Source organism: Bidens hawaiensis, unplaced genomic scaffold, assembly GCF_021521415.1.
Source record: "Bidens hawaiensis isolate Kalapana, Puna unplaced genomic scaffold, B.hawaiensis_p1.1 tig00011436_1, whole genome shotgun sequence".
Lineage (NCBI taxonomy): Eukaryota > Viridiplantae > Streptophyta > Magnoliopsida > Asterales > Asteraceae > Bidens > Bidens hawaiensis.
Window position 1 is genome coordinate 42141 of NW_027491890.1, and position 72089 is coordinate 114229.

The window sequence follows — 72089 nt, forward strand, 5'->3', positions numbered from 1 at the left end:
GATGCGTGAGCATATGTGATGCCTGAGCATCTGTGATGCCTGAGCATATGTGATGCCTGAGCATGTGATGCCTGAGCATGTGATATGCGTGAGCATATGTGATATGCGTGAGCATATGTGATATGCGCCATGCGCATAGGTTTTGGCTTTGTGCTTTCATAATGTCTTGATTTCAAGCCTCTTGTCTATATCCTGTGGGTTGACCCGCCTCGCTCGGTGTTGAGGCGGGTACATACCTCTTCAAGCCCCCCCAGTCTAATGTGTGTCTTGTCTCGCGCGAGCGAGGTAAGATAGATATTAGACTTAATAGTTTGCTCTTTTAGTAGGGGTTTGTCTTTTTCTTCTTATTACTCATCGTTGCGCGAAATTCTATCCTTTTTGTTGCAAACGAATCGTCCCTGTACGTGGTTGGTTGTTGCTGACATGCGTCAGTGATGGAGACGTGTCAGACCTTTCGTGTGCTCGAGGTGCTACAGTTGCCTTTCATGTCCCCTCACATAGTGTCAGGAACACGTGTCGCGCTCGCGTTGGTCCGTACCTGCGAGTGGTGGCGCGTGGACTCTGGCAGCACCTGTATCGTTTCTTTTCGTGTCCCCTCACACAGTGTCAGGGACACGTGTCGCGCTCGCGTTGGCTTACACCTGCGAGTGGGGGCGCGTGAAGTTCGATTAGTACCAAATTTTCTCTCTCCTGGGCCTATAAAAGCAAGCCCTTAGAGTTTTTATTCTTCATCTTCTTTGTTGTTTATTCGAAGCTTTCCTTTCTTTCATTCTATTCCGATTACCTGTCTTCTGCTTCCAGATCTCTATTCTTCAGAAGCATCCTTTGTCCGTTTTTACAGTTGTATGTCTGATAGCTCAGACAACACAATCTCCCCTATCCATCGCCGTATGAAATCGTTAGTAATGTCTACATTGAAGAAGACCGGCAAGGGGAAGAGGGCTGCTGAGGCCTCATCGGAGGAGGTAGGGAAGACCAAGGCCGTAAAGAAGTGGGATGAGATCCCCTGTAAGCTGAGGCAGTCCGATTTTGACAGCCTTATCGATACTCAGGGTTTTCTCCCTGAGTATGGCTGCATGTTGCCGGCGGCCGGGCAAACGGCGGCGGACCCGCCTACCGGCTATATTTCCCTTTATTGCCATTTTTTCACCCACTGCAACCTTCGTCTCCCGATGACAAGGTTTGTGGGTGCGCTGCTTAGGTTTTATGGGATTCATATATCCCAAGTCCATCCGTTTGGACTCGTGCGCATGACTCACTTTGAGTTCATGTGCAAATCTCAGCGCGAGGAGCCCACCCCTCGTCGCTTTCAATTTTTTTACAAGCTAAAGATCCAAGATTCTTGGTTCTCCTTCATTCCTCGCAGTCAGAAGGTCAAGTGTTGCACTGTTTCCTTCAAGAGCCTTCATGACTGGTCTGAGAGATTTTTTTACATTAAGGCTGGTGTGATCCCCATCCGCATGACCATGCGCGCGATCTCTTCTGCGCCTGCGGATGTGGGCGTCTTCAAGAACCCAACTGGCGCCTGGGTTAAAAAGTTGACTGCCGAACCATCCCCCGCCAAGTACATTTGTGAGGAGGCGCTGGTGGGGGTTGGTATGAGCAGGAGGTGGGCCGACAGCGCGACTGAGCCCGTTATCCAAGTTGACGGCTTGTGTAAGTTAATTCAATGCATTACTTCTGCGCGAATATAATTCGTTTTGCTGATATCATTTGACTTGTTTTGTGCAGTCAGCAAGGAGTATGTCCACGCCGCCTATGATGAGCATATGGAGGGTGGCTCCGTCGCGCTGGGCGCTGGGGAGGTTGGCTTCCCCGATCGCTTCGATGACATGTTCATCCCTGTTGATCTGGGATTTCTCTTTGACAGCGATGCGCCTGGTAAGCCTTTGTACTTATGCATTTGCCTTTATAATACCAAATTTGGTTAACACTTCTGTTGCACGTATTGTAGACGCGCTTGAGAACTACGAGCTGGAGCTCGCAGAAGAGGAGGAGGAGGAGGCTGAGGCGCCCCAACTAAAGCGTAAGGCTAAAGGGAAAACTGGCGCAGGGGCCAGTAAGAAACAGAAGAAAGATGATGCCCCTGTTGTTCAGGATCCTCCTACTCAGGCGAAGGGACTTGAGAAAACCCAGGTGTTTACCACCAAGTTTTCCTTGTCTTCCCTGCCTCAAAAAGTGGGCAGACCTCCTGTCCACACGAGGTATGGTGTCACTACCTCCTCCCTTCGCGCGGCGGAAAAGGGGAGCGGCGTTGCGCCTGCCGTTTCCTCTTCGACAGGTATACTTTGCTTATCCTTTATGGTTCTATGTGCGCGATTCTGATAGAATTACTAATGAATCTTTGCTCACTCAAATGTTTGTAGAGCCGGCGACCTTGGTGGATCAACCTCAGGCCCAACAAGGTGCCGAGCCTGCGCCGGAGGTCGCTTCGAAGTCCCCTGTTTTACCCTCAAAAAAGGGGAGAATGGACTTCATGGCGATGTTTGACTCGCGAACGGAGTTGCGCCAAGGTATGTATTACGCTTTTATTTTCTGACTTTTTTCTTTTAGATCAAGTCATGAACCATATCTTTTTGTTGATTTTTTCATAGGAGTCATAGCTGGCGTACAAGCTGCTGGCGGCATTCCTGGCGCCGGTGCCAGCGCCGTTGGTTCTGCTCCTGCTCCTGCAAGCGCTGAAGCTCCCCTCATCGGGATTACTAAGGAGCAGGAGGCCGTTTTACGCGCCGATCTGGCGACGTCGAGACCTCCCTCACCTCCTCCTGCGCGCAGCCCTCCTCGCGAGACTGATTTTGGTTCTCGGTCGCAGGAAAAAAGGCCTGTTTCAGAGGAGGATGAGGAGGTTCAAGTTGAAGGCTCCGACAGCGGCCTCGCCAGCCCTGCAGCGCCACGAGGTTTCGTGGTGCAGTCTTCTCGTGGGGCTGGCGCTGACTTTTCTGCTTCATCCCCGCAGGTATAGGTTCGTTTTTGCTCCGCTGCGCGGACTTCCATATTAGTGTTTTGATGACTTAGATCATTACTTTGTGTTTGCAGGAAGCCGATCACATTTACCGCCCGAGATGGAATATTACTGAGGACAGCTCATTTCAGTCCATGGGTGTGTGTGCGGACTTCTGGGCTCATTCTGTGCCTCCAGCTGAAAGGAGGTTTCAGGAGGGCCGCGCTCGCGATGACTTGCTCAACGATCATCTGTTTGCTGGGTCGGCTTTCTTTGCTGCCTCCCAAGAGCTTCACTATGATTACGTAAAGGTACGTGATGCTCTTGCGGAAGCCAAGCAAGAGGCTAAAGTGTCTGCTTGGCATCTTTCTGATGCTCGAGAGAGAGCTGAGAAACTCCAAGCAGAGCTCAGCGAGAACAGAGCAAGTGCCAACACCGCCTTCGTGAAGCGCGGGCATGAGCTACAGGCTGCGCGGGAGAAGCTACAGGCGGCCGAGGAGGACGCGGCCAAGTACGCGCGTAGAGTGCGCGACTTGGAGCTTGACGCGGAGGCGCGTGACCAAGCTCTTGTCCAGTCTATAACTGAAAAATCATCATTGGAGAGTGAGGTTGCGCGCCTGAAGAAGGAGCTGGCGGCCGCGCGGGCCGAGAAAGATGAAGCCTTGGCGACGGCAGCGTCTAGCCAGGAAGCACTCGAGCTTGCGCGAGCGGAAAAGGAAGAAGCCTTGGCGGCAGCAGCGTCCGACAAAGAGGAGCTGAAACAGACTAAGGAAACTGTTGAGTTGTTAAACTCTCAGATTCCTGCTCTTGAGACGTCTGTTGCTTCCCTCGCGCAGGATCGCCAATGGCTAATCTCACAGGGTATGACTCGTTGCGCTTACGCGATGAAATACTCAGACGAGTTTCAAGCCCTTGTGATGGATTGCAACGCTGCCGCGCGCTTGGTGGGTCGAGCTGAAGGGTTTAAGGATGGCTATGAATATGGCATGCTGAAGAAGAACCCATCCGACTACCCTTATCAGAGCGACGTTGCCTGCGCGGACATGGCCGCGATGGGGGAGAAGTATTTGAATACTCCCATTCCCATCCTTGCGCAGGTATTTTAACCTTAATGAGATTACCTTGACTTATTTTCCAAGTCTTTTTGTACTCATATTTTTCCTTATGATTTGCAGATATCTGCGCTTGCTGACCAGCCCGATCTCGGCGCGCTAAAGAAATTACTTGACGAGTGCGAAGGGGCTGGTGGCGGCGATGATGGCGCGGGGAATGCTGCCCCTGCTAGTGGCTCTGGCGTGGCCAAAGGACCCGCTCCTGACACTATTATGACAGAAGGCGACTCCATTCTGGACGAACATCTTGACTATGGTCAGTTTGGAGATTACGAGGAGTGGGCTGCGCTAGATGCTGAGGACGGTGATGAGGACGATGAAGAGGTTGACGTCGACGTGGAGACTTGAGAAACCCTTCATGTTTTTATTTTTTATTTGTAGTTTTGTATCTCATCATCTTGTAAACTTGTAAATTTCAATGCTTTGGAATGAAATTTTGTTTTTCCCTTATTCGCATCTTGCGCATTCCCCATTCATCTCTTTATATTGCATGTTTGCTTGTTGAATATAAGATATGCTTGCACGTTGAAATAAGAACAAGGTTGTAAGGAAATTATTTTACTTAATCCTTGTCATATTGTAAGTGATTTTGCAATATCCTGACTATGTTGACACGTGCTTTGGCGTTTCATTATTCCTCTTTTGCGCGACGTTATCGCGCATTTATTATAGGGAATTATGAGTTTTTTAGCCTTTACGTGTCAGTATGTGTTACTCTGATATCCATTACAATTTCATGCGCGACCTCGACCTGAGACCTTAACAACTATGTTTTGGCATTTGCTTTGCCTTAGTTGTGCTTAGGTATTTTTATGGTCAGGCTGCGCAGCATGTAGGATGGATGTTGTGAGTGATTTGAGCCAAGGCACACATTATTGGGCTAAGGCCCTGACGTTTTAGAGTTAAGACTCGTTAACGCGTTTGAGCTTGAAGCTCGCGCATGTATGTTTTACTTCGTTTTATTTTGTTTTGATGTCAATACAATGTTGTCATATTGCTCAAAATTAATAAAGGGAAGTGTGAAACATGTATGCAAAAGGTAATAGAATCCACATTAAGAGAAGATAGCGCGTATCATTATTCATAATGGCTTAAAAAGCCTTGATTACAAACTTGACAATTTTTACATGAAACATTTTCTAAGCTGTGCTGCGTTCCATGCGCGCGGGATCTTCTTTCCATTCAAATCTTTTAAGGCGTATGCGCCTTTTCCCAATTCTTCCGAGACTTGATAAGGTCCCTCCCAATTGGGGGACATCTTTCCCGGGGGTATCGCGCGGCTAGCTTCATTGTTTCGAAGGACAAAATCATTTTTCTTGAAGTGGCATTCTTTCACGCGCTGATTGTAATATTTTTCCAGTTTTTTCTTGTATTTGGCTTCACTGATGATAGCCGCCTCTCTGCGCCCTTCAAGCAAGTTGAGATCCAACTTCCTTTCGCGCTCGTTATCAATCTTGTTCATCATGAGCACTCTATGGGATGGGCATCCAATTTCTGCTGGAATCATTGCCTCCGTTCCATAGGTTAGGCTGAACGGGGATTCGCCATTGCTGGTTTTGCTTAATGTCCTGTGCGCCCACAGGACATTAGGTAGCTCGTCAACCCAAGAATGGGATTCTCCCTCTAACCTTTTCTTCAGCCCATTCAGCAAGCTTTGGTTCGCGCGTTCCACTTGGCCATTCCCCTGAGGGTGGTATACTGAAGTGAAAATTTGGTTGATGCGCAATTCCTTGAGCCAGCTGGATATCTTCTTGTCAGTGAATTGCTTGCCATTATCACTCACAATTTCCATGGGCAAGCCAAAACGGCATATGATGTGGCTCCAGATAAACTGCTTCATCGCTTCGGCTGTGATTTTTGGTAGTGGCTTGGCTTCAACCCATTTTGTGAAATAGTCTACTGCCACTACCAAAAATTTTACTCGCCCTTGCGCTTGCGGTAGGGGGCCCACAATATCGATGGCCCATTTGTGAAAAGGCCATGCGGAGGTCACCGGAATCAAGTTGTTCTTTGGCCGCATGGTGTTTGGCGCATAGCTCTGACACGCTTTGCATTTTTGGATCTCTTTTAAAGCGTCCAAGTACATGCCTGGCCAATAGTAACCTGCGGTCATTGCCTTGGTAACCACCATGCGCGGGCCAGCATGTATTCCACAGATTCCTTCGTGTATCTCTCTGATCACGTAGCTTGCTTCCTCAGCATCTAGGCATTTCATGAGCGGTCCAAGATAAGAGCGTCGATATAGTGTACCATCAAGCAGTTCATAGTTCTGCGACTTGTGTCTTATCTTCCTCGCCTGTGCGCGATCGTCCGGTACTTTTCCCTCCTTCAAGAATTCCATTACTGGAGTTATCCATGATGAAGGGGTTGTATGAGTTACAAGGACAGGCTTCGCTCCCACCGACGGGTTGCTCATTACTTCTACCCTGACATCTTTGCCAAAGTGATCGAAGCTGGTTGATGCCATCTTGCTCAGCGCGTCGGCAGATTTGTTTTCACTGCGCGGAATATGAATGATTCTGAAGCAGTCAAATTGCTCGATGAGCTTTTTCGCCTGCTCTAGATACAGAGGCATGGTGTTCTCCTTGGCATCATAAAGGCCATTGACCTGTGCTGCTACCAAGTATGAATCAACATGGGCCTCTAGCTTTTTAACTCCGAATTTGTGCGCGATGCGCAGGCCAGCCAGCAGGGCTTCATACTCAGCTTCATTGTTGGTGCTCTTGAAGTCCAACCTGATGGCGTAAGTATATTCCTGATTCTCTGGATCCACCAGCTTGAGGCCTGCGCCGGATCCTTCGTTGTTTGAAGCTCCGTCGGTGAATAATCTCCACACATTTTCTTCATCATTGGCTCGCGGAGGGTCTACCTCGCGCTGAGCCTCTTCAATTTTTCCTTCGGGGACTTCTGCAATGAAATCAGCCAAGACTTGTCCCTTTATTGCTGGACGGGGCTTATAGGCGATCGTGTGCTCTTCTAATTCCAGCGCCCATTTTGTCAGCCTTCCCGAGAGCGCGGGGCGCCGCAAGACTTGCTGGATGTTGTAACTAGTCAGAACTTCAATGGGATGACCATTGAAATATCTATGAAGTTTGCGCGACGCGTGTGTTAGTGACAAAACTAACTTTTCCATGATGGAGTAGCGCGTCTCAGGATCTGTCAGCACCCGACTCACATAGTATATTGGCGTTTGGGTTCCCTTGCGATCCACCAACAATACTGCGCCGATGGCGCGCTCTCCTGCTGATAGGTACAATGTTAAAATTTCACCAGGAAGTGGAGCTGTGAGCGCGGGCAGATTTATCAAACATTCTTTTATCTCACTGAAAGCTTGCTCGGCCTCAGGAGTCCATTTGAATTGGCTTTTCTTTAAGCAATTCCTCAATGTGTTGACAAATGGGGTAGATTTGCTTGCATGGTTCGCTAGGAACCTGTTGATTGAAACCAATCTACCATTCAGCTTCTGGACTTCTTTCATGGTAGATGGCGAGGGCATGTCAAGGATGGCCTCCACCTTCTCAGGGTTCACCTTGAAACCATCCTTGGTGACCATTACACCTAGAAATTTTCCCTCTTGTACGCCGAAAGTGCATTTGCTCGTATTGAGCTTCATGTTAACTTCCTTTAGGCGCCCAAGGGGATCTTCGATGTCTTTGAGCATTTGTTTTTCCTCCCTGCTTTTGATCACCAAATCATCCACATAGACTTCTAGGTTTCTTCCAATTTGCTCGCTGAAAACGGCATCCATAAGTCTTTGGTAGGTGGCTCCCGCATTCTTCAAACCAAAGGGCATTTTTGTGTAACAAAAAACACCCTTGTCGGTTCTGAAGGCGGTCTTGTCCTCGTCTTGTGGTGCCATTTGAATCTGGTGATAGCCCTTGTAGGCATCCAGGAAACATTTGAGCTTGAATGGCGCCACGGAGTCCACCTTTGCGTCGATGTTTGGGAGGGGGTAACAATCTTTTGGGCATGCTTTGTTGAGGTCCTTGAAGTCAATGCACATCCTCCACGACCCGTTACTTTTCTTTACCATCACAGGATTGGCTACCCATGTCTGGTATCGTATCGGGCGGATGATGTTTGCGCGCAATAGATCCTCAACCTGCTCATTCATGGCCCTCGCCTTCTCATCCCCCATGACTCTCTTCTTTTGAGCAATTGGCTCTACAGACTTGAACGTGTTGAGAGAATGTTGCGCCAGGTCTAGCGGAACCCCAGTCATATCAGAGTGTTGCCACGCGAAGACCGACATATATGCTGTGAGCAATCTTTTCATTCTCAACCTCGTGTCGTCTGATATCGTAGCGCCAATTGTGATTGTCTGCTCAGGGAATTTTGGGTTGAGAATCCATTCCTCTGGCGCGTTGTCTGCCATTGGAAGTTTCATTCTCCCTTCCCGCGGAGTACTTGTCACTGCACACAAATGATCTCGGTATACAAAAGTTACACCTGTTGGTGTTGGAACCCCAACGCGCCGTGCGCTGGCGACGGTATGGCGTTGAATTGGGCAATCGTTCCTCTACCCAAGATCATATTGTGGCAAGAAGTGGTGGGCAAGACCAAGAAGTTGACAACTTCGGCTCGCTTGTGTTTTTCATCCCCCATGGTTAGTTCAAATTGTATTTGACCTAGGGGATGAATGATTTCATTTGAAACACCAGAGATTGGTGCATTCACAATTTCAAGCCTTGCTTGGTCTGCCGGATCCAGTTTCCTGAAACATTGCTCATACATGATGTCTGATTCGCTGCCAGTGTCCACCAGGACTTTTGACACTTCATAATGAGCAATGTGTGTAGTGATTACAAGAGGACTGCTGATGGAAGGGCCTCCCTTGATTCTTGGGAAGATTACTTGTTGCTCGCGCCAATCTCCTTGGATTTGCGCGCTTCTCTTTCTTGATATTTGCCCTTGCCTTCCTCCCTCGGCTACACAGATTCTTTTGTACTTTTTGCTGGCTGAGGCTCCTTCTGATTGTTCATTTTCTGGTCTTGAGTTTTTCACCAGGTGAGCCAGCTTGCCTGATTTCACATCTTTTTCAATTGCATCCTTCAAGTGGTGGCATGCATCAGTGTTGTGTCCTGTGGACTTGTGAAACTCACAGTACTTGCCACTGCTTGATGGTCCCTTGTAGTGTAGTGGCTTGGGGCTTTTGAACTGGACATTCTCAGTGCTTAACACTTGTGAAGGCGTTTTAGTGAGGGGAGTTCATATTCTTGGCAGAGGTCTGTTAGGATCTCTGCCGCCTTCCCTCTTGTCACCCTCCCCGCGATTACGAACGTCTTTTTGGGGCTGGGGTGAGCTTGGTTGCGCCTGCTTTTCTGCGGAAGAAAAACTGGTTGGTTGCAACCTGGACCATACAGAGTTCTGTTTGCCCCTTCTTTCGTTGCTGCGCGGTGTCTCAGCTTGATGCCCTCTTTCTCTTGCCCTATCTTGGGCAATTTGTTTTTCATTTCTCGCGAAGACTCGCGATGCTTCCATTAGCTTGGCCCAAGTGGTTGGCATGCCATCTCTGCTTACGAGAGCTCGGCGGAGTTGATCACTGCGCGCGCCTTGTATAAAAGCCACGCGCAAGAGTTGCTCAGTGATACCTCCGATTGCCAGAGACTCCTGATTGAAACGAGTTATGTAGTCTTCAATCGTTTCATCATTCTTGCGCACGCAGTGCATGATGTCATCAGGGTCGCGCGTGTGTCTGCGCTGCTGTATGAAGTGGGCTTGGAACTTTTCCAATAGTTCCTCGAACCCATCGATCTGCCCAGTCGGCAAGCTCTCGAACCAGACACGCGCCGCGCTCGTGAGGCAGCGAGCAAACATGTGACACCATGTTGGCATCGTCCAGCTTTCTAGGTTTCCAGTGTTGTAAAAACCTTGTAAGAAATCGTCTGGATCCGTTGTGCCGTCATATTTGCCCAAACCACTTGGCATCTTGGTTTTGTGCTGAATGGGGGCCTTCGCGATGCGCTCAGTGAATTTTGAATGTTTCACCAAGATGGCTGGCCTGTATGGTGTGGTTACGTCCACTTGCCCTCTCACTGGTGGGCTGTACGGAGTGTGCAGATCCAGATCGGGTTTGGCTCCAGGCGCCATGTTTACGTGCGCGCGGAGCTGTGAGCCTCCTGCATGAGTATCTCGCGTCTTCCTCATGCTGTGCACTTCTTCATCACTAAACTCAGTGTGTGCAGTGTGAACAGAATGACCATCTTCCGGCGCGCGCGCCCTTTTTGTTCCATGAACGTTTTGCTTGTCAAACGCTAGCCTTTGTGTTAAGTCGGCTGACTTTTTGTGTTTGACCAGCTCATTGTACTTTTCCATTAGACGTCGTTGCTCGTTTATGAGCCATTCTTTGGGGTCATTGGTTTCATCTTCTGGACCCATTGGTCCTTTTTGTTTCGCGCCGGTAAGATTTTGGAACGTGAGATCGTCTGGAGGAGTTTCAGTCTGGCCATGAGGAGTTGTGATGAAAGGATGGTTACTGGTGGTGCGCGTAGAGTCACGCGGCACCCTCAGAAACTGCTGTCCCCCATTAACATCCTCACGCTCAATATCCTCCAGAACTTGATCGACGTTACGAACACCAGAAACCATGGTGAAAATTTTTTTTTAGAGAACTGATGAGATTTTGTTGCCGTTGTAACAGGTGATGGCGCCAATGAAGAAATGTGGATCGACTCACTGGTAGACGATCTACTTTCCTCGGGTGTGATTATGCTATTTCACCGATGGTTCTCTGGGATCTGGGTTCTTTCACCTACAAAATGAACAGCACCGTAAACTTACCCCTCAGAAAGGGACAGAGGGGTCCTCTTTGGGGTAACCCTCCGGTGTGAGAATAAGAGTTTGTAGGAGAAGATAATAATATATGAGAGTAAGGAAAATGGAGTGTATTGCTTAATATAGCTGAATACTTTGTAATTGGCTGTCTCTCCTTGTGGAGTTGATGTGGTATTTATAGTGCTAGGGTTTCCAATGATTGGGCTCAGACCCAATTAGGGCCTTTTTGGCCTCCTCCTATAGCTTCGCGCCACGTGTCCTTGGGACACCTGGTGCTTTTTCATTGGTTAGTTGCACGTGGGTTTTGCTGAGTTGTCCACCTTTCATTGGCAGCTGTCAACATCAGCATATTCTTATTCCTTAAAAAGATACCTTCTGGAAGGTTGTCTGACGTGCACAATCAAGGTTGTCCTTACCCTAATTTGGATAAGGACGAGGTTGATTATGTGCATGTGTGATATGCGCCAATCATGAGGATGCGCGAGGTCTTCTCTTTATTCTCACGCGCAGATGTTTCATGCGCAGATGTGATATGCACGAGCATGTGATACGCGCCACGCGCATATGTGATGCGTGAGCATATGTGATGCGTGAGCATATGTGATGCCTGAGCATCTGTGATGCCTGAGCATGTGATGCATGAGCATGTGATGTATGAGCATATGTGATATGCGTGAGCATATGTGATATGCGCTATGCGCATAGGTTTTGGCTTTGTGCCTTCATAATGTCTTGATTTCAAGCCTCTTGTCTATATCCTGTGGGTTGACTCGCCTCGCTCGGTGTTGAGGCGGGTACATACCTCTTCACTATAGTTAAAGTAAATAACCGATACGAGAGACGAGTTTAAGAAGACATTATCTAAAATCGAATTGAAATAAAGAAAATCACTGTTCAAGCATTGGAAGACCAATCTTAACTCCTAATTCCAATGAGATAAAATTAACACAATTTTTTTTAAAACTCCTGTCTTTTCTATCTTCTCCTGCAGTTTACATACTTAAAACAATGAAAATAAAACAAATGTTGTATTTGAAAATATAGGGAAATTAGAACCTAGGTGCATGAAGGGACTTAAAATACTGAATGAAAATACTTAAAATAAAGTAAATAAAAACAAATGTAGTAAAACATGGGCAAAATAAGAACTTGGTGCATTGTAGAGGTAGGGTATCAAAAAGACCCAAATACCCTTAAGTACCACCCGCGGGTCACAGAGAATCTTCTTATAAGCCACCCGCGAGACACATGGATCACCCGCATATCACGAGTAAGGAGGAACGTCCTCATAACACACGCGGAAGCATCCTGGCATCCTCAAAAGTCATCTGCGGGACAGGACATCCGTCCGCCTAAACAATCGGAAGACAATGCCTTCGGGACAGCTGTCATCACTCAAGTACTCTCTAGAAGGAGGTTCATGATTCTTACTTGGAGAATACGTGACATACTAACCAATGAACAAAGGACACCTGGCCAGATTGTTATAACCGTGCACATGGCCAGGGCGCGATCCTTCCTATCAGCTTGTGACACGTGTCCAGGTTGTTACGCTCATGCTCATGAGACGTATAGCCCAACCTATCACAAGAGGACACGTGCCGAGGCGGTTATCAAAGATCTTCTAGAAAAGGACAGCTGCCCCAATCATCTTCCATCATCCTTCGGCTATAAATACTTTGTCAAACGGTATGAGGTATTCATTCACTCACCTACATTCTGACTACACTTAGTCTTTATATTTCAGTACTTTCTCCGTTTACGAACGTTACTGATTCTCACGCCGGAGGTGGTTACAGGAAGACCCCCCCCCCTCTTGTCCTTCCTGTAACGAGACTCACGGTGTCTGTTTTGCAGGTTCCGGTCATTGGACTTTAGGAAGCCTTATCATATCGTGGTAGTAATTATCGTATTGTACCATGTGGACTCATTGGATCCAGGACCCATACCCGGGGAGTGGATCCGTGTTTCTTCATTTGCGCCATCCGTGATTTGTGGTAGAACAGCAAAAGTTTTCGTTGGTTTTTTGGTTCGTTTGATATGAGTAAACTTCCTGAAGGGCCGACGGGAACCCCTGCAATTGAGTCACGTGTAACTAATACAGAAGCACCTCAGGGTCTTAGTGTTTTTGCACGTATCACGACTCCAAGTGGCATACTCTTGAGCGTGTCACAGCTCCGGGGTCACGGAACATTGATATAACACCTGGGGGTTTTACCCTAGAAAACGTCACCGCACCAACCGGTCCCACCCCCAGATATGGGACGGGCCTCGTCACCGGAAGGTTCTAATTTGGGCAACCTCAGACGGATTACGGAAGAAACTCGCCGAAAGCGGTCAGTGTTGGATCTGGGAAATGATTCATATGACTCTGACGTAGCGAGATCTCATCAACGTACTTCCATATCTAGAGGAAATTTAACTCCTGAGGAGTGGTTTCATGTACAACAACAAAGTTTGGTGGCCGAGTATGAGCGCAGAAAACGTAACGAACGATTTCATGCTCGCACGTTGAATTATGAAGAATCTCCCGGGAGATCTCTTTCTCCTCCTCCAATAGTGAGAGGAAGTCAAACCCGTTACAGCCAACAGACGGAACCAGAGTTTGGCGAACTTCCGAGGCTACGTCCTCGTCCTCGCATAGATATGCGGATGCCATCTTACTTAGAAGAGTTTGATAGTTATGATTCAACGTGTCAGCCATGATGCGACAGTGTGTACACCAGCGATAGTAGGATGAGCTCACGGGCGAGGAGCAGTCGTATGCAAGATATAGTCCGCCACACTGAATACCACAGTAATGTTGAACGAGACTTCACTAAACCATATCGTCCGGCGGCCTTGGCAGAAAAATCAAAATTCATAGCAAGTATCGCTACGACACCTTTCCCTGTTAACGCTAAAATACCTACATCAGTGGGTAAATATAATGGTATGACTGATCCAAGTGATCATCTCCAGAATTTTATAGCGGTAGGTGGTGTCAGTGGCTGGACGCTCCCTTATTGGTGTCATATGTTCGCATTAACACTAACAGGGGCATCAAGAGAATGGTTTGAAAAGTTACCCGACGGTGAAATTTCTAGTTGGGACGATCTGGTGAAAAAATTTTCTCAACAGTTCAGCCAGTAGAAGAAACATACGCGAGACCAATCAGAAATTTTGAATGTCGTCCGCCGCGATAACGAGTCCATAGAAGATTTTATCACCAGGTTCAATGACGAGAGCTTGAACATCTGCGGAATCAGTAAAGACATGCTTCGCGGTGCCTTCCGCAAAAACGTCAAATGTGATGATTTAGTCCGCACACTTACGGGCAGAGATGGAATGCCAAAAGAGTGGGACGACCTTATGACTGCGGCAAAAGTGTATGCTAACACTAAGAAAACATTGAGGAATGGTAACCCGAAGCAAAAATTTAAAGTCGAATTTCAGAATCCAAGACCTAATAGACGGGTGAAAGGCCCTATCTGGTCAAGGCTTCAGCCAAGTGCGGAAGTGTCAAAACCATTTGATGCAAGATCCCTCATAGGCAACAAGAACAAAGCGGGACCCGCAAATCGAGGTCCCAACAATTGGACTCCTCTTTCAAAGACTCCAGCTGAAATTCTCACTACAGAGAATATAAAATTTAGAAAGCCACAACCGCTAACAAGAAGATCATTCTTGGATGCTACCAAGCACTGTTCGTATCATGACGACATTGGTCATAATACGAATGAGTGTAGAACATTGAAAAACGAAATTGAGACGGCTGTAAAATCTGGAAAACTCGGACACTTGGTAAAAAAAGGGAAACCGGACAACGGAAAAGCACTCGTTCGAGACATCCAAGGCCCAAGTAAGAAGCAAATTAAAGATCCGCATGGCAGCGATCATTCGTCCAATCCGTTATCAAACTTGGGTCGCCAACCCAGTTATCGTCCCTGAAAGAAATGGGGCATGGCGGATGTGTATCGATTTCAAGGACCTAAATAAAGCATGTCCCAAGGACTGTTATCCTTTACCCGAAATAGATCTTAAGGTTGATGCTGTAGCACCATTCAAATTTAAGTGCTTCCTGGATGCCTACAAAGGCTACCATCAGATCCGCATGGCAGCGGGCGATGAGGACAAAACAGCATTCCGTACCGATCAAGGTACCTTTTGTTACAAAATGATGCCTTTCAGACTGAAAAATGCGGGATCCACGTATCAATGATTGATGGACATAGCATTTAAGGGTCAAATTGGTCGAAATTTAGAGGTGTATATGGATGATCTCGTAATCAAAAGTATTGAGGAAGATCAAATGTTGAGAGATATTGAAGATACATTCGATACTTTGAAGAGTATTAACATGAAGTTGAATCCGGCCAAGTGCTCATTCGGAATGGAAGAAGGAAAGTTTTTGGGAGTGATTGTCACGGATGCGGGCTTCAAAGCTAATCCAGATAAAGTTCAAGCTATAGCCCGCATGCCTTCTCCGTCCTCCCTCAAGGAAGTTCAGACACTCAATGGGCGTTTGGGTGCTTTGAATCGATTCTTGGCCAACCATGCAGCTAAATCTCATCTGTTTATCTCAACACTAAGAAATTGCCTCAAGAAAGCACATTTCAATTGGACCGTAGAAGCAGAACAAGCTTTTGTGGAGGTTAAAAAATATTTGATGGAGCTGCCCACGTTAACAGCACCCTGTGCGGGGGAACCTTTAACGTTATACCAATCAACTTCAGACATTGCCATTGGGGCCGTCCTTCTGACAGATCGAAAGAATGTTCAAACACCGATCTACTACGTCAGCAAAACACTGTCAGACCCAGAAACAAGATATTCCATGCTAGAAAAACTTGTTTTGGCACTAGTCTATGCTGCCCGACGCCTCTGCAGATACTTTCAAGGGCACCCCATCAATGTCCTAACCGGGTACAAGCTCAAAAACGTTCTCAGTAAACCAGAATTGTCTGGGCGATTGGCCAAATGGGCCATCGAGTTAGGCGAACACGCAATAGAATACAAACCTAGGCCAGCAATCAAAGGGCAGGTGTTGGCGGACTTCATGACGGAAGTCCCGCATCACAAGGAAAAAGAATGTTTGATTGAGCAACAACCCCAAACACCTCCGGAATCAGGACATATTTGATCTTTATTTACGGACGGAGCTTCAAGCAGTGAGGGGTGTGGCGCTGGCCTCAGGCTGGTTAATCCCGAAGGCCATGAGTTTACATACGCTATAAAGTTTGGACTTCAAAAGTACCAACAACGAGGCAGAATATGAAGCTTTCTTGGCGGGTTTACGGATAGCTAAAAAGCTAGGGGTTAAGCATTTGGAAGTCCGGGTAAATTCCATGTTGATTGCGGGACAGATTAATGGCACATATGAAGCAAAAAATGATATCATGGCTTCTTATATGTCACAGGCAAAAGATTTGATGCTCCAATTTTCTTCTTGCAAAGTCATTCATATAAAGAGAAGCGAGAACAAATCAGCGGATGCTCTCAGTAAGTTGGCTTCAACAAATTTCGAACATTTTGCCATGGACATCCGCATCGAGATATTAGATCGCCCGTCTGTTTCACAACACCAAGTTTTAGTGATCCAAACGGGAGTAGAATCCTGGATGACACCCATTATAGTATACTTGTCATCCGGAGCACTTCCGGATGGAAAAGCAGCGGCCCGGAAGAAAAAGCACAAAGCCTTGAACTACCAGATACTTGACGGTGTTTTATACCGACGTTCCTTCCTTGGCCCACTACTCCGATGTGTGGATTCCGAGGACGCGAATTATTTAATCAGAGAGGTTCATGAAGGCATTTGTGGTCTTCACGCGGGTCCGCGGATGGTCGTAGAAAAGGTAATAAACGCTGGATATTACAGGTCGGGGATGCATATGAATGTTGTACGTGAAATCAGGAAGTGTGATTCATGTCAACGCCATGCTCCTAACACGCTTCGACCAAAGAACGAGTTAGTCCCAGTCACTTCAGCTTGGCCGTTCCATAAATGGGCAGTTGACATAATGGGACCTTTCCCTGAAGCCCCCGGACGTGTCAAATTTCTGATAGTAGCCATCGACTACTTTACAAAATGGGTGGAGGCCAAACCAGTTGCTTCTATAACAGCAGCAAGTGTTAAAAAATTCTTGTGGGAATTCATCATATGCCGCTTTGGCCTCCCTCTAGAGCTCGTTAGTGACAACGGGACACAATTCGCGGATAGTGGGTTGCAAGAATGGTTAAAAAAGTTACACATTTCTCAAATCTTCACCTTTGTAGCCCACCCGCAAGCGAATGGTCAAGTCGAGAGAGCCAATCGGATGATCAAAGAAGGAATCAAAGTGAGATTGTGAACGAAACGAACGGGATGGGTGGACAAATTGCCCCATGTACTATGGGCCTTCCGCACTCAAAGGAATTCCTGTAATTCCGAAACCCCCTTCAGTTTAACATATGGCACAGAAGCCATGATTCCCGCCGAGATTGGTATCCCATCCGCCAGAGTTCTTATGATTGAGGATAATGATCATGAACTCTGGATGAACCTTGACCTCCTCGAGGAAAGGAGAGAAATGGTATCGATCCGCGAGCATAATTACAAACGACAATTGCAAAAATATTATGACTCACGGGTTCAAAGATGTGAATTCGATGCGGGAGACTTTGTTTTCCGCAATAATGAAGCCTCCGGGCAAGATGGCCCTACATGGGAAGGACCTTATAGAATCCAGAAAGTTTTATCTAAAGGTGCCTACAAACTAGAAAGGTTGGACGGGACAGAGGTCCATAGAACTTGGAATGGGGCCCAACCGAGGAAATGCTACATTTAGTAGGTTTTTCTTTTGGCCTGCGTGCCTAACTAGAAGTTCACAACAAATGCAATTTCATTTCTTGTAATTCGGCTTATGCCTCAGTTATGAAAATTCTCATTTCAGTCATTTGAGACTTGTATTATTACGTAATCCTTTATTGGCATTCAAAGAAGATCCTACAAAACACTTATATTATGACAAATAAACAAAGTGTACCGGATACAAAATTAAACCTTCTTTATTTACAAAAATTGGATTACAACAAACAAAAAAGGATCAAGTTACAAGAACAGAAAAATTTATGGTGCAGCATCATTATGCCCCACACCTTCGCCTCCCGCATCTTCAACATGTTCGTCATCTTCTTCTTCTTCGTTTTCTCCATCAAGTTCAAGAAGAGTCTTTAACTGCTGGATGCTATCCTCCTCGTCAGCAAGTTCGTGTATCTGCTCCATCAAAGAGAACTTCAAGGAATCAAAGTCCTTTGATTTCTGTTTAAGGATGGCAACGGTATCTTGGTCAGCCAAAACATACTCCTCGGGAAGCTTGGAATTCAAGCCAAACTGATAACCTTCTTGAAAGCCTAGTTGGCGACCGGCCTGCTTCGAAGCTTTGAGGAGGATTGCAACGCAATTCCCGAGCTCGTCACTCGCTCGAACTTCAGCGATGACGTATTGAAGTAATCATGCGTAAATAACTCTAAAAACTTAGATTATTTATAAACAAGTAAAAGGTACATACCTTGGGAATAGCTTTCGCCAATAGCCATTTTTGGTCCGCCTTGGCCTGGACAAGCTCCATTTTGTCTTTGGCACATTCCAAGGCCTGAGCACGGTTTTTGGCGTTAAGATCAGTCAAACGTTTGTCCTTGGCCACTGATTCAGCTCGAAGGACCTCCATCAATTTGGATTGTTCATCCAATTGTTTTTGGAGAGCGACCTTGGCCTCCTCGGCGGCAGACCGAGCCGTTTTTTCTGCTTCCAAAGCCTGGCCGGTTTCCTTAGCTTCATTTATAGCCTTAAGGGCTTCTCCTTTGGCATCAGAAGCAGAAGCCGCCAGTTCATCCCATTCCTCATTCATCGCTAACCAGTCTCTGGTTATTTCCTGGCTAGTGGAAAGGGAATTCGCCAAGTAGTAAGAATGAGAGTTCAACAGTTCTTGGCGAATGCTAAGGCGACGCCTCTCCCTTTCACCTTGCGGAAGACTCTCCCACAGAAATTCAAAACATGTGTCCACGTCACGGAATGTCGAATCCCAACGTAAAGACCAATTAGGTTGATGCGGGGTAGGGTCTTCCTCCTCAGGAGTGGGAGAAGTTTGAGAAGCATAAGGAAATGTGCTCACACCCCCTTGATCCCTGAAATGATAAATGTTATGAGAAGGCGACGTCTTGGCAGGATCAGTGGTGTCGGCGTCCTTATTCTTCAATTGAGAATCATCCGTCACAATGACCGGATTCTCAACAGTGTTAGGGAAAGGTGGTGGCGGACGAACAGGTGAATCTTTTAAACCGACAACACTTTCAGAAAGGTTATCCAGGCCCACTGAAATGCATTAACAATGGGTTAGAAACATTCCAATTCAAAACAGATAAAAAAAATAAAGTAGACTTTGCGTATCTAACGATGAGTCTTCCGCATCAAGTTGTTCCAACCGGGCTTCCAAGGCGGAAGGATTTGTTTTCTTAGATTTTTTCTTCTTCGAAACAATCATCACCGGATTAATCTTGCGCTTGCCCGCCGCCTTGGAGACACCCGCGTCAACAACTGGATGTTGGCCCTCAGTAGCAGCATCATCATCTTCCGGTCCCTTCTCACCACAGCAGTTTCAACTTCATCTTGATCTGCCGCTTGGCTAGCAGTGGCTCGTTGATGGGTGAGACCTGCAATTGATTTCGTAGCTTTATTAGCATCATATGAACTAGCTTCTTCACAAAGTGATGACTCCTCGCTAGACGAGAAGAGCACAATCACTCCGCTAGAAGTAATAGCAGTCACAGGTTTGGGTTTCAAAATGTCCTCACCTTTCTGGATGCATTCTTTAACATATGCCTCACCTTTGGCATACATCGCCTTGGAAACTTTGGTTCCGGACGGAAGGCTGTGGGAAACACAAAATTAGAACGGGTGCACTCAAGAAAGGACGCATCCCTTTTATCGATTGGGCGGCGCACCATAATTCCCCCCTCGCGATCCAACAAAGTGCTAAAGGCGGAACATTCACCTACATAAAGCAAGAAAACAAGTTCGAAAATACTTGATGACAAAACAGAGAAAACAACAAACTTACTCTTGTTGGTCTCCTCGTAGTACGGTTCCAAGTTTGGAAACGGCCCCAGGAGGCTCATCTTTGCACACACCATCGCTCCTTCGTGTATTGGGCGCATGGGAGTCGGTGTGGAGATTAGCGTTTGGTACCATGCCTGATCTTCATGAGCGACAGCCGCAACCACCGGCATAGCCTCTTTCACCTTTCGTTTATGCATCGCGAAAGGAATGACATCCTCCCGGATCCAGAAAAATTTGGGTTTCCAGCCATGGAGGCTACGGAGCCATTCCGTGCCTATAACTCTCTTTTCCACAGACGCGAAGCTGTACCATCCGTCACGGAAGGTCATCTTATAAAAAACAGCGAACATGCCAACAGTCGGTTCAAGGTGGTGAGTCTGGCAACAGAATTCGAAGTGTCGAATCCTCAGCATCCCGAAGGGATGGATCTGGGAAGATGAATCCCATAAGTTGTTAAGAACGATTGGACAAATTTGGTAATCGGAATCCGAAAGTTCCTAGTGGTAAAATGGTCCACGTAGACAGCCATCTTCTTCGGAGGAGGATTAGTGGCGATAGAACCACTAACAGGCCGCTCTGGTTCCCATTCCGTCGTTAGTCCATACACGTTAACAACATCATTATAATCCTCTTCTTTAAGGCAGACTTCAACCTCGTTGATAGTAGGGGTACTCTTCTTATCCTTAGCCATGAAAATAATAGAGAAATTAAGAAATTTCAGAAGGTTGAAGAAATCTCAGAGAAAGATGAAAAGTTTCTAGTGTTTGAAAGAAATATGAAAGTGATAAAGGTTAAATGGAAACCACAAGGATTGTATTTATACTCATCGCAATTAATGTGATTCATAAAATGCCAGAGGAGAGAGAAACCGCGAACCGCCAGATGGCTGACACGTCAGGCGGGAAATTCAAGATAATGCAAACAGGCTGTCAAAGGCGTCATACACGTCCAGTCAGTTGTCCTCAAAAGTTTCTCTCTTCGCCACGTAACCATAGTTATCCACACCTTTGAACATTTCAAAAAGTCGAAGATTTCAGAAAAATCTTCAAAGAAAATATTCAAAACAGTAAAAAGATCACAAAAGTCAAAAAAAAGATTCCTCGTGAATTATCAAAAAAGTAATTACAAGAAGCAAAAGAAAATATAAGATAAGGAACATTAAAGCCTATCCTAAGGGTTTGAGGCTGTTGGGTCTTCTGGAGCCTTTAATGATGGGTCTTCCGAGGAATCGTCCTCAGATTTCTCCCCAACATAATTCTTTAAAAGTTGTACGTCGTCGTATACGAAAGCAAACTCCGAAAGCATATCTTGTAAAGGAAACACTAAAGTGTCATGCTCCTTGACCCGGTCCGCACGATCTTGTTTGACGTTTACACCATATAGCGGATGGTCTTTAAATGTGCGGTTGCTTCGTGTGTAACTCACTCCTTCGTGAAACCCCATAACACGCCCGAGGGATGAAGAAGCAGCCGTCACATAGGCAAAGCTATCATTCAGCTCCTTACTTCCTTTGATATGGCGGACGACCTATTGATACAAAAACATAAGTTCCCAGTATCAAAGGTAAGAGTGAAACAACAAATGATAAAGCTTAACTTACAACATCAACTCCCCGAGTAAGGAACCATTGACGGTCCTGCTCAGCATGCTCGGCCCGCGCTCGGAACTACGTTGATTCCGCAATAGCTTCCTCATGAGCTTGGAGGAGAGAGTCATAAGCAGTCTGAATTTCAGCGGCACTTTGATCTTTGAGTTCGGCTCGCTCTTTCTGCAATTTTAGCTCCGCCTCAATATCATGAATTCGTGCACCCTGAAGGGCCACTTGATTCTCTAGTGTGGAGTTGGCTTCCTGAGCACGGACTAAGTCGTCTTTATCCTTTTGGGCTTTGGCCCGATCAGCTTCTCGAATGGTATTTTGCCTTTCACATGCTTCTTTCCATCGGCGTGCCGCATCAGCGTTACGATCTTGCTCACCCTTGAGGGCATTTTCTGCATCCGCTTGCCTCTACTTAGCAGTTTGAGCAGCAATACGATGCACCTTAGCCTCTTTCTTGGCAGCCTCAGTGGCCCGCCGAGCCTCCCCCCACTTTCCCGCTCAAAGTACGCCATTCGCTCAAGACCTCCTGGCTACTGGCAAGAGCATTAGCTAAATGATAAGCTATATTTGTGTGAAGATCATGGCGGGAAAGGTCACGTTGATACTCCATCTCAGCGGGTGGTGTACAGTGCTCAACGAAATCCATACAAGTTCTACCTTGGGAGAACCGTATCCCCGTAATAACGAGAACCAGAAGGTTTCAGGCGAGCCGGGGTGGAGGAAGACTGTTGTGGAGGAGGTTGACATGGAAGCTCTTCAGTTTGGATATTCTCTTCATCAAAAGCAGGATTGTCCGACTGATCCCCTGTGACACTCCCAGTCTGAAAAAGGTAATCAAAGCGGGTATCACGACCAGAATGGTTGTCAGGACCTTCCGTTGAAGTATCAATCAGAGGAGTCGGCATCCTCTCATCTACAGTAACCCCAATCGGGGGGGAGGTTGGCCGGTCCTCCATATCAGCAACATCAGGCGGAGTAGATGGTTTATCCTCCGCCTCTCCCCTTGACAAAGGGGATGATGGTTTTTCAGTATGAGGAGTTGGAGTAGATAGCTTCTCCGATATATCCTCACTAAAGATCAACGGATCTACAAAACAAAGTTGTACTTAGCCAAACACTCATAAAAAAAGAATACAGTATTTAAAGGTTGACACGTACCTTCAACAGTGTCAATGCGGTCAGCAAGGCTGTACTGTGGCTTCCTGGGACGATGTACTTTCCGTTTTTCTTCGATGGACCCGCCTCAGTATCCGCAGACTTCACGTTCGTGTGACTTGTTTGAGAAGCTGCAAAAGCTCTCTTTTTCTCCAATTCTGCCAACAAAGATGAGACAGAAGAAAATTCAGAAGCACCCTCATCAGAGTCCTCTTCTTCTTCTGAAGTAGAAAAATGAGAAACATCCCCATCATCGTCGCTTGATGATAGGATGGCAAGCGTTCCGTCGGAAGTAACGGCAGTAAGGGGATGAGGGTTTAGAACGTACGCACCTGTTTCGAAGGTGGCATTCGAAGTCACAGGTTCAGCTCAAACTTTCTTCGGAAACAGAAAATGGGACTTGGTTTTGTCGAGTATAGGTTGGTCCCCCGCCTCGCGGATACTCTTGCGGACACAACCCCTGTTCCCAAAAAGAACATTAAACATGGAATATTCAAGAAAGAGAAAAACAATACAAAAGAACTTACGCTCATGCAGATCTACAAAAATGGGCTCCATGAATTCCATTGGCCACAAACGACTCATGCCTACCCACACCAATGCTTCTTCCGGCAAGGCGCGCATAGGTGAGGGCTCCACGGTAAGCACACGATACCACTCACGACCCTCATGAGCGGCCGTGACAACATCCGGAAGAACAGAGTTCACCGGACGGCGAACCATGGCCAGAGGCACCACGTCCTCAGATATCCAGAAAAACTTGTTACGCCAGTCGGTGGACAGCCTTTCAACTTCGTAGCCAAGGCTCTGATCAGAAAATCCTTGGCAAGTATACCAACCATTATGATTAGTGAGACGATAAAAACCCAGGAATCGATCTATGTGGGGAATCATATCACGTGCTATACATACAAATTCATAGTGACGAATTCGCATCATAGCACGCGGATGTAGTTGAGATAGATGGACTCCATAAGCAGTCAAAATCCTCTCGAGAAATTTCGTTATAGGAAGACGAAAATTCCCATGAACGAAATAATCGGCATACAAAGCCATTTTCCCAAGCGGTGAGAAACTGGCTATAGAACCAATGGAAGGGAACTCCGGTTCCCACTCGGGTGGAATACCATACGTTTCCAATAATTTTTCATACTCTGAGTAGTCCCATGCAACTTCTATCTCATCAATTTCAGTCTGAACGTTCGACATTACAGAAAGAATTGGGTAAGATGGAAAAAAGATATATGAAAAGTTCAGAGAAAATTAAGAAGATAATCAGAAGAAAAAAGTGATAAAAACTCAAAAAAGAAGGAGTTCCTCCCTATTTATACCCATCGCAATTAATGTGATGGGATATGAACAGTAGAGAGAGAAAAGCCTCACCTAATCAGCGACTGACACGTCACGCGGGAAATTTGAAAAAGAGAAAAAGTTGTACAGACGGGTACAGTGACAGCCGTCAAAAATGTTTTATCATCTGTTCACGCGCCTGCGAGTGGTCAACTTGTTCTTTTTTCAAGATTATCCATACCAACAGAAGATATTTTCTACCTAACTTCCGAACAACAAAAATCCCTAGCATACATTAAGTCCAGAATTTCACCCGCATAAAGACTTCACACGGAAGAAATACTGGACTGTGGGGACTTGTAGAGGTAGGGTACCAAAAAGACCCAAATACCCTTAAGTACCACCTGCGGGTCACAGAGAATGTTCTTATAAGCTACCCGCGGGACACATGGATCACCCGCATATCACGATTAAGGAGGAACGTCCTCATAACACACGCGGAAGCATCCTGGCATCCTCAAAAGTCATCCGCGGGACAGGACATCCGTCCGCCTAAACAATCGGAAGACAATGCCTGCGGGACAACTGTCATCACTCAAGTACTCTCTAGAAGGAGGTTCATGATTCTTACTTGGAGAATACATGACATACTAACCAATGAACAAAGGACACCTGGCCAGGTTGTTATAACCGTGCACATGGCTAGGGCGCGATCCTTCCTATCAGCTGGTGACACGTGTCCAGGTTGTTACACTCATGCTCATGAGACGTATAGCCCAACCTATCACAAGAGGACACGTGCCCAGGCGGTTATCAAAGATCTTCTAGAAAAGGACAACTGCCCCAATCATCTTCCATCATCCTTCGGCTATAAATACCTTGTCAAACGGTATGAGGTATTCATTCACTCACCTACATTCTGACTACACTTAGTCTTTATATTTCAGTACTTTCTCCGTTTACGAACGTTACTGATTCTCACGGCGGAGGGTGGTTACAGGAAGACCCCTCCTTGTCCTTCCTGTAACATGACTCACGATGTCTGTTTTGCAGGTTCCGGTAATTGGACTTTAGGAAGCCGCACCCATATGGACCTAACTACGGTGATGCGATTGGATTCCACACAACTAATGACCCAATGACTAAGACTTTGGGGTCCCATTGGCTATCACACTATGTATACTAATGTGTTACATACACTTTGAAAGTATAGTGTTTTGTTGTGTTGCTTGTGTGTGCAACTAATATGAGTGAGACAATGTGATGATAATCTGACATCGGTGAAATTATCGGTATAGTTTGTAAGAATGAATGGTAAGTGTGTTTACATTACATTTCTATGAGTCCAATTTGCAGGGTGTTATGTTTGTTAAATGCTAAATCAGTTGAGATTTTATTGATTCAACATGGAATCACATGATATTTGTGGATTATATGTTTGTTTAGACTTTAGACAAGATTTTTCTAATCCAATGTAGGATCGCATAGGGTTTTCACGATTAATGATGAAAATAAACATAAAATACAATGATAAATAAAAAAACACAATGATATTTTTTCCTCAACATTGTGTCTTGTTCAAGGTATTTTTTTTATAGAACGAGGAACATTTTGAATTTTTTTTGCGTTTTTACATTTTTCAATTTTTATTAAATTGAGTTATAATTTTATTAATTAATTTTCTATTATTTGTTTTGAGGTTTTTTTTATTAGAAATCCTTCTCATTATTATCATTTTTGTCTCCATTTGTAAAATAATTTGACCGTATGTATTAAACGTCCAAATTAAGTTCAACTTTGTCTCAAAATATGGAAATATGTCTTCAACGATTAAATTGAGTTCAAATGGTAATATGTCTTCAACGATTAAATTGAGCTTAAATTTGTCTTGAACAACACCTTTTTAAGTTAGCTGGCATGTTATCATAGGTTTATGAAAATTGTCGGCTAAGATGGATTTGGCTCAAAAAGTGTCTCCACAGTTGGTTTTTGTATATAGAATTTTTAAAAGTGAAATTACACTAATTTTGATGTTATTTTACTAATTTCGTGAAAATAACGTTAAAAGTGACGGAACTTTAATTAGGCATCATGTGTTGACGTTGATGGCCGAAAGACAAATGTTCATGCACCAATCAACCGACGTTCCAATGGTTGAGTGTTATGTGCTTTATCCAAGGGCTTGATGCAAAACTATTATCGATTTGTGGGTCTCACTGGAAACAGTCTCTCTATTTCTACATGATAGAGATAATGTTGTCTACATCTTACCATACTCAGACCCTATTATAAGTTTATAACTTTGATATTGATAGGATTTACATGATACGATAATGATAATGGTAATATATAGAATTTTCAGATTAACCGGATTATTTGTGGTTTCTCTCTATAATTTTGAGAATTTTCACAACACAAAACAACAAAAGCCTTGTACCATGTACGAAACATCAAAACCTATATTGTACCGTTCAACGTGTCACATTATTAACTTTTGCAAGCAGTGGTCACAAGTCACAACATTTACTAGCATTCTGAACCGTGGCAGTACAGTTCGTTTTTTCCTCGTCTAGTCATTTTCTGATTTTTTATTTCTTTTGTATAATACATTAAATTTCTTTATTTGTTTTTTATTATTACATAGCTAATTATAATTAATTGTGAATTAAGTTATATATAACTTTTTAGGCTGTATGTATATGTATTTATATATAACATATATTTATAGCTAAATATATGGTAGATGTTACCGAAAGCCAGCTCTGAAATATATAAAAATTTATATAAGCAACATGCGACTCGCATATGAAAAATGATGCATGTATGTGCTCTACATCTCGGTTTTAGATCGTTTTTCCATGGTGTGCTTCTCGCTTTTACCAAGCTAACTTGTATCAAAACCGTCAACCATAAAAATGAATACAAGTGCTCGTACCGATATTGTTAAGTTGGTATTTGTGCAACTATGCTCGTTATACAAGGTGTTTGAGAAAAAAATGTGTTACATAATTTATCAATATGTGGCATGCTCAGTTCGTTCCCTATCCGTTCGTCCGGACTCGTGACTGGCTCGGGCTACCTTTAACCAACGGGGGCCGCGTATGGAGTACCCGGCGTTAATAGTAATCAAGTTTTAATGTATATTAAAAATCTTAACGCTTTTTCCAACTCTAAAAACCATTTAAATTCAAATATTTCATAACGATTAAAATATGTTTTTATTAGCAAAATTTTGTTAAAAAAAACAAGGAAACCTGTAGTAAGCGCATTCCCAGCCCATTCCCTACCGTATATTCATATATATCATATAATTACACTAAAAATCATTGCATTTTGTCTCTCCTGTTTAATTAAATAATGTATTTTATACCTTTATCATTGTATTTTCTCTATCTGTACTCACAACCACTTTCAAACAATATTAAAAATTTATACGGTATGTACAGTGAATCTCCAAATTTAACTTTCTCATAATAACATTTTCCATCTCCTATACTCACAACCACTCATAACCATACAATATAATTTACAAATTTCCCTCATATTATTTTAGGGAACGAACTGAGAATGCTCTAAGTAGCAAGAAGCCCATGTAAAAAAAAAAACTATAATCCTACCATCAAAATAAGTGTGTAATTCTTGAAGCATAACCTACAAATAATCAAGTTTTAAGTTATCATACAACTAGTTCAATTATCATGTTGTGTTATGACTTATGAGTGTACTCATCTCATCAAAAACTCATTTAATAGAAATAAACGTAATATATAATAATAAAATCAAAACATTTAGTTTTCAATGTCATGGGTAATCGAAAAAAGTACTAATTTCGCTTTTTAACACAACTCTATTTTCAGTAAACATATTATTTTTTTCTAAAAGTATTAACATACATAAAACACAAACTTTAAATTTCTAGTATTCGTTGTCGTTGAATAGTCGAAGTGTATAATTAAAATTCGTTGAAGTTATCGATACAACTACACAAAAAAGCCTCAGTTCCAGCACAAAATTCCGAAACTGATATCGTGCATGTTTAAAAGCGACTCGATTTGTTTAAAAGCGTGCAACAAGTGCGAGGCACAACTTAAGGGTGTTTGGGTGAGCTTTTGTAAATTGTTTATTTTTTTAAGCAAATAATTCAATTGGAAAATCTCAATTTTGAAGCTTTTGAAAATGACTTGTTTGCTTTTTGAAAAAGAAAAAAAACAAATTAGTCATTTTCAAAAGCTTAGTCAAACGCCCATCATGCATCGACAACTAAGGACACGTTTGACTAAGCTTTTAAAACTTGCTAATATGTTTTTTTAAAAAATCTAATAAGCATGTTTGGGAATCACAAAAGCACTTCTCGTTTTCGGTTTTTGTTGTGGGTTAAAAAACTGTCTTTTAGAAGTAACAAATTCTGGTGTTTTGTTTTGCAAATGGAATACCAAATTACAAATATGACAATTATTCCATTATCTGTAAAACTTGTAAATATATAAGAGTATTCATTTTAGGCATTTTACATATTTTTTGGCTTTTTCAAATCACAAAAGTTAATTTAAACATTTTTTTTAATAAAAAAAACCGCTTTTGAAAAAGCATAAGTAAATTAACGTATTTACCAACATAACTTTTGTAGTTAAATAAGCTTAGCTAAATACCTACTACATATTCCAACGTATATATAAATGGGGTGTTTGAGATTCCTTTTATGCCTCTTTATAACTTATTTTAAGTCATATGTTATAAGTTATTAAGTTATAACTTATAACTTATACACTCAAAAGACCTAGTTTTCCTAAACACTTTTATAAATTATAAGCTAAAAATTTTTTGGGGTGTTTTATAAGAAAAGATAATAAGATGTGGATCAGAGAGAGAGAGAGGGAGTAGAAGATAGAAGATATTAGGGGTGTTCACGGTTCGGTTTCAAACCGTGAAACCGTTCAAACCGGTCATCGGTTTGGTTTCACGGTCGGTTTTTTTACTTATCTTTCGATCGGTCGGTTTCAATATTTTCAAACCGTATCAAACGGTTTGGTTTGCGGTTTATACCGAAAACCAACCGCATAAAACCGGACCGGACCATAAGAATTAACTATACTAAATTTTTTGAAATATTTCATATTATTAGGCATAATTAAAAATAAATTTGATTTGACTCTATTCAAATCAAAGTATATTAAAAGTGGAATCAGTTTCATATCCTCATATCTCAACACAGCAAAGCAAACCGACCCTTTCTGTATTTCCTAAATTCTAAATTTTTTACCTTAAAAATTATTTTCTACCAGTGTAATATCATGGTAATCTAATGTTAATTGTCTAAAGGAATTTTTACATATTTCTTCTTGCTAAATACCTTTAATTACATATATCCCCAACCCCAAAAATCAATTACATATTTCCCCTTTTTATATGTGTTAGAAAGGGGAAATATGTAATTATTTTTTTAGTTTTGGGGAAATATGTAATTAAGGATGTCAGGGAGGGGAAATATGTAAATGCCCCTTGTCTAAAAGCAAGACGTTTCCAAGTTCATGTTCAAATCGGTTATGTACCTTGGTTTCCTTAACGTTTCAGCTAAAATCGCTTATTTTAGACATCTCGTTTAAAAGCCAAACGAGCCCAAACCGTGAAACCAAACCGTTTCTGACGGTTTGGTTTGGTTTAAGAGTTTTACGGTTTGGTTTTGGTTTACAAAATAAAAAACCGTAACCAACGGTTTGGTTTACGGTTTAACCTAAAAACCGCGAAAACTGGACCGTGAAAATCCCTGGAAGATATATATTAGATGGGGTGTTATTGTAAGGGCAGATGGCAAGTGACATTAAAAAGATGATCAAAGTAGATAAAATACACCCCAAAAACACCTACACTTCAAGCAAAACCATTGAATCCCTGAAAAAAGCCTTTCATCTTCTTCTTCTGGTTCTCCTTTGCTTTCATCCTTCATTCTCACCGTCGCCACCAAATTACGCCATCCACTACCAGATCTGGAGTCGTATATTCATTCTCACTTGAGCTTCCGTTTATAAGTAAACCCCCAAAGCCATCACATTCGCTAATTCATCTCTGTACTTGTAAACCTCCATGATTCCGGCGGTTGAAACCTCGATCGAAACTCAGGTCACGATTTGATACCATTATTTGTTTAATTTTCAAGAAGATTTTAGTTGTAATGAATACCCTAGATTAATTTAATTACACTTTTAAATGTTTAATTAAACAAACAGAAATTAATTTTATACTTTACTTTGATAAATTACAACAAATCTATATAGGATTGGTTCATCTACAAATGTTTTTGACTTCCAACTATTTGGCATGTTTTTTTAATCACCTTTTCTCATATCATGTTTCTTTTGTACAGTATATTTGGAGTTTCATATGCGCGAATGTTGGAAATGATGCCGGTCATATATATCACAACGCAAGTGAGTTTATGTTGGAATATCACAACGCAGATGAGTTTATGTTGGAATTGGTGGTCTCGGAACGAATACCCTTTCAAAATACATCTTGTGTCCATGTATGCGTAGATTGATCTAGGATCACAACCAATTGACACCTTGTGTGGTCTGAAAAGAACAATTTTTTTTTTCATTGAAAAACGAGAGATAGCCCTTGGCGTGATACAACGTAAGAACACTCTGATCATATATAATGAACTGTAGCAAACATCCTTCTTTTTCATCCTGAACAAAACACTTCAACTTCGACATGTAGTAGTTCTTTGGCGTGTATTTAAACCAAAGATATCCTTAACTTCTCAGATATTCCCTTGCAGGGCCATTAAAAATTTTACCTAACTTTGTATCCTCATGGTTTGAAAAGAGGCAATTCTTTCTTTCCAGACACACCCATTGCACTGACGGATAGTGTAATAGTTTGAACTAGGGATGCCGGAGAAAGGTGTCAGACAACCCGTCGGAAATGATTGATATAATTTCTTGTGGTTCCTAGGTAGGCACGCCCATTGCACTGACCAATACTGTAATAGTTTGAACTATGGATGCCGAAGAAAGGTGTCAAACAACCCGCATAAGTGATTGATATTATTTTTTATGGTTCCTATGTTTATTATTACAATGATTATATGATATATATAATTATGATAATAAAAGCTTGTAGACACTTAGTTATGCTTTTTATACACTTTCATCTGATAACGTAACAATATCAATTAAATCTATTATCTTTAACCAATGTATCACGAGGGTACTTTTGTAAATTTATAATTATAAATTTATTATTTTATCTCTTTCGTATATTTTGTCCTTCGAAATGGAACATGACGACCTTTGAAATTCTTATAGCATGACACTACATGGGTTCTAGCAGGTTTGAATTTGTGCTTAACATGTTTCGTGTCTTAAACATGTCGACATGTTTCGTGTGCTAATTAAGACTTTTATAATCATTTTGAAGCTTTTTGTTTGATTACACATGTATTATTCATTGTGTTTAGAGCTGGCAATTTATACACGAGACACGAATACACGACACGTACCTACATGATTTTAACAGGTAACAGGTAAGGCCTTAACAGGTTTCGTGTACTAAACAGGTAGACACGAAATTACCTGTTAATTTTCGTGTCTAAACAGGTATAACCTGTTAGATACCTGTTAATACCTGTTTATTTTTAAAATTAAATAAATATATATATAATATATATAGTTATATAACTCATTTTATCCCTAACCCTAATCCTTCCTTACAACTTACAGCCGTCACGCACACTCAATCTCTCATTATCCTCACGGCCAGCCATCACCAAAACCCGTCGCCGGCCGTCCCTCTCACGCCGGCCATAACCCGTCTCCGCCATACTCTCCCCGGCCTCCACCGTCACCGCCATACTCTATCCGGCCTCCACCGTCGTGTCCAGCCGTCCATACTCTCTCAGCCTCCAATTTCGTTCATCTTCTGTTATTGGTAAGTTATTCTGTTATTGTTTTGTTCCGTGTTCATTCTTCAGTTCCATTGACCAAAAATCAATTATTATGTGTTTCTTGATTTTTGTTTTTAAAAAACTTTATCTAATACATTTTTTTTCTAGTTCCAGTTGAACAAAAAACAATTATTATGTGTGGTATCTGTTGATTATTTGTATTTGTATATTTATTTTATTTAGATTCTAAATTAATATGAACTGCAAACAGGGAAGTTCTTTTTAGGGTTGTTGATATGCTAAATTGTGTGTTGCTCTTGATAAGGTTTGTGTAATTTATTTCATTATCTGAGCAATTAACGAGAACGGGAACAGAAACACATTATAAGAACTCGTATTACTCTTTAGGGCTGTTATTGTTTTTTACCAAAGGGTTTGTCAATTTGGGTAAAATATAAAATCCATCTTTAGGGCTGTTTTAGTTTAATTATTTTACTTATTTGGTTTTGAACTTTTGATTATAAAATCCATCTTTAGGGTTGTTTTAGTTTAATTATTCACTTATTTGGTTTTTGAACTTTTGATTGCTCACATTTGTTAGTATTTACTATTAGGTAAATTATGAGTGACCCACAAAAGAAGGTGGAAAAGGCGAAGGATAAGAAAGCCAAAACAACGGTATGTTTGTTTATTTGACTATACTTATTTTGGTTCAAGTTTGGTTTTATTTTTGTGTAACTTTATGTATTTTTTTCTTTAATCATTTTAGACGGGGAGTGATTCTATCCAAATTGATTTAGAAGATGACTTCTCGATGGATATGGATGTTGATGATGAGGTTCACTTGGTGGCTCACTGAAGATAATGTCGCTTGACATTAGTTGTGAATCAAATGCTTCAAACTCGGTGAACAATCCTAAGGTACCAACTCCAAATGCTTCAAGTAGTGTTGCTCACTAAAAACAATGAACAATTCTAAGGTACCTCACTCTAAAACTTTCTAATAATGTACTTGATAAAACTATATGAATATGTCCAATTGTCCATGATTAATATGACTAACTGACTATACTTATTTTGTGTGTAGGTTTGATTGCTTGGAATTGAAGATTCGAGAAGAAAGACCAATTGAAACTTTGAAGCTTGGAACCTGATATTGTTTTCAATATGTTTTGATTAGAATTCTATGTGTTTTTTGTCTTAAATTTGTTAAGGAGCATGGATTTATGTTTTAGTTTAAGACTTTTATGAACTTTCGTCGACTTTTGTTTCGCTAAAAGGTTGTCAAATATGCGTTTCTAAACAGTTATTATCGTGTATTATCGTGTATACCAGGTATTAGCAGGTTCGTGTTCGTGTTTGGGTTACAGGTACACGTTAAGTTTTCGTGTCGTGTACGGGTATACACGATATGACAGCCCTAATTGTGTTTTTAAGTAGGTTTCTTAACAGGTATTAACATGTTAACATGTTACTAAACAGGTTCGTGTTAGGAAAAAATTACATGATTGGTTATCGTGCCGTAATCGTGTTTAATGCCACGAATCATCGTGTCTTATTTGTTGGTATCATACGCTCATCGCACAGACTTATTGGCAATAATAAGTCTTGCCCAAAGGATGTAAACCTGGGGAGGGGGGGGGGGGGGGGGTTGATAAGAGTTTTGAGGTTCATTTGACAAGTAAATGAATAGATTTTGGTTATAATTTACCTTTTTTAACTTTTGAAGAATCAGCCAACATAAATGGGTTGAGCTAGTCAAATCACTTAAAAGGTCAGCAACGTAAAAAGTATTATCGCAATGAAAGCTTTAGGATCGACAAAAGTTTCATAGAAAGTTCAAAACTAGTGGCATGTTAAAAATAAAGTACACCACTGAAATCGGTTTCTATCATACCGGGTTCAAACTGATTCGAGTTGAGGTACTGGTTCTGTTTTGCATCTCTGCCAATTATTGTAACGTATAAGCACATTTGGGAATGGCACGATACCGGTATATATTGTCCCGCTTTGGTACCACATTCGGATTCAAACACATACAATGTTAGAAAACATGAACACACAAATTCAAACATGCATACAAATTGATGTTTTAAGTATCCACAAAGCATTCATTATTAACACCACCATAAATGAATGAAATTAAAAGGATAGTCCACAAAGCATTATTGACTAAATCACTAAAAACTAAAACCAAGAGCCATGGAATTCATACAAAATTAACCCAAATTAAAATCATCAACAAACTTTAATTAGCACTTGTTAACCGTCAACTTCCAACTATTTTGGAATCCTCCCCCTACATCACACTCCTTAATTGGATGCTAGCACACGATTGCTTTGATTGGCTTTGGACGGTTCTTTGGTCTCAACGCGTCACACAAACAGGATGTGTGCAAACAACTCCTGTTGTGATGATAAAGAGTATTCCCTTTATGTAGAATACCTTAAAAACATCACCTGTTTGCTGAAGATGCACATGCATCATAACGCCATATTGGCATCTTTCTTCATGTCAACATTAAATCTTAGTGTGGGTATAAAGCAATATGACGCAAAGGCGTGTTACTAGTTAAAGTAACTAGCCTAAATGAGAAACGAGTTTTAGAAGATACTAATCGAATGAAGATACAGAAAATCACCACTCAACCTAATCTAGATTCCAGAGAACACCGTTCAAGTTTGCTAACCTTGAACTAGCATTGGAAGATAACCCCTAAACTCATAATTCAATGAAATAAAATTAACACATTCTTTTTGTAAAACTCCTGCCATTTCCATCTTTTTCTACAGTTTATATAGGAAAAGAAATACGAACTAAAAATACCAAATGAAATTACCTAAAATAAAATAAATGTGGTAATTGAAAACATCGGAAAATAAGAACAACGTAGGTGCATGAAGCATCACACGTTAGCTGGAGTGGTGATGAACCCACAAGGACCCAACTAAGCTGACCCGATTGAATTCTACACGGCTAATGACCGAGTGGCTTGGAATTTGGGGTCGCAATGGCTATCACACTATGTATACAGATGTGTTACATACACTTTGAATGTATAGTGTATTTGTGTGTTTCTAGTGTGTGCAACTTATAGTTTTCAACTTAAAACTGATTTTACTATGACATTCCATTCTCCAGTAATCTTTATACCTAAAAAACTACTTTTATAATGAAATCCTTTTATTAACTGCTGCTAAACAGAACTTAATTTGTATGCAGAATAAGGAACATTAAAAAACACCAAATCATTGCCAAAATGATATTACACTATCTGCATTGAACTAACGAGTGGTTCGATTCAAACAAGATGTATGCAGTTGAAGATCAAAACCATCACCAACAAAAGTCTTACCATTATAATACAGACCAGCATAATACCAACGAGTTAAAATAAAATACGACTCACTATCGCTGCTTCAGCTAGCACACTCCTTCCAAAGGATTATTTACTTTCTTCATCAGCATTTTAATCATCTTTCCTGCAAAAACAAATTCACCGACACAAGCTAAGGTAAATATATAAATTTTCATATAAATTCAAACTTAACAAGTTGCAAAACAAATACACCATTTAATTAAAATATGAGTTGTAATTACTAAGATAAGGATGAGTAAATCGTACTTTGAAGGCCTCAGCTTCATTAACACCTTCATAGTTCCCTTGCTGCCCACCAAAGCTGCCCCTCTGCCCCGCCTGTGAAAAGTTTGAATTTTCCCCATATTGTGCTGAAGCTTGATTGCCACCACCATACCCCATTCCCTGCCCATAACTTCCACCACTTACCTGCCCGTAATTTCTACCACCACCTTGACCTTGTTGACCACCCGCACCTTGACCATTATTCCAGCCACCACCTTGACCATACTGTCCATCTGTGCCTTGCCCGTAATTCCCACCACCCATTTGTCCAGGCTGACCGCCTGCACCTTGCCCATAACCACCGCCGCCGCCGCCATATTGTCCACCTGCCCCTTGCCTGTAACCTCCACCTCTACCTTGATCATATTGCCCACCAGTCCCTTGCCTGTAACCTCCTTGGTTGTAACCTCCGCCACCTCCTTGGTTATAACCTCCACCACCTCCTTGGTTGTAGCCTCCACCAGACTGGGGAGTAAAATTACCACTCTGCCTTCTAAAATCCCTCCGCTCAGGCTGTGCATAGTTTCCCTGGTCCCTTTGAGGAAAAGTTCTCTGCTCACCTTGGTTGTAATTTGCCTGATTAGAAGACGGAGGGCCTCTTTCATAATTTCCCTGTCCTCCAGATGCATTATTCTGCTCAAACTGGCCTCTTGGTGGTCTGTTATATTCTCTGTTTCTATCATTATACCTTCCACTTTGTCTACCATATTGCACAGGTGGCGGTCTGGGTATGATTGTTCCATTAATATACTTGTCACCTCCATATTCTTTGTTTACAGGATCGATATAGGAATCAGGCAATACAAATACGACCCCGGGTATACCTGTTCATGAAAGCAAAAGCTTATAAACATCAGAATTCAACAGAAAACAGCATCAGTAATTGTAGACAGTAGAACAGAAAACATACTTTTAAACTGCTCTGAAACTTCCTCCGACACCTCAACCTGAAATCCTTGGTAAGTAGTTGTGCTACAAGCATAGATTTTCTTCTTTGCTTCCTCCACACTGCAATCATAAGATGTCAGTACAACAAAACTAAAACTCAGTTAAAAACCAAATTGACAACAACAAGCAATTTTAATTTAAACCCTAACAAAGTCAGATGTGAAAGGATTATAATATCTTAAGTTCTTAACAACTCATTGAAACACAGGTCACTATACCAAAGCCCTAACTTACAAATATAATAGTCAGTTTACATATACCCAGATCTGTTCCAACCCGAACCAAAACAACCTATTTTTTAAATTTACCCATTCCAACCCTAACCTGTTCTGACCCTAACATGTTTTGACCCATTACCAGTTCTGACCCGACCCGTTTGCAAATCCTAGATTAACATAAAGTAAACCCTAACAAAATCAGACGCAGAAGTATTATAGAATATTAAAAACTAATTAAAGCACATGTCATTATATGTCAAAAGCCTAATTTATATAAAGTAATTCAGAAAAATATCGCTTATCGTTCAAGGACCAATACTTGATATACCGGTTCCGCAGTGAGCTATCAAAAATTCTAATATCTAGCAGAATTTATACATATAGCAGTTTAAAACTAACAATTCAGTCTACTCTTCTACCATGAACAAATCAACCTTTTGCAACTTACAAAACACCAGCAATTGTGGCAGCAAGTAGGAAATGATAAAAAATTAAAGCACTAAAAATTGGCAATTAAGACTTAAAAACTTATATCTGAAAAATCAGTGAGACAGCAGCAAAATATCGATCAATATGGCGGTAACAAAATAACATGTAAACGAACTCTAATAACTTAGAAACTCGCTAAAGCACAATTCATCATATCAAAACCTTTCAGCATGCACAATATATTATACAAAAACAGAAATACAACCTTCCGAGGACTTTCGCAGCGGTTTGAACATAAGTTTCCACCATTTCTTCAGGAGACGGTTTAGGATCCTTGGGGAAATCCATAGTAATCAGCCAGTGATTGTAATCGCAGCCTTCGAATAGTATGGCATCCGGACTGATCTGATCTCCGTCCATATCATCGTTGTATCTGGACCTCGAGGAGATAGCTAGTGACGAAATGAATTGGAACGGATGACTGTTGCTGTGTTTCGGTCGAGTGACGTCATACCGGCTAGTGGTGGATGGAGAAGAAGAAGAAGACGGTGGCGTGATGGATGGTACGGCGGAAGAGAAGAGTTTGGAGTGGTTGAGGAGAGTGGAGGATAGAGCGAGTGATCGCCGGAGACGGAGAACGGTGGCCGCCATCAGTCTGCAAAACTAGGGTTTAGTATTTGGGGTTTAACTTGATTTGAGAAGGTTCTGTTTTTGTGCACGGTGTTTTTGAGTTTATTGCTCTTAAGGTCCCTGAAGTTTCAATCTTCTTCTTTTACTCCCTAGCAAGTCACTTGAACAAACACCAAACTAATCCCACAAGGGGCTTAGCTTAATATCTCAATCGAAAGTGGTATGAATGTATAGTTATGAGTCAGGACCGCTTTTACCTACAAAACTGAACACCGAAAGCTCGTTAAGAGAAGATGAGTAACCACCATCCGGCGTGAGAACTAGTATGGTAAGTGGTGGAGTAATTTTTTTTAGAGAATTAGGGTTGTAAATCCTTTTACCTTTGATCCTCTTTGAGTATCTTAGCCGAAGGGAAGGAGAATGATTGGGCAGTTGTCACTCTCAAGTCTCAATGGAACCTTCCAATCTTATGGCTGAGCATGGCAATGATTCTTGATCGGACGGACTGCTGGCATACAGAGATATTCGTTGCTGGCAGGTACAACGTTGGCCTATTATGATTGGTCTGTCGTGGGCATATATGATGGGGATCTCTACCTGTGATTGGTCTCTCCCTTCATTGTCACGCGTTGTCCTACCTTTTAAGAATAACATATCTTGCGCTTAACTCTTAGAGTTAATAAGTGTGAGGTATGTTTTCCGCGGAAGTTATATCTTTTATGCATATGGCCCTCCACTTTGCGAGTGATTGGCTTCGCTAATCGCCTTATAGTGTTATGCGGATGATTTGGTATCTTACCTCCACATCAGTCATCCAAAATATATGTTTAAATCATTACAACTACACTTCATAACCACGTTGTAACATCCTAAAATATTATAACGTTAAATAAAGAAAGTTACGTTTAAGTGATTTCGCGTTATTAACAAATTAATATCGAGTAAGGAACGGATCATGGACTTAGATTAATTAAGATGGATTAAAGGGAATGGGCCTTAGGTCCATGGGCTTTAAGGGATATAAATATCCCCTAAACCAACCTAAAACCCTAAACCCTCATTTCTTTCCATCCTAATCTCTACACACTCAAAAACACACACATCCTTCACCATATTACGGCCGAGAGAGAGAGAGACGAGAGGAATTTGAGACCAAACGGACGCTAGCTTGTAGTAGATCTTTACCACACGAGCTATATACAAGATCTAGAGTTCATAACCAAGCTTAACGAAATCCAAACGAGCACTAAAGGTACGTCTTTTACCTTAAAGATTACGTTTTTATTAACATTTTACCTTGAAACTTAGAGCAGAGATAGATCGAGTGTAAACAAAATGTAAAGTTATAAACTTGATGTTAAAACGAACCGAACGAACCCAAGAACATAAACGGCTCGTTAAAATGGAACCCTAAGATCTAGTGTTAAACGTTCTAGCTTAAAGGTCCAAACTTTACACTTATCCGAGTCAAGTCTTGTCCGAGGTTGGCTATGGGAATGTTTACGAGGACGGTTAAAAGGTTTATACGTTGAAATATAGCCGATTAGCGGAGTTAAAACCAAACCAGTGGCCGTCACTGGATAACTTCGCTGTAAGCAGGTTCATGGTAGGCAACTTCGCCTGCAAAGCTAAGTTCGCTGGATGATAACTTCGCCTAGCAACAACTTCGCCTGGCATATGTTCGCTTAGGGTTAACTTCGGCGAACACTAACTTCGCCTAATACAAGTTCGCTGATGATAAGTTCGCATGACGTTAAGTTCGCTTACAATAAGTTCGCTTAATGTTAAGTTCGCTTAATGATAAGTTCGCCGGAGTTAGCAAATTAGAAAATAAATTAAAAACCTAATGGAAAATGTGTTAAGATAGTTAATGTAAATAAAATTTTTCCAAGCTGACCTGGCAGCTCGACCCCAGCCAGGGGCTCTGCCCCTTGGACCCTGCTAGGGGCTGCCGCCCCTAGACCCCGCTGCCAGGGGCGCTGCCCCCGGACCCCCGTTCGTTGTGGGTAGTAGCTAAGACTAGAAAGATGATATGAGTAGTGATAGTTAATTGATACGTGTACTTATTATACAGTCAGCCGTGCACAACTGAAGAAGTGGATTACCATTAACGGTGAACGTAACCGCATTCAGGTGAGTTTCTAGCCCCATTTATGTGTTATGTTTTCGGGGCTGTGTGCATACTCAATATGTTTGTTAATACGCTTATCCTAAGAGATAAGTGTATGCCTTATGTGAATAATGTGAAATGTCTGAATGATTGCTTGATGGTACGTGAACGATCTTCGGATATTGCACGTACTGTCAGGTTGTAACGTTATATATAAGGTAAGTATGATATGTATGCTTATGTGTATGAACGTGATAAAGTTAATAAAAGGAGGAAAGGATGGTTGTATGGTTACGAAAAGGGTACCGAGCCCTAATAATACTCGAGGTATGATGTATGGTTGTATGGTAACGAAGAGGGAATCGAACCCTACTAATATTCGAGAACTAGGGAACCGAACCCTACTAATATTCGAGGAAAGAGGGTACCGAGCCCTAATAATACTCGAGGAAGGAGGGGACCGAGCCCTAATAATACTCGAGGAAGGAGGGTACCGAGCCCTAATAATACTCGAGGAATGTAGGGCGTAATGCTCTTTATAACGTAAGATATGAAAGCAAGTTAGTACAAAAGAAAGTATGAAAGTGTGAATGAAAGAATATAAGTTTGTGTGTATTGTATAATGTATGATTAACTAGAACTCACTCAGCGTAGCTGACTTTTAGTATGCACGCAGGTGAGTAGGATGAGGCAGCTCGCTTGAGGGGACACGTGGCGTTGAATAAGAGACTGGCATCGGAAGGCTCATAGCGTGTTATGTTTTAATTACTTAGTTTTCGAAAGACAAGTTGGTTGTTTAAGACAAGTTTTGAATTGTTATGAAATGTTTTATTAAAGTTTTTATATTCCGCGAATGTTTTTAATTAACTCTGATATTAGAACTGTGTTTATGAGTAAATCCAACACGAAAGTAGGGCTACCGGTAACGGGGCCTTACACACGTGTTTATTTTGTTTGTTAAGAGCATATGTTAGGAGGTTGTTTAGTAGCTTTATGGACACTAACATGGAAAAAGGAAGATCAAACATAAAAGAGAAGGGCGGTAAGAGAGGAGTTCCTGGTTAGTGGGTGAAGAAGCCAAGTTTTGTGAGAGCGGGTGAAGGGTGAAGATCCGACTATGAAAAGAATCTTTTTGGGGGATGCTCTTCGGGTATGGATGGCATGGGGAGATCTGCGAACTTATGTGTTGGTGATCAATTGATGGTCCTCATGAATTGTCACAAATAAAATATGTATACTAACATTTTTATATTGAATAACTTTTCTTTTAGTTATGAACTTTTTAATGTAGTCTATTTAGAGATTAGAAGACCAAACAACTATTTCTAACTCGGTCTTTCTCCAATTCATCTTCACTCACAACCATCATCATAAGATGAGATTAAAACAATTAATCAAAAATAAGTTTTGACATATACAACAAGTTCAATTACATGATAAAATGAATTTTAATAAAAATAAATAAATAATCTCTATATTTGTTAACAAAATCCCAAATTTTCGAATCAAAATATTTAACAAATGAAATAAAAAAAATTCGTTTGAGTTTGAGACCTAAATAAATTATGGGTTGGTCAATCAATAAAGGTGACGCGTGCGCGCGCACACAGAACCAAAAGAAAAAAAGAAGACACGTAAGAATGTATGATGTTCTTACCATGTATAATTGGATGAACACAATTTTGAAACCGGTGATAGAACATTGTCTCCTACATAGTAAATATTTGTGGCATAAATACCACATGTGTGTAAAAGTGGAAAGAACATCCCTGCAATATACATTCTTACTCCTTCCAGTTATCTGATTATCTCCACTCAAGTTACATTATCAAGCTAGTTTGTAGTACGTACTATTTATTGTTATATATATTGTATACTACAATTCTGCCAGTTGTTTGGAGGGAATTGCATGTTCGATGGAAAAAGTAACACATTATGTTCATCTAACACATGCTCAATCCACTTTATCAACCTTAATTACATAGTGACATAAAGTATTAACATCTAATAAACATCATAAGCAAACCAAGGTTTGCATTCTATATCTTAACTCTTAAGTTTCATTTCAACTTAATTAAGTGTGACAAGAAGAAGTTCAATGACAATAAACCATTGAAGAAAATTCAGACTCATCCACAAATCTATCATGTATTACAATTTTAATGTAGTGTAACAAAAAAAAAGGCAATGTTCACCTATAATATAAAGTAAAACACAATATATTAAAATACAAGCAACAAAATTTGATCACATTGCAATAATAATAAAAGCCTACTTAAATGTAACAAAACCATTACATATTACATTACATGTTTATTGATATTGATAAAAGACATCCGGTGAGGAGCAGCACATTATTAATAATAAAAACTAGTAAATTAACCATCCATTAACTCAGGGAAAAGCAATACAAGTGAGGACCCACCCAGCACCAAGCTGGGCATCATCAAGGAAACTCTGGTCAGACTGGTCAACAGTGCCGGAGACGAGTTTGCCGGCACAGGAAGAGCAAGCACCAGCCCTGCATGAGTGAGGTAGGTCTACCCCATATTCCTCAGCACGGTCAAGAATGTACTCGTCACCAGGGCACTCTACCTCCTTCTTTCCGTCCGGTGTGATCAGTGTCACCTTGTACCTCGCCATCATCGCCACTCCTCCACGGTTCTTGCCTTTTACTCCGAACAATACTGACGTGGTTTTCTGTGAGGTGGTGGTGCGGCGGAGGAAGGTGGTGCTGCTGGTGGCTAGACTTCCGGTGAGGCTGCTGTTGCTGCCATGGTGGTGGTCGGAGAGAAGCAGACTAAACAAATGAGAATGAATGAGGATAGATATGATATAGATATAGACAGGGAGTGTGGTTTGTGGAAATAGTGTGTTTTTACCTTTTTAAGATCATATTTATGCCACGTGGCAGGATATGGTGTGGTGGTGACATTTTATCATGTTATCATCATTGTTTACTTATCACAAATTTTGTTTTTTTTTCTATTAAAAGAGGGCGTGGCATTTGCTTCTTTGGTACAATTTTTTATATGATTGTGGCCTTTCATTTTGTAAGATGGTGATGTGATTATATTTTGTTTAAATGAAACATGTATATTTTATTAAACTTAAAATAATTATAATAAAAAGTTGTACCATTATTGGTGAGAGAATACAAACTAGGGTTTAGTATTTGAGGTTTAATTGATTTGAGAAGGTATAGTTTTTGTGCCATGTGTTTTTGAGTTTATTACTATTAAGATCTCTGAATATTTTTCATTTAGTCATTAAAATTTGTAACTGAGTGTGAAAACGAGCCGAGGTGCATGCAAATTACTCAAGATTAATTGGCTCGTATAAAAGCTTGATCGAGCTAAGCTTAAACAAGCGCGAGCCTAAAAGTATGCTTATATAATACATGAGCTTGAGCTTCACTTCGCAACCCGGCTCGAGCTTGAGCCTAAAAGTAAGCATATATAATAAATGAGCTCGAGCCGGGTTGCAAGCCTAAACGAGCCTTTCATTTCTGTAATTTTTTATATTATGTTAAACATAAAATTGTAACCGAAAAAAAAACTATATAAAAAATGATTATAAATATATAAAAGTTAATTAATAAATAGTAAATGAGCCGAGCCGAGCTCAAGCCTAATCAAGCTCAGACTTGACTCGTTTGCACCTCTGGACTCCGGAGTTTAATGCCTTTGAACAAGTAAACGTTAGAAATGAATATATGAGTTCTTTTGTTGCTTTACATAACGACCATTATACAAAATCTATGTTTAATCATTTGTTGCTAGACTTCCGGTGAGGCTGGTGGTTGCTGCTGCCGCCGCCATGGTGGTGGTGGTGGTCCGAGACAAGTAGACTAAACAAATGAGATTTATGAGAATGAAAGAGAATATATAGATAGATAGATAGATAGATAGATAGATAGATAGATAGATAGATAGGGAGTGAGGCTTGTGAAAATAGTGTGCTTTTAGGATCAGATTTACGACAAGTGGCAGGATATGGTGTGGCTGTGTCATTTTATCATGTTATCACCGTTCGTTTACTTATCACAAATTTTGGTTTTTTTTACTAATTCAAGAGGATGTGGTGTTTCCTTATTTGGTACGTTTTTATATGGAGTTTTTTTTATCAATATGGGTTGAATGGAAAAAATATTTATCTAAATGAGTGATTTTAAAACTATTTACCAAAATAGATTATTTTCTCTCTCTTACACACCATCTTAATGAATAACGATTTCTGTTATAATTTTTTTAATTTATAAATAAGATATACAAAAAGTATATACTAAAAGTAATAAAACTCACAATTATGTTTTGCACCTCGTTTGTTAATACTATTCAAATATTTTTTATGAAAAATGTATATTATATTTTTATTTTCATTTAATTAACCAAACGATTAAAGAAAAGGTTTTATATTATTATATTTAGTTTTTTTATCTTTATTGTTTTTATTTTTGCAATACGTTTTTTTATGGTTTTATTCAAGCTATTTTGGTATATTGAGGCCGGGGCTAAAAATTTAAATTGGACTTAATACTAATTACGATACCTATTTTATCAAGTCAGATGTTGTTCGCTTGGCCATCGATACCGATACGAAATTGCACTTGTAAAGCTTGCAATATAAAAAATACTTATTTTGAATACAATTTCGTCGCAACAAAATTTATATTGTAATGCCAAAGCAAAAAAAAATGCTTGTGAAATCTATAAAATTGAATTTGATACTGGTTTCACCGATATAAGTACCAATGTTGTTCAGTTGGAATGTGCTCGGTTTGCCATGGTGTCGGTACACTGCCGACACTCACATAGCTCACGATACCAAAAGTAATACTCAATACTCTTGCTTAAATACGATCTGGTTTCCTATAAAAATTACACTGGAATGTCGAGAAATAAATTAACACAACTTCCTATTCATTTTTTTTTTAAAATTAAAAAACGTATGTCATCTTTGCGGTATTAAAATATAAGGATGCAACTAAGATTAAAAAAACAAAAAAAACTTTAAAGATCGTTATTCTAATTTTTAGTGTTTTTTCTTCATTTCGTTTTTTTAATTTATTGTGTTTTGTTTTGATAATATCTTCAAATCAAATTTTAAGCACCCCCTAATATATATTTTAAAAAAATACATGGAGTATACAGTGAAACAATAATAATAATAATAATAATAATAAATAAACCAAAATATGATCATATGAAACTCGTACCTTAACTTACATTTACACGAAATAGTGAATTTTATTACTTTTCAATATATATTTTTTATAACGTACTTAAATCAAAAAATATAATAGAAATTATTCTTATCAATTAATATTAGAAATGTAAAAAGACAATTTTACAAGAAGAAAGAGAAAAAAAATCTATTTTGCTAAATAGTTTTCAAATCACCTATTCTGGTAAATATTTTTTCCACCCAACCTATTTTGGTAAAACTCTTTTTATATGACTGTGGCCTTTCTTTTTGTAAGATGGTGGTGTGAAACTTATATTTTTTATTAAACTTAAAACGATTATAATAAAGTGACTGATAAATAGATAACAAGTTGTGCCATCACGGGTGGAAGAATACAAACTAGGGTTTAGTATTTGGGGTTTAACTAATTTGAGAAGATATAATTTTTATGCACTGTGTTTTTGAGTTTATTGCTATTAAGATCTCTGAATGTTTTTCGTTTACTCTTTAAAATTCGTAACTAAGGGTGCAAACGAACCAAGCTGCTCGCGAATAACTCAAGATTGGCTCGTAAAAAAGCTTGATCGAGCTAAGCCTATAAGTAAGCTTATTTAATAATGAGCTTGAGCTTCACTTCGCAACCCGGCTCGAGCTCGAGGCTAAAAGTAAGCTTATTTAATAAATGAGCTTGAGTGTCACTTATCGAGCTTGGGCCAAGTTGCGAGTCTAAACAAGCCTTTCATTTCTATAATTTTTATTTTATGTTAAATATAAAGTTCTAACTGAAAAAACTTTATAAAAAATAATTATAAATATATAAAAGTTAATTAATAAATAGTAAATGAGCCGAGCTCGAGCTCTAGCTCTGTGTAAGTTAAACGAGCTGAGCTCGGGCTCGGCTCTTTTGCACCTCCGGACTTCGGAGTTTAGTGTCTTAGAACAAGTAAACATTAGAAATGAATATCTTTTTGTTGCTTTACATAACAACCATTATACAAAATCTATGTTTAAATCATAAACATGGCCGGCTTAATCATAGTGGAGGCCTAAAACGAAACTTAAATTTGAGGTCTTTTTAAAATTTCAGTATTGTAATCCCTCTTTGTTTATTTGTATTTAAAACTAACAACGATCAACTAAAATCCTTAGTTAGCATAAAATGTAAGCTAATATTGGCCTCCTCAAAAATATTATATACAGTTGGCAAGAAGGTAAACACTTTAATTATATGGATTTCGACTAGATAGTGCAAATAAATCAATAGCATACCTTAAATCAGCAAATGTGTGTTTGACTGAATAATTCCAACTCATTTGGTTGCATCACTCTCAAAATCAAGTATGTTTATAAATAACAAAATAATATAATATACATTTAATTTGGAAAAAGTGAACCTATTTTAATCAATATTATATTTAGAGGTATGGAATAATTCAAAAGAGGCAACAAACAGACTAGTACGTTAACAAAAAAACTATGGGCTAAAGTTATGAAGCCTGTACGAATGGGAGGCCCAAAACAGTTGCCTTAGTAGGTTTGCCCATGAGTCGGGCGTGATCATAAACAACTAAACTTCATAAACGTATTTTATTTTGTTTGTTCATATCAAATGTCATGGGTTTTTTCGTAGTTTTATGGCCACCAGCGTGGAAAGAGGAAGAGCAAACTCAAAAGAGAAGGGCAATGAGAGAGAAGCTCGCGGTTGATGGGTGAAGAAGCCACGTTTTGTGAGAGGAGAGGAGAATGGAGTGGATCCGACTTTATCTTTTTGGGAGATGGTCATCGGGTAGGGGCGATGTGAAGAGATCCTTGATGTCTTGCGTTGATGATCAGATGGTCTCATAAATTGTCACGTATAAAATATGTTTACTAACATGTAAAACTATAGTAGCTCGGCTCAATAGTAGCTTTGCATTACGCCTTGGACATAAGGCACATAACATTCAACCATCGGGACACCGCCGAAATGGTGCATGTACCCTTGTTTTTCGGCTATCAACGCCACCACATGATGCCTGATTAACCTTCCGTCACTTTAATTTTATTTTCACGAGATTAGTAAAATAACGTCAAAATTAGGGCACTTTCACTTTTGACCACCCGAGAGTTCACATGTATATATACATTATATGCTCGCACGGCAAGCCAGCAATGCAAATACATAATACCATATCCAAGTTAATGTGATGATAAGATGTTAACAAAGAAGCCAAAGATAAACAAAAACAAAACACAATATATATTAATATTAAAAATACAACAAAATTTGACATTGTGGTAATTAAAGTACACTTAAATGTAAGATACATGAAATTTATGAATATCTCAAAACTCAAAATCAACCAACCAACTCTTCCTCCTTGTGGGTCTCAATGGTGACATCACTGGTGGGATAAGCCACACAAGTGAGGACCCACCCAGCATCAATCTGGTCATCATCAAGGAAGCTCTGGTCGGACTGGTCAACGGTGCCGGCGACGACTTTACCGGCACAGGAAGAGCAAGAACCAGCCCTGCATGAGTAAGGCACGTCTATCCCTTCTTCCTCACAGTGGTCAAGAATGTACACGTCATCAGGGCAGTCGAACTCAACCTTACCGTCCGGTGTTAGGAGTGTCACCTTGTAAGAGGCCATCATGGCCACTCCTCCACGGTTATAAGTTGACTTTAGTCCGAAGAGGACTGAGGTTGTTTTGGGTGTGGTGGTGGTGCGGCGGAGGAAGGTGGTCCTGGTGGCTAGACTTCCGGTGAGGCTGGTGGTTGCTGATGCTGCTGCCATGGTGGTGGTCGGAGAATAATAATAATAATAATATTAATAAAGATTGAGAGTTGGAAGTAAGAATGAGGATAAGATGAGGCTTGTGGAAATATAGTGTGTTTTAAGGACGAGGTGACTGCCACGTGGCAATATTGGTGTGGTTGTGTTTTATCATGTTATCAACATTCGTTTATTTATGATCACATTTATTTGATTTTTTTTTATTTTTCTAGTGGTACTTCACTAAGGATGTGATATTTTAACATTTAGTTTTGGCCCATTAAATATCTACATCATGTGGAAGTGACGAGAATAAACCAATGCTAAAACCCAAAACTTGAAATGGATTAGTTTTTGAAAATATTTGCGGGTTTGAAACAAATATTATATTAGTGTTGTAGAAACCACTATGCGCTAATTAGATGATGGGTTAGGAACTAGCGATTAATTAGATCGGATTTTATATGTAATTTTTTAAATATGCGTATATAAATAACGATTAATCAGCCTTTAATCGGGATGTTTAGAACCATTTTATTAGGTGATACGTGTAACATGAGCAATTATACAAACCTGCTAACAAAAATCAAGACCAAATATATTAAAAATTCTATAACCTTAAAAATATGATGAGAGATTAAACTTTTTAGAGACTTTAAATTATTAAAGTTATAGAATTATTAGAAATGCAACTGAGTATTTAATATTTGAAGTCATTTTTTGAGTTGGGTCAAGCTTCGGGTAACGGACATCTCAACATTTAAGTAACTTAAAAAAAAATAAGACCATAATAATGAATGATGGGTACCAGACGGGCATGGGGCACAACTCTATAACCAGGTAAGGGATACTGCCTTACAATCATGCACAGGACTAGGATTACTAGCATACAAACCGTTGTCATCCCTACCATCATGTCATGATTGGTGTCCGGTGATCACGACAATTCCATCACCGAAAGATCTTGAGATCTTGGTCATTCTATGCTACTTATATAACGTCATTAGTTTTGGTCGCTTAAGAAAGTACTAATAATTTATACAGCGTTCTATGCTTGTAGGTAATTGCCTTTAAAAAAACTTAGGGCAATGCACAGGGAGCAACATGCATGAGAGGAGCTAGACGCAGCCATCGTCCATCGATGATCCTTTTGACAAATACATTATCGCTGATTCATTAAAGAAGGGACCTTTGGTAATTCATAGATGTCTGCCATTGTAGATTTATTCACACCCATAGAATCTCGACTAAAAAAATTGAAATTACTGACTGCTGGGATCTTAATGGATGGCAACATTAGTAAGAATAGGCATTAGCAAGTAGCAACATCAGTAAACGAGATTGTAAAGTGTTTAGCCAATTGGTCAATGAAGAAATGGATTGTTAAAACATTGTAATGGCCTTGGGTTTGCTCACGAGTTAAACATAGCTGAGCCAGTCAGCTCCAACTCGGCTTGACCAGAATTACTACTGAGCTGAAAGCTTAGGCTTGAAATTGATAACATATTAAATGATGTTGCTGAATCGATAATAAAGAGTAATAGATCAACAGCATTTTGATCCTTGTTTAACATGTGACAAGCACACTAGAGCCAACTTTTCATCAAAGACCAAATTTAACTTCATGTTACCTATAAAAATGACAAAACCACTTTTTGTTGGAATGGCTGAATAATAATAATAAGAATACGATAGAAGATGAAGATGTATATAACAAGTTTTCTCTTAAGATCTTGCTACATTAACAAAGTCCCCCCTATTCATAATAAAAAACAATCTCTGTAAAACTTCTACATTCTCTCTTTCCATGAAGAAAAGAAAGACCCCATGTTCCTCAAATTACAAATGATAACAACTCCCTCAGCCCCCATATAATTCTTCATTTCGTATCAACAAAATTAAACTACAAAACCGGGGCTGTTGTTCTTACCTTACGCACCTTAATCACACTTGATGTTTCTGTAAATCCGTCTCACAAACAAATTAGATCCCAAATACCCGACAGCTCCTATAATTTTAGTTAAGGTTCATTTAGTAAAACAGAACATAAAATGAATCAAAAATCACAGATTTATACTACATTGAAATTAGAAAAAAAACTGCACAAATAATCCGTGTGGTTTGACCATATTGCAAGAGTTTGGTCCCCAGATTTTAAAAGTTGCAAACTTAGTCCAAGCATTTATGAGAGAGTTGCACGTTTAGCCCACACCACTAATTCAAGTTAGTTTTTAGCATAAACTGATGCCATATGCCATTTTTGTTGGCATAGGTGCCTTCCCAAACTTGGAATCTTAAAAAAATACTATTAAACCACAGAGCTCCTAACATCTAGCATCGACTTCATTACCTTTTGAGTCTGAGCCTTCGATTTTGCATTGATCAAAGGTGATGAAGTCGACGATAGGAGTCTTGAGGTTTGAAAAAGTACTTTACCAGAAACCAAATTTGGGAACACACAACTACCCTCACAAAACTGGCACATGACATCATTTTCCGTTAAAAACTAACTCAAATTAACGCTGTGGACTAAACGTGCAATCCTCTCGTAAATGCTTGGACTAAGTTTGCAATTTTTTAAATCTAGGGATCAAACTTGCAATATGGTTAAACCACATGGGCCATTTGTGCAATTTTCTCTTGAAATTATGAAATGGAACTCACCGCAGAGAATTCCTAAACCAATGCAAAACATGGCTGTGTATCCAAAATAAAAGCTGGTTTGAAAGAAACCCGACATCTTGGTCTTCACAGAGTAATAATATATTGAATATAAGTAGACATAAATAGCTGTAGAGGCTGCAGATAAGAATGAAGTCCATTGCCAGTGATAATTCTCAGCATTAAGCAGAAAATATGTTCCCACAATTGTCACGCAAACGGTCACAATGATAAGAATCAGGAACACAAGTAGCATAAAACCATAAACATAGTACACCTGTGAAATAAACCAACAAATGATTAAATTGAATAGCAGTTACTAAAATACTAAGATTAACATAACAGAAACAAGATACCTTGTAATTCCAGAAGGATGTGAATACAAAGTACATTTCAATGAAAATACTACCAAAAGGTAGTAGTCCTCCCATTATTGATACCACAGATGGTGTAAGATACCACTTCTTTTCGGGAATCGGGCGAGGAATTGTTTTCACACGACACGGGTTGTTGGGGGCCCCACTCCAGTTTCTTCCAACAACCGTGCCGAGAAGTGCAAGTGGAAAAGAGATGAAAGCCCATATGACAAAAACGACTACCATTGTGCCAAATGGGATTGCAGCTAGAGACCCGTAAAATATGGCAATTGTGTTGAGAATGAAGCCGATTCCAAAGCATAAGAATGGAAAAAGTGATGCAGTTAAGATCATTGACTTTATCCAGTTTTTACCTGTAGTAAATAAAAGAAGATTTTAGTAAATGAATAATATGTGGCTAATATATGTTTTCCAGAAAGTGAAGGGCAGATTAGTAAAAGGGTACTTACCACCATGGCGGGAATACATGCCACCACTCACATACCCGGATACAAATGATGTGAGGGCGTAACAAACGATGAAAGTAGTAACAATTGCTCCTCTCCTAAAACAATAAAGAAAAAAATTACACTTGTATCACGAGAATTTTCCCAGATCAATAGATGTGGCAAACTCAGAGGATTGAGTGACATGCCAAAATGTGTTTTAAGTCAAGAAAGATTAGTCAGTTTGACCAGAAGAACTTTTTTGCCCAACTTTAATATACTTCTCAACAAAAGATGTATGTATTAAATATGATTCCGAACAAAACACATCAAAACAGCAAAAATCGATTTTTTTCAAAAAAAACAAATTAGTAGGCTTGTAAAGTTAAGCGAACAAACACAAACGAAGCATGTCCCTGTTCGTCTGTATGACTTAACCTAACAAACGATTATACATGAACAACTAAATGAACGAAGTTTTCTACATTTCTTGTTCATGTTAGTTCGATAAGAATATGAACATGTTCATGCTCGTTTGTGAACAATATAAACGAATATTTCACAAACGTAAACGAACGAACATAACTGAACATCCATGAACAGACATAACTGAGCCAAAACTAGTTAAAAGTATAGCAAGGAACAATACGTTGGACCTAAAAAAGTTACGAAAACTAGACTATGCTGTAATTAGCCAAAAAAAATAAATGTATATATTAACAAACTGATACATATGAATTTAAACAAACGTAAAGTAGCAAACAACGATGAACGTAAACAAACAAATATAAATGAATTTGAATGAACAAACGTTCAAAAACAAAAATGGACGAACAAGACATGTGTTCGGGTTCGTTCGTTTAACTAAATGAATATATTTTTTTGTTCATGCTCTTTCATTTATCATATATAACATAAACGAACTTCTCACCAAACAGCTCACATACTATTCACTTAACATTTGGTTCGCTTACAGGGCCGGCCTAGCTGTTTTCTATAAAACTTTGGGCTGCTAGCAACCCATTTTCCTTTAAATTGTTTATTTACCCATTTGGCCCGCTATAAATAGAACATAGCCCAGATTGACACACTTATAAGTAACTAGGTCAAAATTGCCACTTCCAGCTAGCATCTTTTATTCTTTACTTTCTTCTTGAAGAAACTTATATGTAAAGATAGAAATCTGCTATATCATACCCGATGTACAATGTTGCAACAATTGCAAACAAAATGACAAGTAGAATCAGCAGAGCCAATTGGGCACCAGTTCCAACAACAGCCGACAATATAACTAAATGACGAGGTGGTCGGAAGACATCCCCATGTACAAGCTTCCAACCAGATTCTTCACTTACATCTCGTTCCTTAAGAAAAGAACAATTACAAATAATTAGAAACTGGAATTGTAACAATTTACCAATCCTATTAACTCATAGAAACATTACCAGACTTTCCAGGTCATCATCTTCCCTAGCATACTTGGCATAATCATTTCTAAGAGTCCGCATCAGAATCATTGAAACCAATCCGGTAAGGAAGATAACCATCATAAAAGAGTTGAATATGGAAAACCAATGAATCTGAACGATGAAACACACAGCTTGCAGCTATAAGTTATAACCTCATAAATTAAGTTTATAAGTATCTTGCAAAGCTAATAAAACACCTGATGCTCAAAGAAATGGTAATCCAGGTAAACATCAAAACGGTGTGCAAAACTAATATTAGTTTCAGTCCACTTGACTGAGTAAGTCATGTCTAGTGCTTTCCCAGCTTCCAGTGGTTTTGGATTCTCTTGAGTGAGATTAACATGAATGATCTGTAATTAAAGAGCCATAATATAAGAAATACAAGATCAATTTAACACCATACAAGGTCGTTTACAAAAACAAAAGTTGGAATACCTGATCCTTGTTGTACTGGATAGTAATATTCTTATGAGTGTATAGCAGATGCTTGCTATCACTGTTCCTATCAGTATGTAGCTCCCCAACATAGCCTATAAAAAATTCAATTGTGCAATAAAATAAACATTAGTACTAATTAATAGCAGGACACAGAAAAATAATTAAAAAATAGGCGCTTAATTAATATTACCCCACAATGGCAGATCATCTGAGTTTGTGTTCCATATAGCAGAGACCAAAGAAAATGATATCAGAAGAGATAAAAAAAACGAGGTGAATAATAAGTATTTTGCAAGAAGAAAATTATGATTTGAGCATACCCATGAAAAATTCAAACCAATAGCTATTCTCAATAGCCTCCTTAAACTGCTTAACCTTTGATTCATCTAGCTCAAGCTCACAAATTGTAGTTTTGTCCACATTCTCTGCAAAAGGATACGTGCCATATAGTCATATGTTATTTGGATACATAAGCTAAAGCATTACATGAAACATTGACCAGCTTACTTTGAAACTTGATGTCAATTTGACTATCAATAAGCTCGTTTCCACCCAATACCTCACCCAGGCCACCCCATTTGTGACCAGGATTGCCAGATGGGCGACAAAACGGAAGACTGTAGTAGTTATATGTTTCTTGTGGGTTATTGTAAGGCCCGACTTTATTCACCCAAAGTGTAATTGGTTCATCTGATTGATACTGCAAAACAAAATAACCGAAGTTTAAAAAAAGCCAAGCCAAATAAAATTCTACCAAACTACTATCATTTTGTAGACATGTGTTTTCGGGTACTGCTTCAAATCTATAAATGTGTTGTGTTTACAGCACTAGCATATGATTTACAACAAATGAAACATACAGTAATTCTAATACAGCTCAGAAATATCCATCACAATTTGTATGCAGCAACAAGTAAACCCTTACATAACAAAAAGTAGTTTTAATTGTAAAGAAAATGAAAAAAAAAACAAGTTATTAGCTTAGTTTATAATTACTTTCACTCCAATGCGTAAACTCTAAGCTAAAAACAGGATCTTGCGTCATAGTTCACAACTTCACATGAAAAATGTACAAAAACCAGTAAACATCCATGTTCATTTAAATTTTTCCAAAACATTAATCTGTCTTTTACCCAACTCTTACGATTATTAACCTAGTTAAAATATAAATATCAATTGATAGAGTAGTTTTATAAATATATCAAGAAAATGAAACAGACAAGTTATTAGCTTAGTTTATCATTGCTTTCACTCCAATGCTTGAATTCTTAGCTAAAAACAGATTCTTGTGTCACCATTATACATGAAAACGTATAAAGAAACTAGTAAACAATCATGTTCACTTAACTTATTTCCAAAACATTTATCTGTCTTTCACCCAACTATTACTCGTATTAACATAGTTAAAATGTAAATATCAATTAACAGAGTAGTTTCAAATATATCAAGAAAATGAAAAAGACAAGTTATTAGCTTAGTTTATTATTGTTTTCACTCCAACGCTTAAATTCTGAGCTAAAAACAGGTTCTTGCGTCACCAATTCACACGATAAACGCATAAAAAACTAGTAAACAATCATGTTCAGTTAACTTATTTCCAAAACATTTATCTGTCTTTCACCCAACTATTACTCGTATTAACATAGTTAAAATGTAAATATCAATTAACAGAGTAGTTTCAAATATATAAAGAAAATGAAAAAAGAAAAGTTATAAGCTTAGTTTATTATTGCTTTCACTCCAATGCTTGAATTCTGAGCTAAAAACAGGTTCTTGCGTCACCAATTCACACGAAAAACACATAAAAAACTAGTAAACAATCATGTTCAGTTAACCATTTTCCAAAACATTAATCTGTCTTTCACCCAACTATTACTCTTATTAACCTAATCAAAATGTAACTATCAATTATTAAAGTAAATACTGGTGCTAACAACAATACTAGATCATAAAACACACCATATGTCAATCAGCAACACAACCAGCTGCATGAAGCTACATCATACAGATCTAAACCCTAACACACTACACACCTCAATTCACGACCTAAACTCCTTATACAAACCAAATCAAACCCTCACACTAAGATCTACCAACAAATTGTACAATACTGACGTTCAAATTGCACGATCTACACAATTGAATACTGAATGCCGAAATTAGAGACAATTAGGGTTTTTTTTTTTTTTTTTTTGACTCAAACTTTAGGGTTTGAACGTTATAAGACCTTGTGATCGTACTCGGAAGCGAACGCTGAGATGAAGAGAAATGAAGCGATGAAGATGGTGGGCCACATGGCGGTTGGATTTGGATCTAACGGCGATTGATTTGATCGGATAAGTTTTACGGCGAATGGGTGGTGTTTTTGTTGGATCTGTGTGTTTCTTGGGGTGTTATAGACTTGGTGAAATAAATTAGTCAACAATATTTATATTATGTGGATTGGGAAAATGTATTTGATGGAAAGTGGTGTTTGGTACCTTCCTTAATAAGTTTTTCTTATTTTATTAAGTTAATAATTAAATCCATTTAAAAAACAAATTAAATACCGACAAGATTTTGCTCTAACCAGTATTGTAAAAATCGGTCTATACAGCTAAGTATTTGATGAGTAATCCCGAGTATTTTCTTTCTGGGCTTAGTACTCAGCGAGTAATTCCCGAATACTCCATGACTAGACCGGATACTCATAACTTCCTAGTCGACCAACTTTGCAGCGCCCTGGTGAGATATGTAACCTTGCTCCTAACTATTTTAAAATGTGAAATACGTATACGATATAGTCGCTAGATAGAAATTTAAGCAAACTAATCAAGAAGTGTTGAAGAAAAGCGTTGTGGTTGATGTTATGGTTGTATTGTGCATTGGTTGTACAATGTGAACTTCAAATCGTGTAAGAGCTGAACAAATTTGAAAAGCATAACAACAAAAGACCCACGGTTGATGCGGTAGTTTGATCTGAATCGTGTGTAAATGTTCTAGGCAACGTCATTACCGCATACATTGATTACTCAAATCAACAAAGTGCTTACATTTCCTTTGGTAACAAATCGCATCAGCGCAAACATTGATTTGTCCATTGGCTGGATGAACAATGCGTGGTTCAGTTGCACATCGTCTGATCTAGTTCATTTGACCATTCTTACTTATGGTTTATCGCATCATTATGTATTATACTTTACACTATGCCTTAATACACTGTATATGAATGGTTGTTGGCGTAGTTTTGCCTACCTACACATTTGTACATTGTATAGACTACATACTACACATGGATGACAATGTCGAGTTTTTCACACGCCTATGATCATTGTCTGCAAATCTTTTGAGCCTTTTTAGTTCCTGACATGTATAATCGTAACTTCTTTTAATAGACTAGGGGAACTTAATCAATTTAAAACATCTTCGTATGATTCCTAAAGCTAACTATGCAATATTGTCTTTTCTGTTCTTTTTTTAACCCTTTTCACTTTTCTAACACCAACAATAGTTATTCTAGTACTTAGGATGTAACATGAATATACACGTGTTTTACATGGGGTGCAACCCAATCCAACACTACATAATGTTCACATTGTACCAATATAGGTTATGTGAATAACATACATATATATCCCATAATATCGAGTCTTTGGCACCCAAACAATACGTCAATCCAAAATATTCGCATCGCTTTCTTACATGAGGATGTAACACCCTGAACTTCCCAATGTAGCCTTGTTAAATTAGATGAAAAAAATAAATGCAAAACATTAAGTACTTGAGAGCTAACATTTGTAGCATATTTATATTTAAGTTATTTGAAAAGTTATTTTATAAAAGTTTAATAATTTTCATCAATCAAATCTGAAGATTACATGAGAATGGTATCAAACAAAAGATGGACCAATATTTTTACTCTAACACATACACATGTGTATACACACTCGTGTGTTTGATAGAGATGGTGATTTGAGTTGGTCAATTTACGTTGCAAGAGAATTTTCACATGCACTTTTTGTAGGGGTATGGTACTAAAACCCGGTTCTACGACCCTAAATCTATCATGTTTGGCTTATTTCATTACATGGACTAATACGATGTTATTGGGCCGAGGGGGTTTTGTGGAGGTAACCCTAACTGGGCTAGGCCCATTAGGGTACCATGATGGTGGCCATGAGACTCTATATAAGGAGGTCTCCACCTCCTTATCATGGGTGATGCTCAGTAAGAGCCACCACCACTTTTTGTGTCTGTGAACAAGAGATCCTCAGGATATCTTAGCAGTCGCCTCCACACCCCCAAAAACCATTGCAGGTCTCAGGCGCAGCCGAGGAAGAAGAAAATCAAGACGTGGTTCGTTCATCTCGAAAATCCGTGGAAGCATCGTCATGGATCAGGTTAGATTCGTTTCGTGTTTTGACATTGGCGCCATCCGTGGGACGGCAACGAACTGCCCTTCGATCTTCATCTCGGCTGTCAGATCTCTCCCAAGAAAAACACAGATCTGGAAGTTTACAGAAAAAGGCTTCAAAGCTTGTTCTATTTAAAGCTCAAGAAGATCCATAGATCTAAAAAGAGGCTTCTAGATCTGGGCAAGAAGGAAAATCCGTGATTCGAATGATCAGATCTCCGAATCTGTGAATCTGTGATTCAGGATCTCCGAATATGTGATGGTTTTAAATCTGCTCCGAATCTTCAGATCTGTCCAGATCTGATTTACAGATCTAGGTCTAGATTACAGACCTGGATTTTAGGTCTAAAGTTGCAGATCAGACTCTTAAATTGCAGATCCAGAAGTTACTAGACTTCCGCCGCCATGTACGCACGCCCGGGGGTTCTCACCCCTCTATCGCCGTGCATGCGCGCATCAGGCTACGCGCCAAGGTTGGGAATCCTCCTAATATCTCATATGGCTTCGCGCCAAACTTCAAGGTTGGGAATCCTCCTAATATCCCATATGGCTACGCGCCGAACTTCAAGGTTGGGAAACCTCCTAATATCCCATATGGCTACGCGCCAAGGTTGGGAATCCTCCTAATATCCCGTATGGCTACGCGCCAAACTTCAAGGTTGGGAATCCTCCTAATATCCCATATGGCTTCGCGCCAAACTTCAAGGTTGGGAATCCTCCTAATATCCCATATGGCTACGCGCCGAACTTCAAGGTTGGGAAACCTCCTAATATCCCATATGGCTACGCGCCAAGGTTGGGAATCCTCCTAATATCCCGTATGGCTACACGCCAAACTTCAAGGTTGGGAATCCTCCTAATATCCCATATGGCTACGCGCCAAACTGCAAGGTTGGGAATCCTCCTACAGATCCCATATGGCTACACGCCAAACTTAGGGGTTGGGAATCCTCACACCATATGTTCACACATCACATATGCTCACGCATATTACACATGCTTACGCATCACATGCTTACACATCGCATGATCGCACATGTCACAGTCTACACGCACGCGCAAGCAACATCTGCGCGTGGCGCATAACACAAAACCAAAGTCTACGCGCACGTGCATGCAACATCTGCACGTGGCGCGTGACATAAAGTAGCCAGTAAGTCGCCTCACGCGCAGGCATTTATTATTCACACAGCTCATAAGACGCCTAACGCGCAAGCTGTTATTATTCTCACAGCCAGTAAGTCGCCTCACGCGCAGGCTCTATTATTATAGCTCGTAAGACGCCTCTCGCGCGCAGGCTTTATTATTCTATAGCTCGTAAGTCGCCATTCGCGCAGGCTTTATTATTCTTAGCTCGTAAGACGCCTCTCGCGCGCAGGCTTTATTATTCTATAGCTCGTAAGTCGCCATTCGCGCAGGCTTTATTATTCTTAGCTCGTAAGACGCCTCTCGCGCGCAAGCTTTATTATTCTATAGCTCGTAAGTCGCCATTCGCGCAGGCTCTATTATTATAGCTCGTAAGACGCCTCTCGCGCGCAGGCTTTATTATTCTATAGCTCGTAAGTCGCCATTCGCGCAGGCTCTATTATTATAGCTCGTAAGTCGCCATTCGCGCAGGCTTTATTATTCTTAGCTCGTAAGACGCCTCTCGCGCGCAGGCTTTATTATTCTATAGCTCGTAAGTCGCCATTCGCGCAGGCTCTATTATTATAGCTCGTAAGACGCCTCTCGCGCGCAGGCTTTATTATTCTATAGCTCGTAAGTCGCCATTCGCGCAGGCTCTATTATTATAGCTCGTAAGTCGCCTTGCGCGCCAGCTTCATTATTCTACAAGCTCGTAAGTCGCCTCACGCGCCAGCTTCATTATTCTACAAGCTCGTAAGTCGCCTCGCGCGCCAGCTTCTTTATTATTTTACAGCTTGTAAGCCGCCTCACGCGCCAGCTTCATTATTCTACAAGCTCGTAAGTCGCCTCGCGCGCCAGCTTCTTTATTATTACAGCTCGTAAGTCGCCTCACGCGCCAGCTCAATTATTATTCTTATAGCTCATAAGACGCCTCTCGCGCGCAAGCTTTATTACTTTCACAGCTCGTAAGTCGCCTCACGCGCCAGCTCAATTATTATTCTCAAAGCTCATAAGACGCCTCTCGCGCGCAGGCTTTTATTATTCTAAGCTCGTAAGACGCCTCTCGCGCGCAGGCATTATTATTATTATAACTCGTAAGTCGCTTCTCGCGCCAGCTCCATTATTATTATAGCTCGTAACTCGCCTCACGCGCGAGCTTCATTATTATTATAGCTTGTAAGTCGCCTCGCGCGCAGGCTTTTATTACAACATGTCACCATCATGAAGAAAGCCTCTCAAAACTCAGACAATAAAGACAAGGCCAAAGAAAAGGAAAAAAAAAACCGCCTCACACCTTATAAAGTCCAGCGCTCCACCTAGACGCTTGCGCGCCCATGAGCAACACTGGACTTGGGGGGGCTTGTAGGGGTATGGTACTAAAACCCGGTTCTACGACCCTAAATCTATTATGTTTGGCTTATTTCATTACATGGACTAATACGATGTTATTGGGCCGAGGGGGTTTTGTGGAGGTAACCCTAACTGGGCTAGGCCCATTAGGGTACCATGATGGTGGCCATGAGACTCTATATAAGGAGGTCTCCACCTCCTTATCATGGGTGATGCTCAGTAAGAGTCACCACCACTTTTTGTGTCTGTGAACAAGAGATCCTTAGGATATCTTAGCAGTCACCTCCACACCCCCAAAAACCATTGCAGGTCTCAGGCGCAGCCGAGGAAGAAGAAGATCAAGACGTGGTTTGTTCATCTCGAAAATCCGTGGAAGCATCGTCATGGATCAGGTTAGATTCGTTTCGTGTTTTGACACTTTTATATTAAACTAGTTTTTCTATCCAGCGCGTTGCGCCGGGGCAGCTGACAAAACCCAATCACTGAAACTCGGGCGTTGATAAAACCTGATCGATACGACGATGAATCGACACGAACTTGGTCAGTACCGACTGCGGTCGTTATGATATAGACACCATTGGTAAAATTTGAGCATTAAATTAAAACCCAAAAAGTTTAATTTGTCAAATTAACATATTAAAACATTAACATATAAGAAAACAAAATATTTAAGACAACGTTTATTTTGTTGGCAAACCTGGGAGGTGGCAAAACCGAGCGTTGGCGGTCCCGAGCATTGAGGTGGTAACTTGATACTAATTCGGTCGTCTTTGTTTACGCATGTTATAGTACCGAAGCTTAAAAACGAAAACATATTAAAATTCAGGTGGACCAACGACCAATTTGGAGGGGGGGGGGTCGATAAATTTTCACATTGTAAAACTCAAGCGTTGTCGGTCATGCGCTATAAATATGGCTGCGAGTTAACATTTGTCAGTTTGCATTACGTTTATTATGGTAACTGAACTAAAAACGAAAAAACAAAACTCAACAGCCAATACGGTGCCGCCAAGTGTCCAAAATGCCACGTGCGGCACCAAAGTTGTTCTTTATATATATTAGTAATTAATTACTTGAAAAGTTATTTTATAATAGTTTTGATATTTGGAACTATCAAACTTATTTTTGTGAGATGGTGTCAAACAAAAGACATATAAGGAATCTTATTTATAATTATAGTGCGAGCATATATATATATATACACGCGCGAGTGAGATGACTTTGTTAATGATCGCAAGAGAAAATATATAGAAGTTTTTAAAAGAATAGTTACATATCACATATCGTACTCTTGTCTTTTTTGGGACATCTGAATAAATTGAAACGAATATTAGCATGACCATTGTATATGAATAACACAAAAAATAATATACACTACTTTTAAGAGAGGAAGGGACACTCATGGGTAGTACTCATGCATCGACCAATCATACACAATTATTTCATTTATACCTCTAAGTACCCACAAACCATAAAATAACCGGAAACACATGCCCACAAGTACCCTAGGACATTTTTTGTTTAAATTTAAAAATAAATAAACAATTAAATGTAATTAAAATTAAAATTTCATTGAAAATTAATGAGTGTTTAATTTTTCAAAAACCTCCAATGGGTTTGCCATGTGGTAAACCTTTGCTACAAATTGTAATTTGACAAACTACCCACATAGTTAGGGGTGGGTATGCCATGTAGTAAACAACTCATAAACCTTACCCACACTAGTGCTCATTCCCCTCTAAGGACTAGTGTCAAGGTAAAAGGGGGTGTTCATTATGGAACATAAAAAGGTAGTTCAAGTTCTTAAAAGGCATCAAACTTGTTAGATAAGTGTTTTATTCACCATTTGTATATATAGGGTTTTTGAACCAACAATAGTGAAATCTATCAAAGTATCTTTCAATCACGTGTAGTAACATAAAAACTATATAACTGACGTTTAGAGCATGTTTCGTATGATTAAGTTTGAACTATACCAAGATTAGTCACATTTGTAATTTAAATTGGTTGAATTAGACCAAGAACAAGAAATTATTTTTACTTCGTATTTTTGTCAAAAACATGTTTAATTACACTAATACAAGTGTTGGGGAAAGTTAGCGTGCAGATGAAATTAACGTGTTAATTGTGATAATCAAGTAAAGTAATTATATATACAAGTAGAGTAATTATGTAATTAAATTACTCTATGATATAATTACATAATTACTCTACTTGATTCTCATAGTTATCATGTTAATTTCATTTATATTTGAACAACCCTGCAAATGTTTATATAGATATATTTATGTTTTGGAGTGGAAATTTGAAGAAGGGTGAAAATTGATAGATTTGATCAATTTTTGACATAAAAGTGATTGTAACTAATTAGGGTGAACTAGGCTAATTATGATCTCGATTATTTTAAAATGAATCTATACTATCTAATAAAAAATTACATGCTTTGTCACTTATCGCTCCCAAATTAAATCTCACCCTTTTTAATAAATTTATAATAATATTTTCCATTTCTAAAATTTATGCTTTATAATTTGTTAATTTAATATTTACTTTTTTATTTTTTTTCAAGTGTTTAAAATTTATAATTATCTCTTATCTTATTTAAAAATGTTATTCAAGGTATATACATGTATTGAAATTTATGGTCAAGTTATTCTACAAATGGAAATAAAAATGAGAAGGATGAGAAGCCATAATTAATTGACATGTGTCAAGTAGAGACCAAAGGAAAAAGGGTATAAAAGTAATATTACACATTTTCTCTTTCCACATGCAAGTCATATGTTAATTCCTCATCATTTTTAGACGTCTATAACTTTTTCATATGATTTTTTTTAAATAATATTCACCATAATAACAAACGTTTTTTTACCTTTAATATGAGTATAATTTTGTTATATAAGAATAAAAAATAATTTACGTCATCGTGTCTTTTTGCTTACCATTGTGTCTTTTTTCGTTATTGTGTCTTTCTGTTTATTATTGTGTTTTTTCGCCATTGTGTCTTTCAACTGATCATTGTGTTTTTTTTAAATACTAATAACACCGTTGTGTAATGATATATATATAACGAAAAATACCAACAAATTGTCTAATACATAAAACACAATGATGAATGCATGTTCCACAATAATATGAAACGTAAAACACAATAATGAATACATATAATATAACAACACAATGGCCTGAAACGTAAGACACAATGGTAAATACATATAACACAATGACCTTAAACGTAAGACACAATGGTAAATGCATATAACACAATGACCTTAAACGTAAGACACAATGGTAAATACATATAACACAATGGCCTGAAACGTAAGACACAATGGTAAAGATAAAAAAATGCTCGTTATTATTGTAAAAAAATTTCTAAAAAAAACGTCGTGTGAAAAAGTTATAGACGTTTTAAAATGATGGAGGAATTGACATGTGCCTTGCATGTGGAGAGAGAGAGTCATCATAAGTGAGTTACTACCTTCATGCCATTTTCATTAATTTTTATTATCAAATTAATCTCCACCACCCAAATCTATGATCAATGGATTAAATTCATTCCCACTCTTCTCATTTTTGTTGTTCTTTGTATTTTAACTTTCCCATTTCAAAGTTAAAGTTTGAATTTTATTACGTTTGTATGTTCATCAAACATATTTTTGTTCTGTATCTCTCACACCAGTTAGTAACCATGATAATTCAAAATGAACATATCTTTCTCTAAAAACATTATATATATTGGGTGTCATATACAATTTTTTAACAATTATTGCTAATAATATGCATAATCAGGTTTTTGTAAGTATAGTTGAATCAGTGGCAAACATGTATGATTTACCTTTTAAGTTCTCTTATGATGGATTAAAATAATACACACTATGATTTACCTTTTAAGCTCTCTTATGATGGATTAAAATAATACACTATATACATTCGTTATTTATAACTTTTTTACAAAAGTGCGTTGACAAAATTTTTTAAGGATTCTTTCTTTTTGGTTTATTTAACTTGTGTTAAAACTGGAAAAAAATCATTCATAAAATAAAAGTGTATTGTTTATTTTAAAATTCTCGTGAAAATTATTATACAACGACTGTGAATTAACATTGTTTGATAGTGGTTTATTGTTTATTATATATCGATCATTTGTTAAATATTGTATTTTTATGTATGGCTCAAACTAGTATTGTTATATATTTTGTATATAACTCATTAATATTTGCATCAATCATTAAACTTATGACTAAAGGGCTTGTATGCCAATGATATTAAGACGTTCGTTCAAATGGTGATAGTTGAAGTTTCATAATAAAAAAAAGTATGATACTAATTTACCGTTAAAAATATTGATATTACGTGGGATATATTTGCTACTATGAAGATGACATTATTTTGTCATTCGAACATATAAATAAGAGCATTATCAACCCATCCTCTATAATTATGTGAGGGAAATTTGCAAATTATAGAGTAGAGTTGTGAGTGTAAATTATAGAGTGTAGAGAGAAATGTAGTGTTTTTTTGTAAATCTGAAGAACTTTTGTTTGCCTTTATTTATTTTTTAATATTTGTTGAATTAGTTGTGAGTATAGGAGAAAAAAACTGTAATGATAAGGTATAAAAAATATTATTTAATTAAAAATAAGAGGAAAAAACTTTAGTATAATTACACATATATGGATAACGGGTGGGCCGGGAATGCTCTAAATAAAGCAATTTGTTACCAATCTATAGTGAGATCCTTATTTGTCAAAGGACCATATAATACGTGCGTGTATTAAAGTTTGGTAGGAGTGCATTTTAGTTATTATTTTTTTTTCATTAATGTTTTTAATTTGAATAATCTGCAACTTGAAAGAGTGAATATTATAATTCTTAAAAAAAGAAAAACTTATAAAAGAAATATGGATATATGTTGGACTAAAAAAATAAGAATAAATTAACATAAGTTACATAACATGTGAAGGCAGAAAACCATCTATGTGGACACGTAAATCTGATTCACGTCCCAACTTACATGATCTTCTAACCGTATTTTCTCCTAATTCACACAATTTAGAATCATATTTCTCTAGCAACCAAAAGTTCTGAAAAGAAAGTCATCAAATCATGTCTTGATACATTTTAGTTTTACATGCAAAGTTCGTTTTCTTTGTTTCCTTTTCTCGAATTAGTATTTATACGTTATTTTATTTACGTGTTTTGTTCTTGTATTAGGTTTTTTACTCATTTAAATCATAGCTTGTATAACGGGACACTAGTGAAATTACGTTTATAATATTATATATTTTACAAGTGACAGTTCGGGCGGGTTTGATTTATATAATTTTTTTTTATATAAATTAGTATTTGTCAAAAGAGAAATTAAAGTAATTGTATTTGTAACTTAAATTTGTAAAAAGGACTTTGAATTCAATGGAATTTGAGTCTATCAAAACATTTTGAAGGTGTAATGCATTTTGATGACAAAAAGAATCCTAACATTTAGTGCGATCATGTTTGAATATACGTTCATGACCGGCGAACATCTCATCCCTGCATTTATTCACTATAACATCTTGAAAAATTATCTTGCGCCAAAATATCACCTTTTGAAGTACAAGAGCCAAATGGTAATAGCAACAAAGTATAGTTCATGGTCTAAAACAAGAATAGTGAAAAACATACAGTGACGGACCGCTACCGACTCATAATAATCTGGCAATTAAACCCTAGTTAAGGAATGAATCTCGTGCTGACATGTGTCAGATGACGAATCATTGAGGTGGCGCTTGTCAGACAACTCAACATGATGACAAATCGTCATGCCAGACGCAAATGGTTCGCCAAGCCAAAAAATCTTATGATTTGCGAGAAATTGACACGCGTACGATGACATAACGTCCCTGAGTCAGTAGCGGACCATCACCGTTTTGTCTAACAGTCCCTTATGGGTCTGCAAATCAAGCTATAAATAAGGTCGTCCAGTTGTTACCGATAATCATTTCAACACGATTTTCTCTCTCACCATACTCGTACCCCAAACCTCATTCATGAGAGTTGCCTTGTCGAGAAGAAAGCTCCGCTCATTCATAGAAAGACGTGAAGGCTTCACCCAAGCGTTTAAAAGTCGTATCAACCTAGTTTTGATGTATAAGTCATTATTATTTTGGATTTATATATGTTAAGTCTAAGGTATGATCTTAGTCAATGTTAAAGTTGGAATAACAAGTTATACAAAATAGTTCTCAAAGTTTTTGACAAAAATAATTTTTTTCTTTATGAAGAAATGCCGTTTTATAAAATAGGGCTAGCCAAACAAATGGACTAATCTTCTAGCTATTGTGATGCTCTATAAAAGAGTGGAACAAATATTTAAATCTCTTAAACCGATAAACGAGATAACCATTTTAAACAAGGGTTGAATCTTCAAAACTGCATGTGGTGGTCTAGTATCATAAACTTAGATCGGGTGATCTAATACAAACCTATGATCTGTTTATATGTTAAAGAATCACATTCAGTCACATAAGAGTTGGATCTCAAAAAATATTACAAGGTGAATACGTAAAATCTTTTTAAATATGAAAATGATTTCATACATATCAAATGGCTTAAATGATTTTCAAAACATTTAATGCATAACAATAGTCTATAGATAAAAACATTCATGCAATAACTGCTAGTATACTCACGTCCAAGGCATATGCATGGTACATATGAAACGTTGTAGCATGGCTAGTACGCGTTCATAGTAGGTATACATAAAAATGAACGGAAATGCTAGTGTTCCATGGTTGTACCTTTAGGTGAAATAGTTCCGCTGACTGTATAGACGTATTAAAGTCATTGTGATCAGATGAGTTTTGTATTCTTACCGAGCACATAAAATATTTTGTGTCTATTGACGTTATTCACCAGCATTCGTCGACGAGTTTCAAAAGGATTACAACTCCCTAAGCATCAATAAGCCCTTGTGACTGATTATTCTGAAATCCTTGTGTGGATTTTAAAAAGAAAATAATGTAAAAAATGTTTTTGTGATAACAAAAGGGTATTAAAAATCTAAGTTTTATAAGTGAATGTTTTTTCAACTTACGAGTTATTAAATAAATAAATAGGTTCAGCTGCATAAACTTTGAAATAAAATCAAAACAGATATTAACTGTTTATCATACTTCCATGTCTCTGATGCCGGGTGTGACACCCACCGTCAAAGGTGGTGTAGGCGAGGGGGACATGGCTTGCATAGTTGGTGGAGTGGAGGTGGCAATATCCAAAAGATAGCCGGTGGAACTACGTTAACCATGACTTCAGTGCAGATTAGATACCGGTGGTTACATCAACAACACATCGGGCCAACGATAGAAATGATGCCGGTAACAATGGAAGTAGTGACAACGGAGGCGACAACTACCGTGTCTGGATGGTGGTGGAGGGCATGGTGGCATCTAATTAATTATTGGAAACAAATTTCAATAGAATTAAATTTGGTGACCCAAATGAAATTATTAACCCATGATAATAACCCCCCATACATATGGGCCATATAACCTTAACCTTAAGTTAATACTCCGTAATAATAATAACCTAATTTATATATTTGCCTACCCTTATCTCTCTCTCACAAAGATATTGATATCACACACAGACAGACAGCAGGAACAAAAACACACCCTTTTCGCTGTTGGGCTGCATGTTCTCTTTCATTCTTCTCTCAATACATAATAATAATATTAATAATATTAATACTTTCCTTTAATCCTTCGCAACCTCTCTCAGTCTTTTCCCCCAAATCTATTCTTTTCACCATCAATTAGCCAGCCCTAATTGCCAGCTCTACCTTAATTAGGGTTTTTTTTTTCACTTTTTGCTACACAACACAACAAACGAATCAATCAATCCAATCAACCCACGCAACACCACTCCAATAATTCAATTCCCGATCCCTGATTCCCAATTTTTTTAATTAAAATCTGTAGCGTACTTCTTCCTTTCTTTCTCTCTCTTAGGGTTTTCGATTGAATTAGAATTAGTGTAATTGAGTAATGGATAAGTACGAGCTTGTGAAGGATATAGGATCTGGTAACTTTGGTGTTGCCAGATTGATGAGGAACAAGGTTACCAAAGAGCTTGTTGCCATGAAGTATATCGAAAGAGGCCACAAGGTATATATAAATACATAATTGATTTTGATGTTATTATTATGATTAGGTTATGTTATGTTATGTTATGTTTGGTTGTAGATTGATGAGAATGTTGCTAGGGAAATCATTAATCACAGATCGCTTCGGCATCCAAATATTATTCGGTTTCGAGAGGTAACTGATTCATTGTTTTTGTGGCAGTTGAATTGGTGGTGGTTTTTGATTTATTTGTTTATTAATAGGTGGTGCTTACGCCAACACACCTTGCTATTGTGATGGAGTATGCTGCTGGTGGGGAGCTTTTCGAGAGGATTTGTAATGCTGGAAGATTCAGTGAAGATGAGGTTGTATTCATATTAAGAAACAAGAATTGTTTTATTTGATTGAGGTTAGTAGATCGTTTATCGGTCTTGATGTTTTCTGTTGGTTTTTTTAGGCTAGATACTTCTTCCAGCAGCTGATATCTGGAGTTCACTACTGTCATTTCATGGTACATATAATGATATTTGTTATGTATGCATTGATATGATGTCATATGTGATTAAATTTCGTTAATTTACGTGTTGTTAATGTTGTACAGCAAATTTGTCATAGAGATTTGAAGCTTGAGAACACTCTGTTAGACGGGAGCCCTGCACCGCGCCTCAAAATCTGTGACTTTGGTTACTCAAAGGTACTCATATAAATATAGAATAACCACGGTCAAGTATATTTTGTAAGTGAATTGGGTATATTATCATTTTCAATGTTGTTCATTTATTCTGTAGTCATCACTGCTGCACTCGAGACCTAAATCCACTGTTGGCACCCCTGCATACATTGCTCCTGAGGTTCTTTCTCGTAGAGAATATGATGGAAAGGTAAAATATCTTGTCTCTGCTATTCTTATTCTTTTTCGGGTATGTGTTTTCTTGGTAACCGGGACAAATTGCTCTAAGCAGATGTTGATGAAAGTTGTGAAATATTTGTTGTTTGTGTACATCTTTTATCCAACATTATTATTAGATTTTCAAATTCTATATGCTTGGTGTCTGTGAATTTTGGTTTGTGGTGTTTAGACAGCGGATGTTTGGTCGTGTGGAGTGACACTTTACGTGATGCTTGTGGGGGCGTACCCTTTTGAAGACCAAGAAGATCCCAAGAACTTTAGGAAAACAATTCAAGTAACTTGCTTTATAATAACATTTCTTTTCACTTTTTTACATTAACTTTGACCTTCGACTTTGACCCGCAGCGTATAATGGCTGTTCAATACAAAATACCAGACTATGTTCACATATCTCAAGACTGTAGACACCTTCTTTCTCGCATATTTGTTGCCAATGCATTGAGGGTACACATACCAAACGCATATTATAATATTATTCAATACCATAAAACAATATCAAAACATTAAACATTTGTTTCTGTTTTGGTTTTGTTTCAGAGAATCACTTTGGAGGAAATCAAGAGTCATCCATGGTTCTTGAAGAACTTGCCTCGGGAACTAACTGAAACAGCGCAGGCTGCATATTACAGGAAGGAAAATCCAACATTTTCTCCACAAAGTGTGGAGGAAATTATGAAGATTGTTGAGGAGGCACGGGTCGCACCACCAGTCCCGCGCTCCCACAGTGGTTATGGATGGGGGGATGACGAGGAGGATGAGAAAGAAGAAGAGGGAGAAGGCGGAGATGAAGATGAAGGGGAAGAAGATGAGTATGATAAGCGAGTGAAAGAAGCTCATGAAAGCGGAGAAGTTGGTCCTATTTGAGATTATTGGTGTTTATTAGTTGGAAGTGTTGTGTAAAAATGGAGGCTAAATCTGTAAATTTGTGTGGTATTTGTGTTAAATAGGTGTGCTGGTGTGTGAGGACTTTAGGTTTGTGGTGCAATTATACTTCCATTTCAAGTTTCTGAATTGGGTTCTTTTTGGCAAAAATTATAATTTTATATTATGGTGGTTTTGTTTTATTTAAATGTTTGGTTTGTAGTTTAATGATTTTGTATTTGTAAATTATGAGTCAAGATTATTTGTTGAGTTTGGATACAAACACAAGATCGAAATACATAACATTCCAAGCTTGGTACAAGTTGATTACATATTATCGGATTAGAAGAATGTTGACAAAAAAATAAATACAATTTTCTTTTGTTTCTACTTACACGACTCTATTCAAAACATATACACATGTAGGTATGTAAATGTGTTTACGTAAAAATGTCTTGGTCACACAATTATTGGCCTTGGATAATCTAGTTGTTTCTCTCTAATATCTAGAATCACATAGTTAAGAAAAACGAAATTGTTATAACCACCTGTGTCGATTAATGGCCTTAGATAATTTAACATGGTATTATATTATCAATGTTCCTTCCATTATCTCATTAATTTTAATTTAGTCACATAAAATGTGATTAGGTAAAATAATTCATTCTCTGTCTAATTTCTCCTTAGACAAAAGTTGATATTTAATTGGGTGTATAATTGCTTTTTTTTCTAATGACTTGTTGATTATGTAATTTATATGCAAATAAATTCTAGACAAAAAGAATAATAATGATATCATTCGTGTTAAGATACAGTTAAACTAATGAAACCATTATTTTAAAGTGAAGTGGATATTATATGATATATGAATGAGTCGAGATCCATCTGATTACATAACCAAGTGATAGATGTAAACCAATCAATTAGGTACATGGACAAGTGGTATTACGTAACATCATGATCATCACTTTCAATTCGCCACGCTTCTCCTGCACCTGATTTCATGTCGGCATGCTAATAAATAGTTGTGTATCAAATTATTTCTACTAATACATTTTAAAAGTGTTTTTAAATCATAAATAAAAATTAACAAAATTATAAGAGAGAAAAATAAAATAAAACTAGTTACTTTTAAAGCATGTTTTGCTTGTTTAATAAGAACAGGATATGTGGTTTTATAGTCGCATACATACTTGCAATCTTGAAAGCACCTATACGCTTTCAAGAATCAATACGCTCTTGAAAGCACCTACTTTACCGATGATGTGATTACAGACAACGATGAGTTCCAACGGATAATCCACTTGCAAAACCGAACACCGTGAGCTCGTTACGAGAATGGGAATAAGGGGTTCTTCTCGTAACCACACTCCGGCGTGAGAATCAGTATGGTAAGTGATCAAAATATATATTGATAGTTTAGCGAGACATGAATGAAATCCTTTTACCGTTAAACCTCATTATGTATTTATAACCGAAGGGGGGAGAAGGGTTAGGCCAACTGCCCCACTCAATGGAAGCTTCTATTCTCATGGTCGAGCATGACGGCATTTCCTGATTGGTTGGACAACCTGGCTAATGATATTCTTTCTTTCTATGCAAGTATTGTGTGACATTCATCAATTTCGGGTCCTATTTGTATTCGTTTTTTTGTATTCGTTTATCATGTAACCCGACCCGTTTTGTAAACCAAAACATTCGATATAATCAAAATGATGGATTTTATGTTACATTATTGTTTTATAGTAGTCAGGTCTCAAAAACATTCTTTTCAATCCCTAAAATGGCCTTAAAACGCTTTAAAACAACTCTAGGGACCAAAACTGCCAATTTTACAGAGTTTGAAAGTCTGGCCGCCCACCCCATTGTGATACGCGGTGGGTGAGGACCCTATGAGGTCGCGTATCGCGAAGACCATCAGGTCAGCAGCTTGTTTGTTGTTTGTGCTTTACATCCTATTATCCAATCCGAATTTTTATACATTAGACCTCATGCATAACCCTTTCAATCTTATCCTATATATACACACCCTTATACTCCATTAATCCCAGCTCATACTTCATCTTCTCTCTCAAATTCAAGATTTTAAAGGTGTTTTCTTGTTTTTAGCAGTTTAACTTTCAAAAGTCAAACTGACCATAATACTTGATTTTAAATAACATATTATTACTTATAACTTATGGCACAACATATACATAATATAATACCCCTTGTTACC

At 39.0% G+C, this 72089-nt stretch overlaps 4 protein-coding genes and 1 pseudogene across 5 annotated transcripts; 1 reads left to right on the forward strand and 4 right to left on the reverse strand.

Annotated features, from left to right (window-relative positions):
• Positions 1-34936: 34936 nt before the first annotated feature.
• On the reverse strand, positions 34937-37842 carry LOC143537902 (uncharacterized). Of its 2 annotated transcripts, XM_077031568.1 has the most exons (5): positions 37338-37842; positions 36388-36485; positions 35909-36301; positions 35460-35869; positions 34937-35316 (listed from the first exon to the last, which is right to left on the reverse strand). In XM_077031568.1, the coding sequence occupies exons 1-5, from the start codon at positions 37721-37723 to the stop codon at positions 35308-35310; spliced, it is 1296 nt and encodes a 431-aa protein (XP_076887683.1). In that variant the 5' UTR covers positions 37724-37842; the 3' UTR covers positions 34937-35307. The 2 variants fall into 2 exon arrangements, with proteins under 2 accessions (XP_076887683.1, XP_076887681.1); XM_077031566.1 differs by having other exon boundaries at positions 35460-36301.
• Positions 37843-42206: 4364 nt separating this feature from the next.
• Positions 42207-42708, reverse strand: LOC143537927 (ferredoxin-like). The gene is made up of 2 exons (XM_077031594.1): positions 42695-42708; positions 42207-42612 (listed from the first exon to the last, which is right to left on the reverse strand). The coding sequence occupies exons 1-2, from the start codon at positions 42706-42708 to the stop codon at positions 42207-42209; spliced, it is 420 nt and encodes a 139-aa protein (XP_076887709.1).
• Positions 42709-47260: 4552 nt separating this feature from the next.
• On the reverse strand, positions 47261-47842 carry LOC143537877 (ferredoxin pseudogene; annotated as a pseudogene).
• Positions 47843-49677: 1835 nt separating this feature from the next.
• LOC143537903 (transmembrane 9 superfamily member 1) lies at positions 49678-55536 on the reverse strand. The gene is made up of 12 exons (XM_077031569.1): positions 55355-55536; positions 53635-53827; positions 53448-53552; positions 53318-53335; positions 53125-53219; positions 52887-53039; positions 52666-52800; positions 52418-52584; positions 51245-51339; positions 50775-51148; positions 50422-50695; positions 49678-49765 (listed from the first exon to the last, which is right to left on the reverse strand). The coding sequence occupies exons 1-12, from the start codon at positions 55421-55423 to the stop codon at positions 49698-49700; spliced, it is 1746 nt and encodes a 581-aa protein (XP_076887684.1). The 5' UTR covers positions 55424-55536; the 3' UTR covers positions 49678-49697.
• A 12049-nt stretch (positions 55537-67585) lies between these two features.
• LOC143537908 (serine/threonine-protein kinase SRK2A-like) lies at positions 67586-70074 on the forward strand. The gene is made up of 9 exons (XM_077031572.1): positions 67586-68142; positions 68221-68295; positions 68364-68465; positions 68558-68611; positions 68702-68794; positions 68889-68981; positions 69180-69284; positions 69356-69454; positions 69548-70074. The coding sequence occupies exons 1-9, from the start codon at positions 68023-68025 to the stop codon at positions 69872-69874; spliced, it is 1068 nt and encodes a 355-aa protein (XP_076887687.1). The 5' UTR covers positions 67586-68022; the 3' UTR covers positions 69875-70074.
• The last annotated feature ends 2015 nt before the right edge of the window (positions 70075-72089 follow it).

Coding starts and splice junctions, on each gene's coding strand:
- LOC143537902 (XM_077031566.1), bottom strand. CDS start 37,723: ATGGCGGCCACCGTTCTCCGTCTCCGGCGATCACTCGCTCTATCCTCC. Junction 36,486..37,337: donor GCTGCGAAAGTCCTCGGAAG/GTTGTATTTCTG, acceptor TTATGATTGCAG/TGTGGAGGAAGCAAAGAAGA. Junction 36,302..36,387: donor AGTTTCAGAGCAGTTTAAAA/GTATGTTTTCTG, acceptor TTTCATGAACAG/GTATACCCGGGGTCGTATTT.
- LOC143537903 (XM_077031569.1), bottom strand. CDS start 55,423: ATGTGGCCCACCATCTTCATCGCTTCATTTCTCTTCATCTCAGCGTTC. Junction 53,553..53,634: donor AATTGACATCAAGTTTCAAA/GTAAGCTGGTCA, acceptor ATCCTTTTGCAG/AGAATGTGGACAAAACTACA. Junction 52,585..52,665: donor ATGATGACCTGGAAAGTCTG/GTAATGTTTCTA, acceptor TCTTTTCTTAAG/GAACGAGATGTAAGTGAAGA.
- LOC143537908 (XM_077031572.1), top strand. CDS start 68,023: ATGGATAAGTACGAGCTTGTGAAGGATATAGGATCTGGTAACTTTGGT. Junction 68,612..68,701: donor TTCACTACTGTCATTTCATG/GTACATATAATG, acceptor AATGTTGTACAG/CAAATTTGTCATAGAGATTT. Junction 68,795..68,888: donor GTGACTTTGGTTACTCAAAG/GTACTCATATAA, acceptor TTTATTCTGTAG/TCATCACTGCTGCACTCGAG.